Here is a 70,113-nt window from a genome sequence, read left to right as displayed (position 1 = left end):
CAATCAATTGGCTATCTCCCTTTTCTAGTTTTACTCAAGTTAATCTCAGGCAATTTTTGACCTTTAGGTGCGTATTTTTAAAATTCTGTTTGCAGATAAATATTTCCTTTCATTCTTCTTTTCCAGATGACCAACCCTCTGTGTGACCCACACGCTTGCTCTGAATGTGTTTATTCCTAAATGACATCTGGCCTCTGTTGTGGCATCTTGTTAATAAAAGTGAAGTTGCTCAGTGCTCAGGGCTCTTCTTCCCAAACTGGAGTGCAGAAGATGCTCAGGGAATGCCAGGCTCAAGGCTTCACTCTTGTGCTTGGGTGCCACCGGGACACAGGGGCAGGAGGGCACGGGGTGCTGGGTGAGGGAGTCAGGGCTGGACTGAGTCATCACTGGTGGATGCCCAGTGCCCCTGGAGGCCCTGACTGGTCAAGAAGCAGCTTCCTGGGATTGAAACGTGATAGGGCTGGCGGCGTCAGGGAGGTATTGGGAGCCACCAGGATACCCTAAGGGTTCTCCTGGGGTGCCGTGTGCCTTGTGTTGGGTGGGCAGCGAGTGGGTCTTCACAGTAAAGCCAAGTGTTGTGGTTTAACCCGGCTGGCAGCTAAACACCACACAGCCGTTCGCTCACCCTCCCCCCTCCCTCTCTGGGATGGGGGAGAGAAACGGGAAAGTGAAGCCTGTGAGTTGAGATAAAGACAGTTTATTAAGACAGGAAAATAATAATAACAATAATAATAATAATAGTGATAATGGTAATAGTATTAACAATAATAATGTGTAAGAAAACAAGTGATGCACAATGCAATTGCTCACCACCCGCTGACCGATGCCCAGCCTATCCCCGAGCAGCCGGCCCCCCACCCCAGCCAGCCACCCCTATATATTGTTTAGCATGACGTCAGATGGTATGGAATACCCCTTTGGCCAGTTTGGGTCAGCTGTCCTGGGTCTGTCCCCTCCCAGCTCCTGCTGCACCCCCAGCCTGCTCGCTGGCAGGACAGAGCAAGAAGCCGAAAAGTCCTTGGCCCGGTGTAAACACTGCTCTGCAACAATTAAAACATCAGCATGTTATCAGCGCTCTTCTCATCCTAATCCAAAACATAGCACCCTACCAGCTACTATGAGCTACTTAACTCTGTCCTAACTGGAACCAGGACAGCTATCCACCCCTTATTCCATACCATTTATGTCATGCTCAGGTTACACTCTGTCCAATACATTCTAATTAATCACCATTTTCATCTATGATATATAGCAATCATGGTAGTGATGACATACATTATTATATAATAATTAACATACTACAATTCAACTCATGGGCTATTCTCACCCAGTATCAAATCCCCTTGATGTACACACCGGACCTCCCCATTCTTTTGCATTACCCACCAAGTGCATCCAGGTCCCTGAGCAAAAGCAATTCCACGAATGGGTTTGCCTTTTCCTGAGGCAGGAGTAGCCCAGACTGTTTTACCCAGCATGTTTCTTACGTGCACTACAGGAACTTTATCCCCTTCTACAGTGCGTAACAGGTTTGATTGGGCAGGTCCAGCTCGGTTGGCAGATCCCCTGGTATTGACTAACCAGGTGGCCTTTGCCAAATGTGTATCCCAATTTTTGAATGTCCCAGCACCCATTGCTTTCAGTGTAGTCTTCAACAGTCCATTGTATCGTTCAACTTTTCCAGAGGCTGGTGCATGATAGGGGATGTGATACACCCACTCAATACCATGTTCTTTGGCCCAAGTGTCTATAAGGTTGTTTCGGAAATGAGTCCCGTTGTCTGACTCAATTCTCTCTGGGGTGCCATGTCGCCATAGGACATGGGCCTTTTCAAGGCCCAGGATAGTGTTCCGGGCGGTGGCATGGGGCACAGGATATGTTTCCAGCCATCCGGTGGTTGCTTCCACCATTGTAAGTACGTGGCGCTTGCCGTTGCGGGTTTGAGGGAGTGTGATGTAATCAATCTGCCAGGCCTCTCCATATTTATATTTCAGCCATCGTCCTCCATACCAAAGAGGTTTTGACCGTTTGGCTTGCTTGATTGCAGCACATGTTTCACAGTCATGAATAACCTGTGCTATAGTGTCCATGGTCAGGTCCACCCCTCGATCACGAGCCCATCTGTAGGTTGCATCTCTACCTTGATGGCCTGAGGTGTCATGGGCCCATCGGGCTATAAATAATTCACCTTTATGTTGCCAGTCCAGGTCCACCTGAGCCACTTCAATCTTAGCAGCCTGATCCACCTGCTGGTTGTTTTGGTGTTCTTCAGTAGCCCGATTCTTGGGCACATGAGCATCTACATGGCGTACCTTTACAACCAGGTTCTCTACCCGGGCAGCAATATCTTGCCACAATGCCGCAGCCCAGATGGGCTTGCCCCTGCGCTGCCAGTTGTTCTGCTTCCAGTGCTGTAACCACCCCCACAGGGCATTTGCTACCATCCATGAATCAGTATAGAGATAGAGAACTGGCCACTTTTCTCGTTCAGCAATATCTAAAGCCAGCTGAATGGCTTTTACTTCTGCAAACTGACTCGATTCACCTTCTCCCTCAGCAGCTTCTGCAACTCGTCGTGTAGGACTCCATACAGCAGCTTTCCATCTCCGATGCTTTCCCACAATACGACAGGACCCGTCAGTGAACAAGGCATATTTCTTCTCATTTTCCGGTAGCTTGTTGTACAGGGGGGCTTCTTCAGCACGAACCACCTCCTCCTCTGGTGATATCCCAAAGTATTTGCCTTCTGGCCAGTCCATAATCACCTCCAAGATTCCTGGGCGACTGGGGTTTCCTATTCGAGCCCGCTGAGTAATCAGTGCAACCCACTTGCTCCATGTAGCATCAGTTGCATGATGCGTAGAGGGGACCCTTCCTTTGAACATCCAGCCTAGTACCGGCAGTCGGGGTGCCAGGAGGAGCTGCGCTTCAGTACCGACCACTTCCGAAGCAGATCGAACTCCTTCATATGCTGCCAATATCTCCTTTTCAGTTGGAGTATAGCGGGCTTCAGATCCTCTGTATCCCCGACTCCAAAACCCCAGGGGTCGACCTCGACTTTCCCCATGTTCTTTCTGCCAGAGGCTCCAGGTGGGACCATTCTCTCCGGCTGCGGTGTAGAGCACATTCTTTACATCTGGTCCTGTTCGGACTGGCCCGAGGGCTACTGCATGAACTATTTCCTGCTTAATTTGTTCAAAGGCTTGTCGTTGCTCAGGGCCCCATTCAAAAGCATTCTTCTTACGGGTTACTTGGTAGAGCGGGTTTACAATCAGACTGTAATTTGGAATATGCATTCTCCAAAACCCCACGACACCTAGGAAAGTTTGTGTTTCTTTTTTGCTAGTTGGTGGAGACATAGCTGTTATTTTGTTGATCACATCCATTGGGATTTGACGGCGACCATCTTGCCATTTTATTCCTAAAAACTGGATCTCTCGTGCAGGTCCTTTAACTTTATTCTGTTTTATGGCAAAACCAGCCTTCAGAAGGATTTGGACTATTTTCTTCCCTTTCTCGAAAACTTCTTCTGCAGTGTCACCCCACACAATGATGTCATCGATGTACTGCAGGTGTTCAGGAGCTTCCCCCTGCTCCAGCGCAGACTGGATCAGTCCATGGCAAATGGTAGGGCTGTGTTTCCACCCCTGGGGCAGCCGATTCCAAGTATATTGGACTCCCCTCCAAGTGAAAGCAAACTGTGGCCTGCACTGTGCTGCTAGAGGGATGGAGAAAAATGCATTAGCGATATCAATTGTGGCATACCACTTGGCTGCCTTTGATTCCAGTTCATACTGGAGTTCTAGCATGTCCGGCACTGCAGCACTCAGTGGTGGCGTGACTTCGTTCAGGCCACGATAGTCCACTGTTAGTCTCCACTCACCATTAGACTTTCGCACTGGCCATATGGGACTATTAAAAGGTGAATGAGTCTTGCTGATCACTCCTTGGCTCTCCAGTTGACGAATTAGCTTATGGATGGGACTCAGGGAGTCTCGGTTGGTGCGATATTGCCGCCGGTGCACAGTTGTGGTAGCGATCGGCACTTGCTGTTCTTCAACCCTCAGCAACCCCACAACAGAAGGGTCCTCTGAGAGACCAGGCAAGGTAGACAACTGTTTAATGTCCTCTGTCTCCAAAGCAGCTATGCCAAAAGCCCAGCGGAACCCTTTTGGGTCCTTGAAATATCCTCTTCTAAGATAGTCTATGCCAAGGATTCACGGAGCATCTGGGCCAGTCACAATACGGTGCTTTTGCCACTCATTACCGGTTAGACTCACTTCAGCCTCCAATACAGTTAACTGCTGGGATCCCCCCGTCACACCATAAATACAGATGGGCTCTGGCCCTTTATAGCTTGATGGCATTAGAGTACATTGTGCACCGGTGTCTACCAAAGCCTTATACTTCTGTGCGTCTGACGTGCCAGGCCATCGAATCCACACAGTCCAATAAACTCGATTGTCCCTTTCCTCCCCCTGGCTGGAGGCAGGGCCCCTCTAGTCCTGGTCAGAATCTTCATTTCTGTGTTTAAAGGACTGCCTGCTGGAAGTTGGAGCAGCAAACCTTTCAGAGAACTCCTTTTTCCCAATTGTTTTCCTTTGCAATTCACGTACCCGTGCCTCTAGGGTCGCAGTAGATTTTCCATCCCATTTTCTCATGTCCTCTCCATGGTCACGTAGGTAAAACCACAGGGTGGCGCGGTGTGTGTGCCCACCATATTGTCTTCCTTGCATAGATGAACGTTTACCCCTAATAGCTGAGACACTGGTTTGTACAGGTGGGGAGGAAAATAAACTCTCTTTAAGTTGGTGGATCTCTTCAGAAAGTTTCTCCAAGGTATTCTCTTTTAGCTGGTGGACACTGGTTCGTTCAGGTGAAGGGGAAGATAATCTTTCTTCAAGTTGGTGGATCTTTTCAGAAAGTTTCTCTAAAGCATTCTCTTTTAGCTGGTGGACACTGGTTCGTTCAGGTGGAGGGGAAGATAAATTCTCTTTAAGTTGGTGGACCTCTTCAGAGAGTTTCTCCACAGCTGAGACACAGGCCTTTAGGGAAGAGGAGAGATTTCCTTCGTACTGCCGGAGTATTTTAGTCACTTCATTCACTGTGGGATTCTCCTCCGTTTTCCAGGCTAGCATTGCCAATGAGCTGGCATATGATGATGGGGCACTCTGTACAAACTTCCGCCACATGGGTAGTGTACACCGGACTGCATCTGGATCTGCGGATGTTTGTGCGTCGTCTAGGTCCTTATAAATTACTTCCCGTACGGCCAATTCCCTCAGGTACTGAATTCCCTTCTCCATGGTGGTCCATTTGCTTGGTAAACATACAAGTTCTTCCTTGAAGAGATACCTTTCCTTCACAGCTGACAGGAGACGCCTCCAGAGGCTGCGAGATTGTGCTCCATCTCCAATTGCTTTGTCAATGCATGCGTCCCTAGCAAGGGATCCCAGCCGCCTGGCTTCCTTGCCCTCCAATTCCACATAATTGGCTCCCGTGTCCCAGCACCGGAGCAGCCAGGTGACAAGCTGCTCGCCTATACAGCGACCAAAATCTTTTCGCACATCTCGTAGCTCACGCTGGTATAGAGTCCGGGTAATTACTGTTGATTTTTCGACATCCTCATCCTCATCTTCAGTCTTCTGCACCTTTGATGGCCGGTGTAGAGTCCGGGTAGTTACTGTTGATTTTCCGACATCCTCATCCTCATCTTCAGTCTCCTGCACCTTTGATGGCTGGTATGGAGTCCGGGTAGTTACTGTTGATTTTTCGCCATCCTCATCCTCATCTTCAGTCTCCTGCACCTTTGATGGCCCAGCCTCGTCTTCACTACGCCCAGACTTAGCAGAAGACTGTCTGCGTTTTAAACGACCTGAGCCTCTATACCATTTTTTCACCTTGTCTACAGGGGCAACTTGCACTGCTACAGCTCGTTTCTCTGACCCAGCCACAGGGTCTGCCACAGGGGTTGGAATACCCTCTGCGGGGTCAACTTGCACTGCTACAGCTCGTTTCTCTGACCCAGACGCAGGGTCTGCCACAGGGGTTGGAATACCCTCTGCGGGGTCAACTTGCACTGCTACAGCTCGTTTCTCTGACCCAACCACAGGAGTGGGAGCAGCTGCACGAGCTGGGGCAGCTGCAGGAGCTGGGGCAGCTGCAGGGGCTGGAGCTGGAGCGGCTGCAGGGGCTGGAGCTGGAGCGGCTGCAGGAGCCGGAACGGCTGCAGGAGCTGGAGCTGGAGCGGCTGCAGGAGCTGGAGCTGGAGTGGCTGCAGGGGCTGGAGCGGCTGCAGGAGCTGGAGCGGCTGCAGGAGCTGGAGCTGGAGTAGCTGCAGGAGCTGGAACTGGAGCGGCTGCAGGAGCTGGAGCGGCTGCAGGAGCTGGAGCTGGAGCGGCTGCAGGGGCTGGAGCTGGAGCGGCTGCAGGAGCCAGAACGGCTGCAGGAGCTGGAGCGGCTGCAGGAGCTGGAACTGGAACGGCTGCAGGAGCTGGAGCGGCTGCAGGAGCTGGAGCTGGAGTAGCTGCAGGAGCTGGAACTGGAGCGGCTGCAGGAGCTGGAGCTGGAGTAGCTGCAGGAGCTGGAACTGGAGCGGCTGCAGGAGCTGGAACTGGAGCGGCTGCAGGAGCTGGAGCTGGAGCGGCTGCAGGAGCTGGAGCGGCTGCAGGAGCTGGAGCGGCTGCAGGAGCTGGAACTGGAACGGCTGCAGGAGCTGGAGCTGGAGTAGCTGCAGGAGCTGGAACTGGAGCGGCTGCAGGAGCTGGAGCTGGAGCGGCTGCAGGAGCTGGAGCGGCTGCAGGAGCTGGAGCTGGAGCGGCTGCAGGAGCTAGGTTGCTAATAGCATCAATTGCAGCTCGATAGGCACAAGCCAGACCCCAGCACGCTACAGTGATTTGTGTCACTTTGGAACTGCCAGAGTCATGACACCTTTTTTTCAAGCATTCTGCCAGCTTTTTAGGATTTTGCAGTTGTTCAGGGGTGAATGTCCAAAACACTGGAGGTGACCACTGCTCTAGAAACCTGCCCATATCCTCCCACACTCCCTGCCACTCGCAACTATCCCGCCTCAAGACAGATCTCCGGATGAGATTCCTAAGTAGTTGTTTAACCCTCCACAAAATCTGAAGCGCATTCAGGAGACATAACAACAAGAGCAGGCTGGTCTGAGTATCCCAAGGATATTCAACATCTCGGAGAACCACCGTAACTAACTCGGGGGATAAGAGGGTGGTGGTGAAGGAGAAAGGGAGAGTGAACAGGTAGGGAAACATGTCTTCCCCTGTCCCCTTCACAGATTGGCTCCCTAACGAAAACAGGCAATAGGTGTAATTGCTAATAGTTTCCGAGATATGGGTTCCAAAGTATAGAGTCGATGTCAGTGCTGAGTACAAATACCAGGTTAAAGTCATGACCAGATATTTCATCATTTCATAAGCCATTGCTACACCGCACAGTACCATAACAATCTTAAACCAGGGCCCGGAAAGGATAAACAGTGCAACAGGGAGCACATACAGAAAGTAACGCACCATAAAACTCAATTTGGAATACAGGTACAGCAGACTGGAGATTAAGGCAATCAACATCGTGACTAGCAACTATTAAGCAGGTCCAATACTTATACCAATTTTAGTTTAACACACTCTGGTCAGATTTGTCGATATCTCAACCCTTCGGGCCCCACGTTGGGTGCCAAAAAGACTGCTGTGGTTTAACCCGGCTGGCAGCTAAACACCACACAGCCGTTCGCTCACCCTCCCCCCTCCCTCTCTGGGATGGGGGAGAGAAACGGGAAAGTGAAGCCTGTGAGTTGAGATAAAGACAGTTTATTAAGACAGGAAAATAATAATAACAATAATAATAATAATAGTGATAATGGTAATAGTATTAACAATAATAATGTGTAAGAAAACAAGTGATGCACAATGCAATTGCTCACCACCCGCTGACCGATGCCCAGCCTATCCCCGAGCAGCCGGCCCCCCACCCCGGCCAGCCACCCCTAGATATTGTTTAGCATGACGTCAGATGGTATGGAATACCCCTTTGGCCAGTTTGGGTCAGCTGTCCTGGGTCTGTCCCCTCCCAGCTCCTGCTGCACCCCCAGCCTGCTCGCTGGCAGGACAGAGCGAGAAGCTGAAAAGTCCTTGGCCCGGTGTAAACACTGCTCTGCAACAATTAAAACATCAGCATGTTATCAGCGCTCTTCTCATCCTAATCCAAAACATAGCACCCTACCAGCTACTATGAGCTACTTAACTCTGTCCTAACTGGAACCAGGACACCAAGCCAAAGGATGCACAGGCTGATGGGAGCTCTGCAATGTCAGGACACACAGCGAGGCCACAGCACAAAGGTCTCAGAGGCCTTCAGTGAACAAGCGGAAAGGACCTAGACTGGGTGACCAGGCAAGGACCGGGAGGTGGGGAGAGGTGGGCAGGGGCTGGGCTGGGCTGGGCAGTGCCCGGCAGAGGGCACCAGCAGCGTCAGGGAGCGGTGGCAGCATGCAGGGGAGGGCTCCCAGCAGGGCTTGGTGCTGCAGAGCCAGGGCTGGGGAAGGGAGCCCAGAGCTGCAGGGGCAGGGGACACGAGGCCGCTCGGGGCCCTTGCTGGCCTGGGCAGAGCAGGAAGGGGGCCCAGGGCATTCGTCCCCTCACCGCAGCCTGCCACGACCTGCACGGCGCTCACGGAGCATCCAGGGCCAGGCTCTGCCCCGTGGTGCGCAGGGAGAGGGCAAAGCCTCTCTGAAAAAGAGGCTGAAAGTGAAAAAGGTCCCTCCGCTGCCTCGTGGTGTGACAGGGCCAGGGTGGGACAGCTTACCTTTATTTGATGTAGTTCTTGTGTAATTTGCATTGGTGATGGCACAATAAGACAGCTCCTTCACCAGTGACGTACATCCTTCTTTATGTCGGGACACAACTCAACGTCCTTCACTCTGCTTTATCTCACAGAGGAACTGGGTTAGGTCTCCTTAGTTACTCTGAGGCACAATCCAGTGCTTTTTGCCTTCTGACACTCCAGCACAATATGAGTGACTTTCCCTTACTCTGCGCATTGACTTGACGGGTCATTTCACATTTTTCACTTTCAAAACCTTAGTTGAACGGGGACCATTTCCAAAGTGAGACAAGCTGATGGGTTCTGGCTCAGCCATTTGAAGCGTGCTATACTTGAGTTTTTCAGCATGAGTTTGCTAGAGATGACCCAGGAAGGTAAACGGGTGTTCAAGTGTCTCGTAGGAATAAGGGGTATCATGGGTTAAGTAGGAGTAAGAATATCATGGGTTTCCAACAAGCATTTCAAATCTAGAGCAGTCCCAGGAACCCACTGAAGAAGGGATTTGTCTTTGAAGGGGTTTCCTGTGCTGTGCTGGGCTGCAGTTTCAAGGAGAAAGACCATTGCTGGCAGTGGAGGTGCCCTGGGAACTCCACCTGGCTCCACCTGATTTTCCCAAAGGGCTCCGGTCTCCTGCAGGTCTTTTCTGACATCTGCTGGTCCAGGAAAGTGCCTCAAACACAACGGGGCCACAGGAGGTTTTCCCTGGTTATACTTATTTTCACACAGCAAAGTTCTGCCTCAATGCCCAATAATTTATTTTAGTACTTAACTAATAAAGCAACTACTCATCAGCTCAAATAATTCAACCCCTTCCATTAAATGTCTCACATGAATGATAATTTCTATTTTGAAGAAATGTGAATTTTCAGGATGTATATCCATCGCAGGAGAAGAAATACTGGTGTTCACCTGTGCTTGCATTGTCGTCGCTTTGTCTATCATGGTGTGTTCCCTCATCTTCCAGGAAGAAAACCTGACTTGATTACACAGACCCTGCCGAATGTCCCTTTTCCAGCTGCCTGTCTGGACCTATGCACTTCCCATGGGTCTCCTGCTTTGCCCTCCCCTTACTCTTTGATCATTCAGACCGCTCTCACCAACCCAGTTGCTGCTTTGAGTTTCAGTGAGTTCCAGCTCGCCCATCTCTCAGCGGTCTGTCTAATGGTTTCCTTAGCAAGAAACTCATCATTTCTCATTGTATTAGTATGATATGGATTAATATTAACACTACTATTTAAAATTTCCTATTAATCAGTGTAAAATAAATCTTGAACAGTCATCCTTTTTGGAAGGTAAACATCACTGGAGGCCAAAAAATAAGGTACTTTAAATTTTTTTTTTTTTTTAAATTGCAGCATGGTTTCCTATTCTTTGTTTTCAAATAGGACAAACCCTGCTCTTTCTACCTAAGCAGGGCTTCAAAGGAGAAACCCTAGACCAATATCTATAGGAAAATGATGCTCCAAACTGAAATGCAACAAAATTCAGCCTTTAAAACGAGGAAAGATTTCTATTAGATGCTCTTTGAAATCTTCCTCCTTAACTACACCATGAAAGCTCTCCAATTAGCTGAACAAGTCTTGAAGACTTGAAGAAAACTGTGGGAGAGATATGGCTTCTTAGGAGATTCTCTGTTTTAATGAGATCCGTGGCGTATTTTGGTGCTGAGTCTATGAAACTTGGGTACTGAGAGGAGAATGATGCAACTGCTTGAGAAAGTAAAGTCAGGAGGAAAAGTTGAAGTGACTTGGAGTATTAATGGGCCCCACTGAGGGCTGTTACTAACAAAGCCTCCCCAGGGACTTGTTAGGGCAGATAACTGGAGGCCATGATTCCAGACAGGCAAAGCGCTGTGCTGAGAAAAGTCTTGGTTGGTTTTGGTGAAGCAGAAGGGCCAAGGCCTGACCCCAGCCACTGGGAGGGGTGATCCTGCAACCCCCCGTCTGGCTCAGGGCTCTTCTTGGGGTCTGTATGATGTGGTGGGCAGTGTGATGCCACTAGAAGAACTTCATTAGGACACCTCCCCACCCCTGCACAGGGTATCAAGGAAGCAGTGAGGCCCCATTGCAATGACTCTATCTCGTCTCCTCAGAAGCTCTAGCCAAAAGGACAAACGTCAGGGCTGTTGGGGCCTTCCCTTCTTGCCAGCACCCTCTGCCTTCTCCTCTGCAGGCTTTCCTATGTTGTTCCAGACTTTGTCCTATTTCCTTGAAGCCTGCAGACACCCATCTCTGTTCACCATCTTGCTCTCATCCAGGACTTTCCATCATCTCACCCATGTCTCGTCAACCCTCATCAGCTGTTCCTTAAAACACAAAGCCTGTGTCTGATTACAGACGCTCTTTGGGTGACCTCTAGCACCACAGCACGACCCTTTGAGGGACATTTCTTTCTCCTTGCCGCCAGTGCCACGCTTCCAAGGTGCACTTTGTGGCAGTTTTTCCTCTCCTGGTCTTTCCTACTACCAAACAAAGCTCCATCAGGGTGGAAACCACTCCTGAAGTAGGCATCCCAATGCATCAGGCTCCTTGCGGCCTGTCAGCCAAGCAGACAGAAGTCACCTCAGCAGCATCTTCCAAGGCCTGGGCCTGCTGCTGGCCTTGCAGCTTCTTGGCTAGACACAGCCAAGCCTTGTGCCTCCTGCTGTCCAGTCCTGGACTCAAGCAGAAGGGACAGGACAACCCCTGTGCGGGCCTTCTTTCTGTCTGGGTCCTCCTGGGCATGGAGGCAGAGGGGATCCCACAGGCAGCATGCCAAGCAGGGGCCTTCTGCTGGCCTAGCAGGGCCACTGGCAGATGGCAGCCCCAAAGTGCACATCCCAGGGAGAAGCCAAGGCTGACCTGCCACCTCCAGACACAAGGGACCTCACAGTCCCTTTGCGTGACACGTTCCTGCTGCTGCCCTATCAGCTGCAGAGACAGAAGTGACCTCCCAGTCACTGCCCCAGTCGCATTCCTACTGCTGGGGCAGGTGATCCTGAGGCAGAGCTCACCCAGGGGAGTCGTAGCTGACCTACAGAGTCCCCTCGGTACCTGTATTTCACTTTCTGGGTTAGAGATGAAGCAAAGTTTTAGTGGGAGTGTTTGGTGTTCTGCTTGTGGTGTCAGCTCTGTGTTTAAGGTATGGACTAGCTCTGTGGTTTAGGGGTGTTTTAGGCCTGCCAAGAAGTCTAGGTTTAAAGAGACCATTTTAATTTTAGTATTAAGGGAAGACATTAGGGTTAGCAAGCGAGAAAATGGATTCCTTTTAGAGTGTTGTAGTAGCATTTAGGTTTAGGGATTAAAATTCCTGGTTCAAGTAAGGTAAGGGCCATACCTGACTGTTTTAAGTCAGTGTTACCACAGCATCTACATTACATGAACCCTCTTAGGTCTACCAAATCATAAGTTTCTGCTGGGCAAGCTCTTCTTCCCACCCCAAAATCTCACATCTCTCTTGTCCAGGCTGATCCTGACCTCCCCATACCTTATTGGGATCAGCTTTCGGATGACATTCTTGATCCCTGAGTATCTGTCTCACCTCTGTTGGCAACTCTGTTTTTGAGAAGGAAGTGGCGTTGTTGTCAGGAGGGAAAAGGACACAAAGGTCTTTAGGAGCATCCTCCAAAATGTGCCCATCAGCTCTGCACCTCTAGCAAATTACGCTTGTTGTGGTTTTACCCGGCCAGTAGCAAAACACCACACAGCCGTTCACTCACCCTCCCCCCTCCCTCTCTGGGATGGGGGAGAGAAAACGGTAAAGTGAAGCATGTGAGTTGAGATAAAGACAGTTTATTAAGACAGGAAAATTAATAATAATAATAATAATAATAATATTACTAATAATAATGTGTACAAAACTAGTGATGCACAATGCAATTGCTCACCACCTGCTGACCGATGCCCAGCCTATCCCCGAGCAGCCGGCCCCCCACCCCGGCCAGCCACCCCTATATATTGTTTAGCATGACGTCAGATGGTATGGAATACCCCTTTGGCCAGTTTGGGTCAGCTGTCCTGGGTCTGTCCCCTCCCAGCTCCTGCTGCACCCCCAGCCTGCTCGCTGGCAGGACAGAGCGAGAAGCCGAAAAGTCCTTGGCCTGGTGTAAACACTGCTCTGCAACAATTAAAACATCAGCATGTTATCAGCGCTCTTCTCATCCTAATCCAAAACATAGCACCCTACCAGCTACTAGGAGGAAAAATTAACTCTGTCCTAACTGGAACCAGGACAGCTATCCACCCCTTATTCCATACCATTTATGTCATGCTCAGGTTACACTCTTTCCAATACCTTGTAATTAATCACCATTTTCATCTATGGTATATAGCAATCATGGTAGTGATGACATACAGTATTATATAATAATTAACATGCTACAATTCAACTCATGGGCTATTCTCACCCAGTATCAAATCCCCTTGAGGTACACACCGGACCTCCCCATTCTTTTGCATTACCCACCAAGTGCATCCAGGTCCCTGAGCAAAAGCAATTCCACGAATGGGTTTGCCTTTTCCTGAGGCAGGAGTAGCCCAGACTGTTTTACCCAGCATGTTTCTTACGTGCACTACAGGAACTTTATCCCCTTCTACAGTGCGTAACAGGTTTGATTGGGCAGGTCCAGCTCGGTTGGCAGCTCCCCTAGTATTGACTAACCAGGTGGCCTTTGCCAAATGTGTATCCCAATTTTGGAATGTCCCAGCACCCATTGCTTTCAGTGTAGTCTTTAACAGTCCGTTGTATCGTTCAACTTTTCCAGAGGCTGGTGCATGATAGGGGATGTGATACACCCACTCAATACCATGTTCTTTGGCCCAAGTGTCTATAAGGTTGTTTCGGAAATGAGTCCCGTTGTCTGACTCAATTCTCTCTGAGGTGCCATGTCGCCATAGGACTTGCTTTTCAAGGCCCAGGATAGTGTTCCGGGTGGTGGCATGGGGCACAGGATATGTTTCCAGCCATCTGGTGGTTGCTTCCACCATTGTAAGTACGTGGCGCTTGCCGTTACGGGTTTGAGGGAGTGTGATGTAATCAATCTGCCAGGCCTCTCCATATTTATATTTCAGCCATCGTCCTCCATACCAAAGAGGTTTTGAGCATTTGGCTTGCTTGATTGTTTCACAATCATGAATAACCTGTGCTATAGTGTCCATGGTCAGGTCCACCCCTCGATCACGAGCCCATCTGTATGTTGCATCTCTACCTTGATGGCCTGAGGTGTCATGGGCCCATCGGGCTATAAATAATTCCCCTTTCTGTTGCCAGTCCAGGTCCACCTGAGCCACTTCAATCTTAGCAGCCTGATCCACCTGCTGGTTGTTTTGATGTTCTTCAGTAGCCCGATTCTTGGACACATGAGCATCCACATGGCGTACCTTTACAACCAGGTTCTCTACCCGGGCAGCAATATCTTGCCACAATGCAGCAGCCCAGATGGGCTTGCCCCTGCGCTGCCAGTTGTTCTGCTTCCAGTGCTGTAACCACCCCCACAGGGCATTTGCTACCATCCATGAATCAGTATAGAGATAGAGAACTGGCCACTTTTCTCGTTCAGCAATATCTAAAGCCAGCTGAATGGCTTTCACTTCTGCAAACTGACTCGATTCACCTTCTCCCTCAGCAGCTTCTGCAACTCGTCGTGTAGGACTCCATACAGCAGCTTTCCATCTCCGATGCTTTCCCACAATACGACAGGACCCATCAGTGAACAAGGCATATTTCTTCTCTTTTTCTGGTAGCTTGTTGTACAGTGGGGTTTCTTCAGCACGGACCACTTCCTCCTCTGATGATATCCCAAAGTATTTGCCTTCTGGCCAGTCCATAATCACTTCCAAGGTTCCTGGGTGACTGGGGTTTCCTATTCGAGCCCGCTGAGTAATCAGTGCAACCCACTTGCTCCATGTAGCATCAGTTGCATGATGTGTAGAGGGGACCCTTCCTTTGAACATCCAGCCTAGTACCGGCAGTCGGGGTGCCAGGAGGAGCTTCACTTCAGTACCGACCACTTCCGAAGCAGATCGAACTCCTTCATATGCTGCCAATATCTCCTTTTCAGTTGGAGTATAGCGGGCCTCAGATCCTCTGTATCCCTGACTCCAAAACCCCAGGGGTCGACCTCGACTTTCCCCAGGTTCTTTCTGCCAGAGGCTCCAGGTGGGACCATTCTCCCCGGCTGCGGTGTAGAGCACATTCTTTACATCTGGTCCTGTTCGGACTGGCCCGAGGGCTACTGCATGAACTATTTCCTGCTTAATTTGTTCAAAGGCTTGTCGTTGCTCAGGGCCCCATTCAAAAGCATTCTTCTTACGGGTTACTTGGTAGAGCGGGTTTACAATCAGACTGTAATTTGGAATGTGCATTCTCCAAAACCCCACGACTCCTAGGAAAGTTTGTGTTTCTTTTTTGCTAGTTGGTGGAGACGTAGCTGTTATTTTGTTGATCACATCCATTGGGATTTGACGACGTCCATCTTGCCATTTTATTCCTAAAAACTGGATCTCTCGTGCAGGTCCTTTAACTTTATTTTGTTTTATGGCAAAACCGGCCTTCAGAAGGATTTGGACTATTTTCTTCCCTTTCTCGAAAACTTCTTCTGCAGTGTCACGCCACACAATGATGTCATCGATGTACTGCAGGTGTTCAGGAGCTTCCCCCTGCTCCAGCGCAGACTGGATCAGTCCATGGCAAATGGTAGGGCTGTGTTTCCACCCCTGGGGCAGCCGATTCCAAGTATATTGGACTCCCCTCCAAGTGAGAGCAAACTGTGGCCTGCACTGTGCTGCTAGAGGGATGGAGAAAAATGCATTAGCGATATCATTTGTGGCACACCACTTGGCTGCCTTTGATGCCAGTTCATACTGGAGTTCTAGCATGTCCGGCACTGCAGCACTCAGTGGTGGCGTGACTTCGTTCAGGCCACGGTAGTCCACTGTTAGTCTCCACTCACCATTAGACTTTCGCACTGGCCATATGGGACTATTAAAAGGTGAATGAGTCTTGCTGATCACTCCTTGGCTCTCCAGTTGACGAATTAGCTTATGGATGGGACTCAGGGAGTCTCGGTTGGTGCGATATTGCCACCGGTGCACAGTTGTGGTAGCGATCGGCACTTGCTATTCTTCAACCCTCAGCAACCCCAAAACAGAAGGGTCCTCTGAGAGACCGGGCAAGGTAGACAACTGTTTAATGTCCTCTGTCTCCAAGGCAGCTATGCCAAAAGCCCAGCAGAACCCTTTTGGATCCTTGAAATATCCTCTTCTAAGATCGTCTATGCCAAGGATGCACGGAGCATCCGGGCCAGTCACAATACGGTGCTTTTGCCCCTCATTACCGGTTAGACAAACTTCAGCCTCCAATACAGTTAACTGCTGGGATCCCCCCGTCACACCATAAATACAGGTGGGCTCTGGCCCTTTATAGCTTGATGGCATTAGAGTACATTGTGCACCGGTGTCTACTAAAGCCTTATACTTCTGTGCGTCTGACGTGCCAGGCCATCGAATCCACACAGTCCAATAAACTCGATTGTCCCTTTCCTCCCCCTGGCTGGAGGCAGGGCCCCTCTAGTCCTGGTCAGAATCTTCGTTTCTGTGTTTAAAGGACTGCCTGTTGGAAGTTGGAGCAGCAAACTTTTCAGAGAACTCCTTTTTCCCAATTGTTTTCCTTTGCAACTCACGTACCCGTGCCTCTAGGGTCGCAGTAGATTTTCCATCCCATTTTCTCATGTCCTCTCCATGGTCACGTAGGTAAAACCACAGGGTGGCATGGTGTGTGTGCCCACCATATTGTCTTCCTTGCATAGATGAACGTTTACCCCTAATAGCTGAGACACTGGTTTGTACAGGTGGGGAGGAAAATAAACTCTCTTTAAGTTGGTGGACCTCTTCAGAAAGTTTCTCCAAAGTATTCTCTTTTAGCTGGTGGACACTGGTTCATTCAGGTGGAGGGGAAGATAAATTCTCTTTAAGTTGGTGGAACTCTTCAGAGAGTTTCTCCACAGCCGAGACACAGGCCTGTAGGGAAGAGGAGAGATTTCCTTTGTACTGCCTGAGTTGTTTAGCCACTTCATCCACTGTGGGTTGCTCATCGTCTTTCCAGGTTAGTATTTCCAATGAGCTGGCATATGATGATGGTGCACTCCGTACAAACTTCCGCCACACGGGTCGTGTACACTGGACTTCATCTGGATCTGTGGATGTTTGTGCGTCGTCTAGGTCCTTATAAATTACTTTCCGTATGGCTAATTCCCTCACGTACTGAATTCCCTTCTCCATGGTGGTCCACTTGCCTGGTAGACATACAAGTTCTTCCTTGAAGGGATACCTTTCCTGCACAGCTGACAGGAGACGCCTCCAGAGGCTGCGAGATCGTGCTCCATCTCCAATTGCTTTGTCAATGCATGCGTCCCTAGCAAGGGATCCCAGCTGCCTGGCTTCCCTGTCCTCTAATTCCACACAATTGGCTCCGGTGTCCCAGCACCGGAGCAGCCAGGTGACAAGCTGCTCACCTATACAGCGACCAAAATCTTTTTGCACATCTCGTAGCTCACGCTGGTATAGAGTCCGGGTAGTTACTGTTGATTTTTCGACATCCCCATCCTCATCTTCAGTCTCCTGCACCTTTGATGACCCAGCCTCGTCTTCACTATGCCCAGACTTAGCAGAAGACTGTCTGCGTTCTAAACGACCTGAGTCTCTATACCATTTTTTCACCTTGTCTACAGGGGCAACTTGCACTGCTACAGCTTGTTTCTCTGACCCAGCCACAGGAGCTGGAGCTGCTGCAGGGGCTGGAGTGATTTGTGTCACTTTGGAACTGCCAGAGTCATGACACCTTTTTTTCAAGCATTCTACCAGTTTTTTAGGATTTTGCAGTTGTTGAGGGGTGAATGTCCAAAACACTGGAGGTGACCACTGCTCTAGAAACCTGCCCATATCCTCCCACACTCCCTGCCACTCGCAACTATCCCGCCTCAAGACAGATCTCCGGATGAGATTCCTAAGTAGTTGTTTAACCCTCAACAAAACCTGAAGCGCATTCAGGAGACATAACAACAAGAGCAGGCTGGTCTGAGTATCCCAAGGATATTCAGCATCTTGGAGAACCACCGTAACTAACTCGGGGGATAAGAGGGTGGTGAAGGAGAAAGGGAGAGTGAACAGGGAGCGAAACATGTCTTCCCCTGTCCCCTTCACAGATTGGCTCCCTAACGAAAAAAGGCAATAAGTGTAATTGCTAATAGTTGCCGAGATATGGTTTCCAAAGTATAGAGTCGACGTCAGTGCTGAGTACAAATACCAGGTTAGAGTCGTGACCAGATATTTCATCATTTCATAAGCCATTGTTACACCGCACAGTACCATAACAATCTTAAACCAGGGCCCGGAAAGGATAAACAGTGCAACAGGGAGCACATACAGAAAGTAACGCGCTATAAAACTCAATTTGGAAAACAGGCACAGCAGACTGGAGATTTAGGCAATCAACATTGTCAGTAGCAACTATTAAGCAGGTATAATATTTACACCAGTTTTAGTTTAACACACTCTGGTCAGATCTGTCATTATCTCAACCCTTCGAGCCCCACGTTGGGCGCCAAAAGGACTGTTGTGGTTTAACCCGGCTGGCAGCTAAACACCACACAGCCGTTCGCTCACCCTCCCCCCTCCCTCTCTGGGATGGGGGAGAGAAACGGGAAAGTGAAGCCGGTGAGTTGAGATAAAGACAGTTTATTAAGACAGGGAAATAATAATAACAATAATAATAATAATAGTGATCATGATAATAGTATTAATAATAATAATGTGTACAAAACAAGTGATGCACAATGCAATTGCTGACCACCCGCTGACCGATGCCCAGCCTATCCCCGAGCAGCCGGCCCCCCCACCCCGGCCAGCCACCCCTATATATTGTTTAGCATGACGTCAGATGGTATGGAATACCCCTTTGGCCAGTTTGGGTCAGCTGCCCTGCGTCTGTCCCCTCCCAGCTCCTGCTGCACCCCCAGCCTGCTCGCTGGCAGGACAGAGCGAGAAGCTGAAAAGTCCTTGGCTTGGTGTAAGCACTGCTCTGCAACAATTAAACATCAGTGTGATGTCAACATTATTCTCATCCTAAATCCCAAGCACAGCACCCTACCAGCTACTAGGAGGAAATTTAACTCTGTCCTAGACAAAACCAGGACACTGAGCAGTCCTTGCACACTCTAAAGGCCTTGTCTGTTTCTCACTCTGCACCACTAGCGAGTCAGCTGTGGGTGGGCAAGAGGATGGGAGGGGAACTTGATGTGAGATCTGACCCAGCGTGAACCAAAGGGATATTCCATGGTACATAACATGGTGCTTGGAAAAAAATATTGGGGTTATCTGTCCAAGACAGGGCACAAGTTTCCCCCAGCTCCACAGGAGATGGGATGAGAGGGATACTGAGACAAATGAATTTCTCATGGCTTCTTTATTTTCTTTATGTACACAGGCTGCCCAGTTCTATAGGTATGTGAGATGATTAGGTCTAAACAAAAACAAAACCAAAATGATTGACATATAGGAAACTAAGAAAAACATTAAATCAAAGTCACATATTTTACGAAATGATAATAAAGAAAAATAATTAAAAAAAAAATCCTCCTAAGAACTTATTTCAGAAAGGTTATTGCTCTGATTGGATCACAGGCACAAGATTAACGTTGAAGAAGCATTTATGCAAACACTTGTTTGAAGCATGTACCCAAAGAATTTCCTCACTGCATCCTTCAGCTCCTTGGTCCTCATGCTGTAGATGAGGGGGTTCACTGCTGGAGGCACCACTGCGTAGGAAACTGCCACAACAAGATCCAGGGATGGAGAGGAGATGGAGGGGGGCTTCAGGTAGGCAAATATGGCAGTGCTGACAAACAGGGAGACCACGGCCAGGTGAGGGAGGCACGTGGAAAAGGCTTTGTGCCGGCCCTGCTCAGAGGGCATCCTCAGCACTGCCCTGAAGATCAGCACATAGGACAGCACAATGAAAACAAAGCAGCCAACACCAAAAGAAGCACCAAATAGAAGAACCCCAACTTCCCTGAGGTAGGCATCTGAGCAGGAGAGCTTGAGGATCTGGGGGATCTCACAGAAGAACTGGTCCACAGCATTGCCTTGGCAGAGGGGCAGGGAAAAGGTAGTGGCCGTGTGCAGGACAGCATTGAGAAAGCCACTGCCCCAGGCAGCTGCTGCCATCTGGGCACAAGCTCTGCTGCCCACGAGGCTCCCGTAGTGCAGGGGCTTGCAGATGGCAACGTAGCGGTCGTAGGACATGATGGTGAGAAAACAATACTCCACTCCAACGAAGAAGAGAAAAAAGAATACCTGTGCAGCACACCCTTGGTAGGAGATGGCCCTGGTGTCCCAGAGGGCATTGGCCATGGCTTTGGGGAGAGTGGTGGAGATGCAGCCCAGGTCGAGGAGGGCGAGGTTGAGGAGGAAGAAGTACATGGGGGTGTGGAGGCGGTGGTCGCAGGCTACGGCAGTGAGGATGAGGCCGTTGCCCAGGAGGGCAGCCAGGTAGATGCCCAGGAAGAGCCCGAAGTGCAGGAGCTGCAGCTCCCGCGTGTCTGCGAATGGCAGCAGGAGGAACTCGCTCACAGAGCTGCTGTTGGGCATTTCCTGCTTCTGGGCATGGGGTCCTGCCAAAGGAACAGAAATACAGTAATAATATACCAGAATTATCTGAGAAAACCATTTCCATTTCTTAGTTAAGCCCCTCTAAGCACTTGCCCAATTGCAAAGAGACAGCTGGCAGATCCCTTTCCTGCATTCAATTCAGCTGCTCTGTGCTGGCATCTCTTTGACTGCAGGACAATTGCACTAAGGAGGTTCTCCTGAGAAGAGCTGGAACACTGTCGAGAGCAGAGGAATCCAGGCTCCAAGTGCCCATCTCCAGACCTCTCACCCTGTCCCCGTACTCCCCTTCCCCAAAGCACCCCGAGGGCTCACTCCATGGGCAGGTGAAACCCCCATCCCCAGGCAGCCTGGGAACAAGAGCAGCAGCAGCACGGCCAGGAGGAGAAGCCAGCAGGAATGGCAGCGTGCTGCTGCCAGGGGAGGCAAGGCCAGGGAGGGACAGACGGACACTCAGAACACCCTCCTGTGCTGCAGCTCTGCCTGCAGAGGAGGCAGCTCCTGCTCATTGCAAATGATCTGTGCTCACCTCAAGCCTGCAGATACCTCCCAAAGGCAGGGCACTGGGCATTGGAGGGTTTGCAGCTCCTAAATATCAGCTAGGATAAAACGTGAGAGGACCACAATGATGATGTTGGTGCAGTCTGTGGGCTGAGGTGTGGGAAGGGATTGTATGAAGTTCATTTTTGACATATTGGTCCCTCACTGCAATGCTCTAGGAGTCTCAGTCTCCTGTACAATCCTGACAATCCATTACCATGAAACCTGCCTCCCCTCCACTGCAGGATTCTTCAGGCACCGAGTGCAGAAAAAGGCTTGCCTTTCTGGTATCCCCTGCCTTGGTCTTTCTCTTGAAAAATCCAACCATAAATGCCATTCTCTACAGCATCTTCTACTCATCCCTGGAGAAAGAGAGAGACCCATGCTGACAGATGCTGTCAGGCATCGGATGTGCCAGCTGTAGAAGACCCCTCTGGCAACCCCACCTGCATGGCCCTGCTGCCAGAGACTCACAGTGCCAAGAGCCTGCAGATCTGTCCTGCCACAAGATGGACTGTTGTTGGCTCCTCACTGCCTCCAAGCCCTCTCTCCTTCTCTCCTCTCCCCGTGCCACCTGTGGTCAGAGTCCCCAGCCCTGCTGCGCTGTGCACAGGAGCTGCTCCTGGGCAGAGCTGTCTCTCTGCACCAGGGCCCTCTTGCCACGAGCTCTCTCTGTCCCAGGAGCCCGGCCCAGCTCAGCAGCACAGCACCCGACCATGGCATCGCTTGCTCTGTGCCATTGGGCTCCCTCGAGTTGTCCCCAAGGCCTCAGGGCTGACAGCTCCCGAAGGCAGCAGGGTCTCTGCTGGGCTGTGGTGTCTGAAGCAGACTGACATCATCGCCAACTGCTCCACTTTGTAGATGTCAGAGACTGATTTTTACAATTGTGATTTGTGCTGTTGGGCTGTGGTTGTCAAACACGTTGTGCTTTAACCCGTCAGGCACCTCAGCACCACACAGATGTTAGTTGACACCCACCCTCAAAAGATAATGGGTTAAGATAAAAATAGTTTAAATTACATGTATAAAGCAAGTGATGCACAATGCAATTGCTCATCAGCCACTGACTGATGCCCAACCTTTCCCCAAGCAGGGGTCCCCCTGAACCTCACCAGCCTGCATTAGGATCTCATGTGCAGGTCCCTTGACCTCACTTTGTTTTAGGGCAATACAAGCTTTCAGAAGGATTAGGACTATTTTCTTCCCTTTCTCAAATACTTCTTGAGCTGTGTTGCCCCATGTGATGATGACATCAATGTACTGGAGGTGTTCAGAAGCTTCCCTCTCTTCCAGGGCAGTCTGGATCAGCCCATGGCAAATGGTAGGGCTGTGTTTCTACCCCTGGCACAATCCATTCCAGGTGGACAGGATGCCCCTCCAACTGAAAGCAAAGTGTGACCTTCACACTGCTGCCAAAGGGATGCAGAAAAATGCATTAGCAGTATTAATTGTGGCTGAGCGCTTGGCTGCCTTTGACTGCAGTTCGTACTGAATGAAGTTCTAGCATGCCCAGCACAGCAGCACTCAGTGGTGGTGTGACTTCATTCAGGCCACAGAAGCCCACCGTTCTCTTCCACTCACCATTAGAATTTTGCACTGTACATACGGGACTACTAAAGGGTGAGCAAGTGTTGCTGATCACCCCTTGGCTCTGCAGTCAATGAACCAGCTCATGCATGGGAATCAGGGAGTCTCTGTGAGTGCAGTACTGCCTCAGGTGCGCTGTTGTGGTAGCGATTGGCACCTGCTGCCCATTGGCCATCAGCACCTGCACAGCAGAAGGGTCCTGTGAGAGAGTGGGCAAGGTAGACAACTGTTTGATGTCCTCCATCTCCAAGGGAGTCATGCCCAAAGTCCATCCAGTAAACGTTTGGATCTTTGAAGTACCCTCTTGTGATTTAGTCTATGTCAAGGTTGCACAGAGCCTCCAGGCCAGTCCCAGTGGGGTGCTTTTGCCACTCCTTCCCAGTTAGGCTCACTTTAGCCTCCAGTACAGTTAACTCTTGGGTTTGATGTGCCAGGCCAATACTCCTCAGAGTCCAATACACCTGATTGTCCCCTTCCTCCCCCTGGCTGGAGGCAGGGCCCCTCTAGTCCTGCTCATAGTATTCATTCCTGTGTCTGCAGGACTGCCCGCTGGAAAGTGGAGCAGCAGTTCTCTAAGAACCCCTTTTAGGGACTGTTTTTCCTTGCCACTCACGTACCCGTGCCTCTAGGGTTGAGGCAGATTTTCCATCCCACTTTCTCATGTCCTCTCCATGGTCACACAGGTGAAACCACAGGGTGACACATCGTGTGTACCCACCATCTCTCCTTTCCTGCCCTCTGAGTCCAGGGAGGGGCCCCGTTTCTCCCAGCACCAGAGCAGCACAGGGATAGGGATCGCGTGATTACTGATGCTCTTAGGACCTGTTCCTCTTGGTCCTCCTACTCACATGATGGTCCAGCTTTTCTGAAGCCTGCCTCATCTTCTTTCTCCTCCTTTCTTGTCTGGGTAGGAGTTTCTTTCCTTTCTTAAAAAAAAATGACTTTCATATCCATTGTTTTTCTTGCGTATAAGAGCAACTGATACAGACACAGGTTGCTTCTCTGGCGCAGACACAGGGCCCATGAAAGGAGCTGGAGTTGCTGCAGGGCATTTTGCAGATGCTGTAGTGGCTGCAGGGTCTGTCAGAGGGGTGGGAGTGGCTGCAGGGCTTGTCACAGAGGTTGGAGTGGTATTGATCATTGATTGTGGCTGTGTAAGCATAGGCTGAGACCCAGCGCACTGCAGTGGTATGTGTCTCTTTGGAAATGCCACGGTGATAACACAACTTTTTCAAGCATTTCGCAGTTTTTTAGGATTCTGTACTTTCTCAGGGATGAAGTTCCAAAGCTTTGGAGGTGCCCCCTGCTCTAGGTGCCTGCCCAGATCCTCCCACACTCCCTGCCACTCCTCACTCTCCTGCCTCTGGACAGATCTCTGGATGGCATGCATTAAGTAGTTGCTTAAACATAAACAAAAGCTGAAAAATATGCAGGAGACATAACAATAGGAACATGCTGGTTTGACCATCCCAAGGATATTCAGAGCTTTGAAGAGCTAGTGTAATTAGGCTGGAGGAGAAGGGGGAGGTGAAGGAGAAAGGGAGAGTGAACCAGCGGGGAAAAGTGTCCTCCCCTTGTCTCCCCCATGGCTTGGTTTCTTGAGGAGAAAAGGTCAAGAGTGTAATTCTTAACAGTTTCTGAGTCATATCATAAGCCAGTGTTACACGATACAAGAAAAGAATAAACTTGAAGTAGCTATCAGAAAAGATAAACAGCATGACAGGGGAGACATACAGTAAGTAATGTGCTATACAACACAGTTCTGAAATTGAGCACAACAGACCTGAGATTAAAAAAGAAATTAAAAAAAGAAAGAAAATCAAGTTTGTGATCAGCAACCATTAAAATCAACTCATGCTTATAAAGGTTTACTTTTAACATGCTGTGGTGAGATCTGTCATTGGCTCAAACTTTATGCTCCATGTCGGGCACCAAAAAGAGCGTGGTTTAACCCAGCAGGCAGCTCAGCACCACACAGCCATTCCCTCACACACACACCCTGCTACACCCCCAGCGGATGCAGGAGAGAATGAGCAGGGGGAAAAAAATAAAATAAACTAAAAAAAAAAGTCATGGTTTGAGATAAAGACAGTTTAATGGGACAGAAAGGGAAGACAAATAATACGAAGAATGATGATGATGATCGTGATGGTGATTGCCTGTCCCGCAGCAGTGGTACCCCCTACCCTGGCCAGCCACCCCATATTGATTGTTCAGCATGACGGCTGCGGTATGGAACATCCCTTTGGCCACTTGGGGTCAGCTGTCCTGCTTCTGTCCCCCCCAGCTCCTCAGGCACCCCCAGCCCTCCACTGCTGGGCAGCAACTAAGCCATCAGTGTGTGATCATCATTCTTCTCATGCTAAATGCAAAACACAGCATCATACCAGCTACTAGGAGGAAAATTAACTTGATTCTAGCCAACTCCAGGACACCCACAGACGAAGGGCATGATATCTCTGTGTGTATATCAAAAGAGAAAAGGTGCTGGAGGTTAATTAGAAAGTACTGGAGCTGAGCACGATGCAGATGGTGTGGAATATGGGGTGGATATTGTCCTCGTTTTGGCTGGGATAGACTTTATTTTCTTCCTATTAGCTGGTATGGTGCAGTGTTTGTATATAGGGCACAGCTCCAGACAAAATAACAGCATGCATGAGAAGGAAGAAGAGAAAAAGTGGAATTGGGCAGCCTTCTATCCCGTACCCTTAAATGATTCTGTGCTGTAATACCATTCAACTGGTTGCTGCCGTATTGTCCAAACTGTCCTGCAAATTCCTGCTGCTGTTACCTTGTGAGGGACGGCATAATCAGGGTGAGCCATCTGCCTGCAGATATTAACAGCTGACAGAATGGAGCATCTGTCCAGGAGAACCTTGAGAAACTGCAGGATTTGGCCTAAAGGAACTTCTTGACCTTTACAAGGAGAAGAGCCCAGTCCTGCAGCAGACGAAGAGGAACCCCACACATCAGGGCAGACTGGGACCCTGCTGAGTGAGCAGTGCCCAGGAGGAGGAGGGCCTGGGCACCACGAGGGATGCCATACGAGCAGTGGTGCTGCTCCCCAGGAACCAGGCCAGCTCCCTACAGAGCTGCCTTACGAGGAGCATGGCCACCAAGAAGATCTGAGTTATCAGACTCAGCTCAGATCCGGTGTGACGTGAAGCGTTCCATATTTTTTTAAGGCTCTGCAGGAGGATCTGGATAGGCTGGAGCGATGGGCTGAGGTCAACTGCATGAAGTTCAACAAGGCCAAGTGCCGGGTCCTGCACCTGGGCTGCAACAACCCCAAGCAGAGCTACAGGCTGGGAGATGAGTGGCTGGAAAGCTGCCTGGCCGAGAAGGACCTGGGAGTATTGGTGGATAGTCGGCTGAATATGAGCCAGCAGTGTGCTCAGGTGGCCAAGAAGGCCAACGGCATCCTGGCCTGTATAAGAAGCAGTGTGGCCAGCAGGTCGAGGGAAGTGATTGTGCCCCTGTACTCGGCTCTGGTGAGGCCGCACCTCGAGTACTGTGTTCAGTTTTGGGCCCCTCGCTACAGGAAGGACATGGACGTGCTCGAGCGAGTCCAGAGAAGGGCGACCAAGCTTGTGAGGGGTCTGGAGAACAAGTCTTACGAGGAGCGGCTGAGGGAGCTGGGCTTGTTCAGCCTGGAGAAGAGGAGGCTCAGGGGCGACCTCATCGCTCTCTACAGTTACCTGAAAGGAGGCTGTAGAGAGGTGGGGGTTGGTCTATTCTCCCACGTGCCTAGTGACAGGACGAGGGGGAATGGGCTAAAGTTGCGACAGGGGAGTTTTAGGTTGGATGTTAGGAAGTACTTCTTTACCGAAAGGGTTATAAAGCATTGGAACGGGCTGCCCAGGGAGGTGGTGGAGTCACCATCCCTGGAGGTCTTTAAAAGATGTTTAGATGTAGAGCTTAGGGATATGGTTTAGTGGAGTACTTAGTGTTAGGTCGGAGGTTGGACTCGATGATCTTGAGGTCTCTTCCAACCTAGAGAAATCTGTGAATCTGTGTGAATCTGTGAATCTGTGAATCTGTGACACCACAGGGACAAGGGCTTAGAGCCAGCAGGAAAAGATGTGCAAGTCTGGGAGTCCCTAGGACAGTCTGGTGTAGACAGGACAGAGGGCTGTGACAAGGCTGAAAGTCCCAACAGGACCCAGGGCTTTGTGTCCATGGCTCTGGCTGTTGTCTCTGCCACTGAGGCCTACGAGGAGACAGCTTATCGGTAAAGCACCAGGGCATCATTGCCTCCTCGCCCCCAGCCATGAACCAGGCAGGGCTCGTACCATTCTCCTGCACTTGGCCATGCACATCCCCATCTCCTCCTGCCCCACGAAGAGCCCTGAGCAGTGTGTGAAGGGAAAGGATCTCCCTTTGCAGGGGCTGGGGGACAAGGCCTGGTCCTTGTGCTTGGTGACACACATCCAGTTTTCCTACACATCAGGGTCACCTTCACAGTGCCTTTGTCTGCTTGTCCTCACTGCCTCCAATGCTCTGCTCTAACGAGCTCCAAGGGAGGCTGTGTCAGTGCTGGCCCTCAGGGGGACACTGCAGGAAACTTGCCTCTGACTTGGACTTTTTCAGAGATGTCTTCAATTGTCTCTCAGTGCCTGAGGTTCGTGGGCTCCTCAGCAAAGCCCCCCGAGGGGGGATTCCAATGCCTTGGGCTGGGCGTGTGGTGCTGAGCTGGGCCGGGCTCGTGGGACAGAGAGAGCTCGTGGCAAGAGGGCCCTGGTGCAGAGAGACAGCTGTGCCCAGGAGCAGCTCCTGTGCACAGCGCAGCAGGGCTGGGGGCTCTGACCACAGCTGGCACGGGGACAGGAGAGAAGGAGAGAGGGCTTGGAGGCAGTTGGCAGTGGGAGGATGCTGAGAGCTGCCTGCAGGAGAAATCTGCACAGCCCTTGACAAGGTACGTCTCTGGCTGCAGGGCCATGCAGCTGCAGTTGCCAGAGGGGTCTTCTACAGCTGGCACATCCGACGCCTGACAGCATCTGTCGGGATAGCTGTGTCTCTGTTTTTCCAGAAAAGTGTAGAAGATGCTGTAGAGAATGTCATTTAGAAGGGGGCATTTCAAGAGGAAGACTGAGCATCAGTTTATCTGAGCTTTTTTTGAATTCTGTACTTTCAGATTCCTGCAGTGGAGGGGAATCTGAGTGAATCTGAGTACACATCTTGTGGGATGGGTCTGTGAGCATGGACAGGGAGGAGACGGGGGGACACAGAAGCGGCTCCCAGCAGGGACATGGGTAGGCAGCAGGGACATGGGCAGGCGGTGGGAGGAAGCTGCTGCCAGAAATGCTGTGCGAGGGAGGGCTCAGGCACCTCCCTGCCAGCCCCTGCAGGGCAGGCGGCTTCCCTGGGACACCCCCTGCTCTCCTCTGCCACCAGCACAGCCTCTGCCCTCAAGCCCCCGCTGTCCCCAGCAGGAGCTGCCTCCTCTGCAGGCAGAGCTGCAGCACAGGAGGGTGTGCTGAGTGTCCGTCTGTCCCTCCCTGGCCTTGCCTCCCCTGGCAGCAGCACGCTGCCATTCTTCCTGGCTTCTCCACCTGGCCGTGCTGCTGCTGCTCTTGTTCCCAGGCTGCCTGGGGATGGGGGTTTCACCTGCCCATGGAGTGAGCCCTCAGGGTACTTGGGGGAAGGGGAGTACGGGGACAGGGTGAGGGGTCTGGTGATGGGCACTTGGAGCCTGGTTTCCTCTGCTCTCAGCAGCATCCATGTTTTTTTTGAGATGCTCTTCTGAGTGCAACTGTCTTGTAGATCAAAGAAATGCCCGCAGAGGGCAGCTGATAGCAGGACTGATGGACTTCGGGCCTTAACTCGGACTTAGAAGCAGCCTTCAGGTGTCTTGGGGAGCTAGAATAAAAAATACAAAATAAAAATAAAAATCCCAACAGCACTCCTCAGCAGTTGGTTTGAATGTGAGCCAAACTGGGGCAAAAGTCTTTGGCATTAGGAGTAAAGTAAAGCTGAGATGACACCAAATTCCTCTTTATGTCTGGCTGTAGGACAGGACTGACTCTTCCATTGCCCACAACAAAGTCTCTTGCTCCCAGGGACACCCTAAGGCAGGACCAAGTAGAACTCAGGAAAGGGACCTGCCATATGCCTGCCTGGAGGTGGAATCATTTGGGGAGATTTAAATGAGAAATGGAATGAGTTTTCCTCTGCTAAGTCGGTTGTACATTATTAATGTCTTTCTATTCTTTGAGCAGAACCCAATGCCTCTAAACAGCAGATGCTCAACAGAAGCTCCATCACTGAGTTCCTCCTGCTGGCATTCGCAGACACGCGGGAGCTGCAGCTCCTGCACTTCGGGCTCCTCCTGGGCATCTACCTGGCTGCCCTCCTGGGCAACGGCCTCATCCTCACCGCTGTAGCCTGCGACCACCGCCTCCACACCCCCATGTACTTCTTCCTCCTCAACCTCGCCCTCCTCGACCTGGGCTGCATCTCCACCACTCTCCCCAAAGCCATGGCCAATGCCCTCTGGGACACCAGGGCCATCTCCTATCAAGGATGTGCTGCACAGGTCTTTCTGTTTGTCTTCTTGATTTTGTCAGAATTTTATGTTCTCACAGTCATGTCCTACGACCGCTACGTTGCCATCTGTAAGCCCCTGCACTACGGGAGCCTCGTGGGTAGCAGAGCTTGTGCCCAGATGGCAGCAGCTGCCTGGGGCAGTGGCTTTCTCAATGCTGTCCTGCACACGGCCACTACCTTTTCCCTGCCCCTCTGCCAAGGCAATGCTGTCGACCAGTTCTTCTGTGAAATCCCCCAGATCCTCAAGCTCTCCTGCTCAGATGCCTACCTCAGGGAACTTGGGGCACTTTTGTGTAGTGTTTCTTTAGCGTTTGGCTGTTTTGTTTTCATTGTGCTGTCCTATGTGCAGATCTTCAGGGCAGTGCTGAGGATGCCCTCTGAGCAGGGCCGGCACAAAGCCTTTTCCACGTGCCTCCCTCACCTGGCCGTGGTCTCTATGACTGTTAGCACTGGCTTGTTTGCCTACCTGAAGCCTCCCTCCATCTCCTCCCCATCCCTGGACCTGGTGGCGTCATTTCTGTACTCAGTGGTGCCTCCAGCAGTGAACCCCCTCATCTACAGCGTGAGGAACAAGGAGCTCAAAGATGCAGTGAGGAAAATATTTCTATACATGCTTCTTCATCATCAATAATGACTTCATTATTGTGATTATTATCATATCATTTTTGTCATTATACTTATTTCCAAAATATAATATTAGAAATAATCCTAACAGGACTACCTGTTTATTTGGGAAAATGAGAGAATGATTTCGTTAAGTCTATTTTTATTAATATTTTAACAACATTTTATACTGATAGAAATAATGTTATTCTTATCCTTCTACATAACGAGTTATAAAATTATTTTCATCCGGTCATAGAATCATGGAATCACAGAATGGCCTAGGCTGGAAAGGACCTCAAAGATCATCTAGTTCCAACCCCCCTACCATGGGCAGTGACACCTCCCAAGAGATCGTGGTTGCTCAAGACTTCATCTACCTTGCTCTTGAAGACCTGCAGGGATGGGGAATCCAATACCTCTGTGGAAAACCTGTTCCAGTGCCTCACTATCCTCTGAGTGAAAACTTTCTTTCTAACCTCTAATAGGAATCTCCCCTTTTAATTTAAAACCACTTCCCCTTGTCCTATCACTGTCTACCTGAGTAAAGAGTCCTTCTGCATCCACTTTATAAGACCACTCTAAGTATTGAAAATCTGCAATGACATCACCCCAGAGCCTTCTCTTTTGCAGGCTGAACAGCCCCAGCTCTCTCAGCCTTTCTTCATAGGAGAGGTGCTCCAGCCCCTTGATCATCTTTGTGGCCTCCCTCTGGACCCACTCTAACAGCCCACATCCTTCTTGTGCTGGGGGCTCCAGACCTGGATGCAGGACTCCAAGTGGGGTCTCACAAGGGCAGAGCAGAGGGGGACAATCACCTGCCTCCACCTGCTGCCCACTCCTCTCTTGATGCAGCCCAGGATGCACTTGGCCTTCTGGGCTGTATATGCTCACTGCTGGCTCATGTGGAGCATTTCATGCAGCAGAACCCGCAAGTCCTTCTCTGCAGGGCTGCTCTCAATGAGTTCTTCTCCCAGCCTATCCCCATGTCTGGGATTTCCCCGGCCCAGGTGCAGCACCTTGCACTTGGACTTCCTAAACGTCATAAGGATCACATGGGCCCAGTGCTCAAGCCTGTCCAGGACCCCTTGGATGCCATCCCTTCCTTCTATAGTATCACTAGTATATCACTATAGTATCTATAGTATCCACCACTCAGCTTGGTGTCATCTGCACTCAATGTCGCTGTCTATGTCATTGATGAAGACATTAAACAGTACTGGTCCCAGGACAGACCCCTGAGGTAAAGCACTTGTCACGACCCTCCACTTGGATATAGATCCATTGATTGCCACTCTGTGGTTTTGACCTTAGCCACTGAATGGCGCACCCATCAAATGCGTCTCTCTCCAATTTGGAGACCAGGATGTCATGTGGGACCGTGTCAAAGGTCTTACAGAAGTCTCAGTAGATGACATTGGTCAGTCTTCCTTTATCATCTGATGTGGTCACTCCATTGTAGAAAGCCATCAATTCGATATGGCACGATTTACTTTTTGGTGAAGCCATGCTGGGTGTCTCGGATCACTTCTTTGTCTTCCATGTGCCTGACACTGATTCCAGGAGGATCTTTTCCATGGTCTTGCCAGGCACAGAGGTGAGGTTCACCATTCTGTAGCTCCCTGGGTCCTCCTTTCTACCGTTCATCAAAAGGGGAGTGATGTTTCCCTTTTTTCCAGTCACCAGGGACTTCACCCGACTGCCAGGACTCTTCAGATATGATGGAGAGAGGCTTGGCAACTACATCAGCCAGTTCCCTCAGGACCTGGGGTGCATGTCATAAGGCCCCATAGACTTGTACATGTTTAGTTTCACAAGGTGTTCCCAAACCTGCTCTTCACTTACAGTGGGTGGGACTTTGCCCCCCAGCCTCCATCTCTGGGTTCAGGGAAATGAAAGACCCTGGAAGCCTGACTGACAGTGAAAACTGAGGCAAAGACGTTGCTGAGTCCCTCAGCCTTCTCCATGTCTGTCATTACCAGTTCACCCTTCTCATCCATCGGAGGGGGTACACTCTCCTTGGTCTTTCTTTTCTGAGCCATGTATCTGTAGAATCGCTTCCTGTTATTCTTTGCTTCACTTGATAAGCTCAGTTCCATCTGTGCCTTGGATTTTCTTATCCCATCCCTGCACATCCAAAACAAATCCATGCATAAGGGTCTGGGAAAAAGGAACCCTGGACCATCGAAGCCATTCTGGAAACAAAACTTGTAGGTAGGAAGCGCAGTTTTGTGGAGGTGCAGAGCCGATGGGCACGTTGTGGAGGATGTTCCTAAAGACCTTTGTGCCCTTTCCCTCCTGACAACAATGCCACCCACTTCTGTCTCAAGACTAGAGTAGCCAAGAGAGGTGAGACAGATACTCTGGGATCAAGAATGTCATCAGAAAGCTGACCCCAATAAGATATGGGGAGGTCAGGAGCAGCCTGGACAAGAGAGATGTGAGATTTTGGGGTGGAAAGAAGAGCTTGGCCAGCAGAAATTAATGATTTCGCAGAGGTAAGAGGGGTCATATAATGTTGATGCTGCGGTAACACTGGCTTAAAACAGTCACGTATGGCCCTTATTTTACTTGAACCAGGAATTTTAATCCCTAAACCTAAATGCTACTCCAACACTCTGACAGGAATCAGTTTTCTCTCTTGCTAATCCTAATGCCTTCCCTTAACAGTAGCATTAAAATGTACTATTTAAACCTAGACTTTTTGGGAGACCTAAACAAAAACCTAAAGCATAGAGCTTGTCCATACTTTAAACACAGACCTGACACCACAAGCAGATCAGCAAACACTCCCACTAAAACTTTGCTTAATGTCTACCCCAGAAAGAAAAAACAGGTACCGAGGGGTCTAGAGAGAGCTCAGATCTCCTGCCCCAGCAGGAGGAATGTGACTGGGGCAGTGACTGGGAGGTCACTTCTGTCTCTGCAGCTGATAGGGCAGCAGCAGGAACGTGTCACGCAAAGGGACTGTGAGGTCCCTTGTGTCTGGAGGTGGCAGGTCACCCTTGGCTTCTCCCTGGGATCGGCACTTTGGGGCTGACATCTGCCAGTGGCCCTGCTAGGCCAGCAGAAGGCCCCTGCTTGGCATGCTACCTGTGGGATCCCCTCTTCCTCCATCCCCAGGATGACCCAGACACAAAGAAGGCCCGCAGAGGGCTTGTCCTGTCCCTTCTGCTTGAGGCCAGGACTGGACAGCAGGAGGCCCAAGGCTTGGCTGTGTCTAGCCAAGAAGCTGCAAGGCCAGCAGCAGGCCCCTAGCTTGGAAGATGCTGGTGAGTATCTATGATCACACCCTAGCTTTGTGTTTCAAGGAACAGCTGGTGAGGGTTGATTAGACATTGGTGAAATGATGGAAATGCTGGGATGTGAGCAAGGTGGCGGACAGAGATGGGTGTCTGCAGACTTCAAGGAAATAGGGCAAAGTGTGGAACAGCATAGGAAAGCCTGCAGAGGAGGCAGAGGGTGCTGGCAAGAAGGGAAGGCCCCAACAGCCCTGACGTTTTTGTCCCTTTGGCTAGAGCTTCTGAGGAGACGAGATAGAGTCATTGCAATGGGGCCTCACTGCTTCCTTGATACCCTGTGCAGGGGTGGGGAGGTGTCCTAATGAAGTTCTTCCCGTGGCATCACACTGCCCACCACATCACACAGACCCCAAGAAGAGCCCTGAGCCAGATGGGGGGGTGCAGGATCTCCCCTCCCAGGGGCTGGGGTCAGGCCTTGGCCCTTCTGCTTCACCAAAACCAACCAAGACTTTTCTCAGCACAGCGCTTTGCCTGTCTGCAATCATGGCCTCCAGTTATGTGCCCTAACAAGCCCCTGGGGAGGCTTTGTTAGTAACAGCCCTCAGTGGGGCCCATTAATACTCCAAGTCACTTCAACTTTTCCTCCTGACTTTACCTTCTCAAGCGGTTACATCATTCTCCTCTCAGCACCTGAGCTTCATGGACTGAGCACCAAAATACACCACGGAACTCATTAAAATGCAGAACGTCCTAAGCAGACATATCTCTCCCAGAATTTTCTTCATGTCTTCAAGACTTGTAGAGCTAATTAGAGAGCTTTCATGGTGTAGTTAAGGAGGAAGATTTCAAGAAGCACCTGAAAAAAATCTTTTCTCATCTTAAAGGATGTGTTTAGTTGAATTTCAATTTGGAGCATTATTCTCTAACTGATACTGATTCAGGGTGTCTGCTTTGGAGACCTGCATAGGGAGGAAAAGCAGACTCTTGGAGTCTGACACTGCATGGAGAACCTTGCTCCTCACCACCCCAGTCCTGACATCTCTCTCTTTGGCGCTTGCATCACTTCTCCTTCCACCAGACTTCGGCCGAGAAGTCTGCAGCTGGATGTTACAGCTCCTTTGCACCAGCTCCCTCCTGCTTGCCTTAGAGACCTGGATGCACACAGGCACAGAAGGGTTTCTCCTTATTTCAAACCAAACAACAGGAAAACATGCAGCAATCTTCCAAAAGCAAAGCAAGCTCCTCATCCTGTGTGCCTCCTGTGAGGTTTATGTTCCCAAAAGGGTAACTGTACCAGAAGTCTTTTATACTGATAGACCGGAAATCATATGTGTTAGGATTAGAATTAATCCATATGATATTAATTCAATGATAAATGATGATGAGCTTTCTAAGGACACAATTAGACAGACTGCAGATAGATGGGCAAGCTTCAACTCCCTGAAGCTCAAAGCAGCACCTGGGTTGGTGAGGGTGGTCTGAGTGATCCAGGAGGAAGGGGAGGGCAAGCCAGGAGAACCATGGGAAGTGCATAGGTCCAGACAGGCAGCTGGAAAGGGGACATTCAACATGGACTGTTTAATCAAGACAGGTGGATGTACCTGGAAGATGAGGGAGCACACCATGATAGACAAAGCGATGACAATGCAAGTATAGGTGAACACCAGTATTTCTTTTTCTGTGATGAAAATACATCCTGAAAATGCCTATTTCTTCATGAGAGAAACTACACTGTGTGACATTTTACGGAAGGGATTGAATCATTTGAGGTAATGAGTAGTTGCTTTATGACTTAAGTACTGAAGAAAATACTGGGTACTGAGGCAGAGCTTTGCTGTCTGACCATAAACAAGCAGTTCCAAGGTCTTCAGAGTAGTTTACTCACATTTGAAATATTTCCTTGAAATCCCATTTCCTGGTTATGCTTTTAATGAAATCATTAAGCCTCCAGAGGCTCTGGTGCATTTAGAGTAATTCCCTGGAACGGAAGCGGCCTGAAAGGACCTGCAGAAGACCAGAGCCCGTTGGTGGATAAGGTGGAGACAGATGATGTTTCCCGGGCACCTCCACTGCCAGCAGTGCTCTTTCTCCTTGAAACTACAGCCCAGCCCAGCACAGGAAACCCCTTCAAGGCAAATTCCTTCTTCAGCAGTTTCTTGGGATAGACCTAAATTTGAAATGGCCATTGGGACCCCAAGACACTCTTCCTCCTTCCTAGTAGAAACCTAAACATCCATTTACCGTCCTGGGTCATGTGTGGAAAAGTCAGGCTGCAAGACTGAAGAGCAGGACACTTCAAAGGGCTGAGGCAGAACCCATCAGCTTGCCCCACTTTGGGGAATCATCCCCTTCCAACTAGGGATATGAAAGTGAAAAATGTGAAATGACCCAACAGGTCGATGCGCCGAGTAAGGGAAAGTCACACATATTGTGCTGGAGTGTCAGAAGGCAAAAAGCATTGCATTGTGCCTCAGAGTAATCAAGGAGACCTAATCCAGTTCAACTGTGAGATAAAGCAGAGTGAAGGACGTTGAGTTGTGCCCTAACATGAAGAAGGATGTACATCACTGGTGAAGGAGCTGTCTTTTTGTGCCATCACCAATGCAAATTATACAAGAACTGTATCAAATAAAGGTAACCTGTCCCACCCTGGCCCTGTCACACCACGGGGCAGCGGAGGGACCTTTTTCACTTTCAGCCTCTTTTTCAGAGAGGCTTTGCCCTCTCCCTGTGCACCATGGGGCAGAGCCTGGCCCTGGACGCTGCGTGAGCGCCGTGCAGGTCGTGGCAGGCTGCGGTGAGGGGACGAATGCCCTGGGCCCCCTTCCTGCTCTGCCCAGGCCAGCAAGGGCCCCGAGCGGCCTCGTGTCCCCTGCCCCTGCAGCTCTGGGCTCCCTTCCCCAGCCCTGGCTCTGCAGCACCAAGCCCTGCTGGGAGCCCTCCCCTGCATGCTGCCACCGCTCCCTGACGCTGCTGGTGCCCTCTGCCGGGCACTGCCCAGCCCAGCCCAGCCCCTGCCCACCTCTCCCCACCTCCCGGACCTCTCCCAGCCCAGCAGCCCAGGCTGGGCTGGCCCCAGGCCAGTGCCCACCGCAGCCTGCTGCAGGGCTTTGGGCACGGCCAGCACAGCCCCAGCCCCTCGCAAGGCACCGCAGCTGCTGGCACAAAGGCGGCTCTGGGCCTCCCCAGCAGCCCCCGCGCTGGGGCCAGCCACGTCTCAGGAGATGGAGGGCAGTGAAGCTGCAGGAGCCCTGCTCTCCTGCCTGGGACATCCCCAGCACAGAGTGCCTGTGCCCCGCAGGGCCAGCCCCGCTCCCCAGGCCAGCACAAGAGGCCTGGCCCACGCACAGAGCACCTCCAGATTCCTCTCCAGGATGCCATTTGCCATCAGACCCAGCACCACTGGGACAGTCCCAAGCAGATAATTCAGGGGCCAGTTATTGTTTGCTGGTCCATAGGCAAGCAAGAAAGAAGCTCCCAGTCCAGCCCTTGGTCCTTCACTGATCACTCTGGGGTTCTGATCCATTGTGAGGCCCAGAAAAACAAGAGGTCTGTTCAGGAAGCAGCTCCTTGGGTGTATTCCTGAAACCAGCTTTGCAAGAGGCGTGCAGAGACATTGAAGAGATGCCACTGTAGGGATAACAGGACTGTCACCAACATACATGAGATCTCAGGGCTTATCCAAATACAAGAAGCACAATGTGGAAGCCAGAAGAGAGCAGCAGTGGAAAGGCCACGTCCTGCTGCTGCCCATGGCCATGGCTCCAGGGAAGCAGCAGCCCCGACCCGAAGGCAGCAGAGAGGCAGAGCCCAGCGGGCAGTGAGGGGCAGCCGCGAGGGCCAGCGGGGCTGCTCCTCCCTGTGGCAGCTGGGCTCTGGGCCCTGAGCCCCTCCTGCGTGCTGGGACTGCTCCCCCAGCTCCAGAAAAGATGGGAAGGGATGGAAGCTGGGACCAATGAATTTCTGCTCAACTCTTTTTTGTCTTTATCTAAACGGGAAGCCCACTTCCATAAGTACATGAGATACTTGGTTCAAAACTAAAATACAATGATAAACACATAGGATAGTAAGTAGATCATTACTGAATGAAAATCACAAGGTTCAGAAAATAGTATAAAAGTGAAGTAAGAGTGTTCCAACACATTAAGAAAAAAGTAAAAAAAATACTGTCCTGTTAGGACTTTGCCCCGATTCTTAATGATGAATAAATGTATCAAAGTGTTTCCTCAATGCGTCCTTGAGCTCCTTGTTTCTCATGCTGTAGATGAGGGGATTCATGGCAGCAGGAACCACCGAGTACAGAACTGCCACAACCAGGTCCAGGGATGGGGAGGAGAAGGAGGGGGGCTTCAGGTAGGCAAACATGCCACTACTGATAAACAGGGAGACCACGGCCAGGTGAGGGAGGCACGTGGAAAAGGCTTTGTGCCGGCCCTGCTCAGAGGGGATCTTCAGCACGGCCCTGAAAATCTGCACATAGGACAGCACAATGAAAACAAAGCAACCAAATGCTAAACAGACACTAACTACAATAAGCCCAACCTCCCTGAGGAATGACACTGAGCAGGAGAGCTTGAGGATTTGAGGAAGCTCACAGAAGAACTGATCAAGCTCGTTACCTTGGCAGAGGGGCAGAGAAAATGTAGTGGCCGTGTGCAGGACAGCATTGAGAAAGCCACTGCCCCAGGCAGCTGCTGCCATCTGGGCACAAGCTCTGCTGCCCACGAGGCTCCCGTAGTGCAGGGGCTTGCAGATGGCAACGTAGCGGTCATAGGCCATGACAGTGAGAATGGAATATTCTGCTGATATGAAGAAGAGAAAGAAAAAGACCTGTGCAGCACATCCCTGATAGGAGATGGCCCTGGTGTCCCAGAGGGCATTGGCCATGGCTTTGGGGAGAGTGGTGGAGATGCAGCCCAGGTCGAGGAGGGCGAGGTTGAGGAGGAAGAAGTACATGGGGGTGTGGAGGCGGTGGTCGCAGGCTACGGCGGTGAGGATGAGGCCGTTGCCCAGGAGGGCAGCCAGGTAGATGCCCAGGAAGAGCCCGAAGTGCAGGAGCTGCAGCTCCCGCATGTCTGCGAATGCCAGCAGGAGGAACCCGCTCACAGAGCTGCTGTTGGCCATTTCCTGACTCTGGACGCAGTGGTCTGTTGAAGAGGATAAAGCAGAAAAAAGTTAGATCAGACTTCTCTGAGGAAAACCTGTTGCAGTCTTAGAGCACCTCCAGCCCAAGCCTCTCTCTTTGCAGGAGAACCTTTGTGCAGCTCTCTTGCTTGAGCTGCGGCTGGTGCTGGCTGAGAGTGGCACTGGGAGCAGGGGCTCCTGTGGGCTCCAGAGGAGTCCTTCCTGCTGTGCAGCAGGAGGGAAGCAGGAACATGGGGGAAACTCAACTCCATTCGACTTGTCGGTTGTTGCAAACAAGTCATCTGAACGCAGAGCTGAGCTGTAGGGATTTTGTTTGCTTTATTTTATCCCAGTCGGCCCTGTAATGCTTAGGATAGGTATTGGATGGTTGAATGCCCTCACATTTCCTGTACACTCCTGCTGATATTTTATGGGAGTGTTCATTAGTGAAGACCGAGAAGAGCCCCTCTCTCCACCAGTCCTGTTCTCAGTTGCCTTGTGTCACCCCTCTCTGAGTTACACTATCATCCCATTCAGGTGTTTCCCTGAGAAGAAAAAGGAGAATTCTGCTGAGGAAGAAGGGCCACAGCAAGCCAGATGGAGTTTGGGAGCTTCTCTTCTTTCCATGGCTGCAGGAGCTCCGGAGCAGCTGGCAGAGAGCCCGGCCGGGCCAGGCAGGGCAGGGTGTTCTGGGCTGACCAGGGGCACCTGGCTTAGGGCACTCCGAGGGGCTTCTGCCAGACTTCCTCACCTCGCAGTGCCATCCAGCAGGACTCTCAAAGCCTACTGCACTGCCCACTGCCCTCCCAGAAATAAGACCCAGCAGGAGACCCTTCCAGGACGTGCAGCTGCATGGCCCTGCAGCCAGAGATGTACCTTGTCAAGGGCTGTGCAGATTTCTCCTGCAGGCAGCTCTCAGCATCCTCCCACTGCCAACTGCCTCCAAGCCCTCTCTCCTTCTCTCCTGTCCCCGTGCCACCTGCGGTCAGAGCCCCCAGCCCTGCTGCGCTGTGCACAGGAGCTGCTCCTGGGCACAGCTGTCTCTCTGCACCAGGGCCCCCTTGTCACGAGCTCTCTCTGTCCCACGAGCCCAGCCCAGCTCAACACCAGACGTCCAGCCCAAGGCATTGGAATCACTCCTCTGGGTGCTCTGCTGAGGAGCCCACGAACCTCAGGCACTGAGAGACAATGGAAGACATCTCTCAACAAGTCCAAGTCAGAGACAAGTTCCCTGCAGTGTCCCCCTGAGGGCCAGCACTGACACAGCCTCCCTTGGAGTTCGTTAGAGCAGAGCATTGGAGGCAGTGAGGACAAGGAGACAAAGGCAATGTTAAGGTGACCCTGATATCACTTTTCCAAACTGGATGTGTTTCACGAATGAAAAGGACCAGGCCTTGACCCCCAGCCCCTGGGAAGGGAGATCCTTTCCTTTCACACCTTGCTCAGGGCTCTTTGTGGGGCAGGAGGAGATAGGGATGTGCATGGCCAAGTGCAGGAGAATGGTACGAGCCCTGCCTGGTTCATGGGTGGGGGCGAGGAGGCAATGAGGCCCTGGTGCTTTACCAAGAAGCTGTCTCCTCCTAGGTCTCAGTGGCAGAGACAACAGCCAGAGCCATGGACACAAAGCCCTGGGTCCCGTTGGGACTTTTGCCCTTGTCACAGCCCTTGATCTTTTCCACACCACACTGTCCTAGGGACTCCCACACCTGCACATCTTTCCCTGCTGGCTTTAGACCCTTACCTGTGTGGTGTCTCAGCGGATCTGAGCTGAGTCTGATAACTCAGATTTTCTTGGTGGCCACGCTCCTCGTAAGGCAGCTCTGTAGGAAGCTGGCCTGGTTCCTGGGGAGCAGCACCACTGCTCGTATGGCATCCCTCGTGGTGCCCAGGCCCTCCTCCTCCTGGGCAGTGCTCACTCAGCAGGGTCCCAGTCTGCCCTGATGTGTGGGGTTCCTCTTCTTCTGGTGTAGGACTGGGCTCTTCTTCTTGTAAAGGTCTTGACGTTCCTTCATGCACAATCCTGCAGTTTCTCAAGGTTCTCCCGGACAGATGCTTCATTATGTCAGCTGTTCATGTCTGAAGACAGAGAGTTCAACCTTCATGTGATTGTGCTATCTCTGACAAGACAGCGGCATCAGGAGATGCAGGGAAGATTGGATAATACAGGAGTAACCAGCTGATTGGAACTGCAGCACCGAGTCACAGAAGAGCAGGGGATGGAAGGCTGCCAGGTTCCACCTCTTCTGTGCATCCTTCTCATGCGTGGCTCTCATGCGTGAGCTCTATCCGTCTATTGCTGTCAAAGACAAAAAAAAATTAAAAAAAAAATAAAAAAATAAAAAACTGTTCAAATAAATACTTTAAATAAAGGAGGATTAAGGAGAATCATCATCCTTTACTGGATGTGCGGGTAAACTGGTGACAAGAGATGAGGTAAAGGCTGAGGCATATAATGCCTTCTTTTTCTCAGGCTCTAGCAGCAAGACCAGTTCTTCCCCTGGACATTTCTTCTTCCTCATGGCCAGTTCCAACCTTCCAAGGAGCAGTTGTGGCAGTTTTTTTCTCTCCTGCTCTTCTGTACTACCAAAGAAAGGTCCATCAGGGTGAAACCACTCCTGAAGCAGGCATCCCAACACATCAGGCTCCTTGCGGCCTGTCAGCCAAGCACACAGAAGTCACCTCACCAGCATCTTCCAATGCCTGGGCCTGCTGCTGGCCTTGCGGCTTCTTGGCTAGACACATTCAAGCCTTGTGCCTCCAGCTGTCCAGTCCTGGACTCAAGCAGAAGGGACAGGACAACCCCTGTGCGGGCCTTCTTTCTGTCTGGGTCCTCCTGGGGATGGAGGCAGAGGGGATCCCACAGGCAGCATGCCAAGCAGGGGCCTTCTGCTGGCCTAGCAGGGCCACTGGCAGATGGCAGCCCCAAAGTGCACATCCCAGGGAGAAGCCAAGGCTGACCTGCCACCTCCAGACACAAGGCACCTCACAGTCCCTTTGCGTGACACGTTCCTGCTGCTGCCCTATCGCCTGCAGAGACAGAAGTGACCTCCCAGTCACTGCCCCAGTCCCATTCCTCCTGCTGGGGCAGGAGATCCTGAGGTAGAGCTCACCACTTTCTCTAGCCCCCTCGGTACCTGTTTTTCATGTTCTGGGTTAGAGATTAATCAAAGTTTCAGTGGGAGTGTTTGGTGTTCTGCTTGTGGTGTCAGGTCTGTGGTTAAGGTATGGACAAGATCTATGGTTTAGGATTTTTTAGGTCTCCCAGGAAGTCTAGGGTTAAATAGACCATTTTAATTTTAGTGTTAAGGGAAGACATTAGGGTTAGCAAGCAAGAAAATGGATTCCTGTCAGAGTGTTGGAGTAACATTTAGGTTTAGGGATTAAAATTCCTGGTTCAAGTAAGGTAAGGGCCATACATCACTGTGTTAAGTCAGTGTTACCGCAGCATCAACATTACATGAACCCTCTTAGCTCTACGAAATCATAAGTTTCTGCTGGCCAAGCTCTTCTTCCCACCCCAAAATCTCACATCTCTCTTGTCCAGGCTGATCCTGACCTCCCCATATCTTATTGGGATCAGCTTTCTGATGACATTCATGATCACAGGGTATCTGTCTCACCTCTGTTGGCTACTCCATTCTTGAGGAGGAAGTGGTGTTGTTGTCAGGAGGGAAAAGTACACAAAGGTCTTTAGTAGCATCGTCCAAAATGTGGCCATCAGCTTTGCACCTCCACAAAACTGCGCTTCCTACCTACAAGTTTTGTTTCCAGAATGGCTTCTGTGGTGCAGGGTTCCTTTTTTCAGGCCTTCCCACATGGTTTTGTTTTGGATGTGCAGGGATGGGATAAGGAAAGCCAAGGCACGCATGGAACTGAGCTTGGGAGGGGATGCAAAAAATAAAAGGAAGAGGTTCTATAGATACATGGCTCAGAAAAGAAAGGCCAAGGTGTTCCCCCTCTGATGGATGAGAAGGGTGAACTGATAATGACAGACATGCAGAAGGCTGAGGGACTCAGCAACGTCTTCTCCTCAGTCTTCCCTGCCAGTCAGGCTTCCCAAGCCTTTCATTTCCCTGAACCCAGAGATGGAGGCTGGGGGGCCAAAGTCCCACCTGCTGGAAGTGAAGAGCTGGTTCGAGACCACCTGATGAAACTAAACAAGTACAAGTCTATGGGGCCTGATGACATGCACCCCAGGTCCTGAGGGAACTGGCTGATGTAGTTGCCAAGCCTCTCTCCATCCTATTTGAAGAGTCCTGGCAGTTGGGTTAAGTCCCTGGTGACTGGGAAAAGGGAAACATCACTCCCCTTTTGATTAAGGGTAGAAAGGAGTGAAGGGAATGACGACACGGACTCCAAGATAGTCGAGAAATGGAGACCCTTTATTGTCCCAATGCCAGATCTTATATAGTTTTTCTGAGCCCCTACATGCGCTGCACGTGGCTGGCAAACGTAGTTACAGACTTCTGATTGGTGTATTCCTTTTGATCACGCATAGCCCTCTATAGGCCCGTTTGAACCTATCAACTCCTTCTTATTGGTTCCCACTTTCTCTTATTCTAGCCTGGTTACCACTCTATGCCTTAGTGCACCGCCGTATCAATCAGCTCCAGTTTGTCACCGAAATGGTCACCCATAATTCCCCCTTTTTTTGTTTCTAGAAGCCAAATCATGTGCAACGAACATTTAATCATTTTTTGCAAACATTGCAACAGGCTTGGTATAACTATTATAATTGCAACAAACGCGATAAACAAAATAATCATTATCTTTTACCAACTCCGTTAGCCACCCGGTTATTCCTAATCCCTTTAGCCAAGGCTCCAATCCCAGTGAGCTTGTTGTTAGCTTATCAGACAACTCATTCAGTTTTTTAAGCTGTTGAAATATCATCTGGGCTGGATTGAGACCCATGCGGCGCCGAAACTGCAGAGGTGGAGGAGGCCAGTGGTCCCAACCAAGGCCGCACGCCACGGGCTGGCAGCCATCGTGGTCCTTGTCCTGTGGAGACACAAGCGTACCCTCGCCCCCAAATTATTAGCTGGTATGGTCCTTCCCACCCCCCGGTATCCAAGTTTCGCATCATAACCATCGCTTTCCCTGTTTTAACTGATGTTAGTCCTGATTCCATTCTTTTAAAATGCTTAATAAAGGGTGGTACATCTTCGTGTTGAAAAGGTAGTGTTAACTGATTCATAACATAGATTACTTTAGCTAACCTATTCTGTGGTGTCTCTTGGGTCTCCCCCTGTTTTTGTTTTGTTAGCAGGTCCTTTATTGTGCGGTGTACTCGTTCTACTATGGCTTGTCCTGTGGGTGAGTGTGGGATGCCTGTCTTGTGCGTGATACCCCAAGTGTGAAAAAATGCCGTTGTAGAGTGGCTGACATATGCAATGCCATTATCTGTTTTTATTTCTTTTGGGATGCCAAGGGTGGCAAAGGCTGCACGAAAATGTGCTTGGACATGGCGGCTAGTCTTGCCTGCCATCGCCGTGGCCCAGACTGCGTGTGAAAAGGTGTCTATGGATACGTGAACATATTTTAACCTTCCGAATTTGGGAATGTGAGTAACGTCGGTTTGCCAAATCTGGAGGGAGGAGAGGCCTCTAGGATTGACGGTAGTCAGTGGGCCTGTCTGCTGTTGACAATCTGGGCAGGTTTGGACTATGAGTTTTGCCTCTACTATAGGGATGGCAAATTGTCTGGACAATACTTTCGCTGCCTGGTGAAAGAATTGGTGTGACAAACGAGCCTGAGATAGTGTATTTGGTACCGGGACTTGCAATGTTACATTAGCTAGGTGGTCGGCTCGGGCATTCCCCTCTGTAAGGAAACCTGGTAAGGTGGTATGACTCCTAATATGAATTATGCAGTATGGATGGGTACGTTGCTCAACAAGGAATAGCAATTCCTTGAATTTTGCAAATAGTGCTTCATTCTGAATGTGCCTGATCAATGTGCCGTTCAATTCGTTGTACCACTCCCACCGCATATTGTGAATCTGACACAATATTCACTGGGACCTGATGCCACTGTTTAAATGCCAATATTATTGCATGCAATTCTACTATTTGTGGGGAGCCTTGAATGTTTTCCATTATGTGATTCCACTGGCCCCCTTGTTCCCATGTAACTACTGCTTTTCCTGTTCGCCCCGACCCATCAGTGAATACAGTTTGTCCTTGGACAGGGTGCCATCTATATAGGGGTTTAACCTTGAGTTGCACATTATTATAAAAGGTGAACATTTTTTGAGAAGGGAGGTGTATATCTAATTGACCATCAAAGCCCGAAAGGGCTGCTTGCAGCTCAATGCTATTCTGGGGGCACCAGTTGAGGCAGTCCTTAACTATCAGGATAGCAATGCTTTTTGGTTCCTCTCCAGCTATCTCTACGATACGTTCTCTGCCCTTCTTAATTAAGGCTGCAAACATTTCAATGCGAGTCGCGAATGTCTTAGTAGGTTGATGAGGTAAGAATACCCATTCCAGTAACAATAGTGGATTTTCTGCGGCGGGATCCCATTGCGCAATGATAGCTAAAGGTTGCGGATTCTGGTTGCATATGTAGAGCTGAATGGGTAAGTTTTCCGCGCATCGTTGGCATTGGGCTGAAATTTTTTCCTCAACGTTGCTTAAAGCTATTCTGGCCCCATTAGTCATGTTTCGGGGTGCATTAATGTCCGTGTCCCCCTTCAAAATTTCAAACAATGGTGCTAAGGTTTGATTATCAATGCCGCGGAGCGTTCGTATCCAATTTATATTTCCTATAAGCTTCCGGACATCATTCAGCATGCATATTTCCATTGTGATGGCTACATTTTGGGGTTGAATACTCTGTTGTAATATCTTCCAGCCTAAATATTTCCAAGGTGCTTCCGTCTGGATTTTTTCTGGCCCAATTTGTAACCCTCTTTTTTGCAACTCCTGCTGTAGAACAGGCAGCACTTCTTGCGCTAAGCTCTTGGATGGGCTGGAGAGCAATATACCATCCATATAGTGATAAATGTACACGTGAGGGAATTGCCTTCGCACAGGGCGCAAAGCTTCTGCAACGTATGTCTGGCATATAGTTGGGGAATTTTTCATCCCTTGGGATAGTACAGTCCAGTGATATCTGTCTATGGGTTCACCCCTGTTGATTTTTGGGACTGAAAAGGCAAATCAGGGAGCATCTTCAGAGTGAAGTGGTATAGTAAAAAAACAATCCTTCAAGTCAATAATTAGTATATTCCAACTTCGAGGGAGCATAGTAGGGGAAGGCAATCTGGGCTGGAGAGCTCCCATGTCTTCCATGACATTGTTTATCTGACACAGGTCATGGAGCAGTCACCATTTCCCATTTTTCTTTTTGATCACAAATATTGGTGAGTTCCAAGGACTAGTTGTGGGGGTGGTATGTCCTAATTTCAATTGCTCTTTAATAAGTTCTTGGAGCACAGCGACCTTTTCCACTGGAAGCGGCCATTGATCCACCCACACTGGCTTCTCAGTTTTCCAGGTGAGTTTCATGAGTGGTCGCTTGTCAATGGCCACTATCGAAAATTTTCCGGAGAGCTCAGGATGAAATTGCCCTGCCCCATCACATCTCTCCCCAGGAGGCTGACAGGTATTGGGGCAGCATATGGCCGAACGTGGTATGCCAAACCTTTGTGAGTTTTAATGGTAAGCATATATTTACTTTGACAAGTATTGGAAACACCACCCACCCCCATGAGGCCTTTTGCAGTTGAATCCAACAGCCATCAACTGGGCCAGTCCTTTAGGGCTATTACTGTTACATCTGCCCCTGTATCCATTAACACTGTGACTAGGGCATTCGGGGGGTCAGCAGTCGGGTGATGTAGTGTCAGGGTCAATATAGGTCTTTTGGTGGCAATGGTCGAGGCCCAGAAGACTGACGGGGATCCTGTTGACCCAAAACCCCTGTCACGTCTCTCGCACTGTTCTGCTTGGGGAACCATTGCTTTAAATAATATTAACTGGGCAATTCTGGTATCCTTTGGCACAAGCACCAGTGGCGAGGGAGTCCGTGCCATGGCTTGTATGACCCCTTCATAATCAGCATCAATAACTCCAGGCAGTACAAAAAGTCCCGTCAAGGTGGTGCTTGAGTGCCCCAACAGGAGCGCGCTATATCTTTTACCTATTGGTCCCTTAATGTTCAGCATTATTTTGCGCACCCGAGTGTCCCAAAGGGTGCAGTCCTCTACTGTGGAGACATCCAAACCGGCGCTTCCTTGGGTTTTGGCAGTGAGGGAATCCACGGTGATATATTTGGCGAGGCCACTAGAGCAGTGCTCTGCTGTTGTTGTGATCCGGCTGTAATCATTACTTGAGGCAGATCCCATGAGGGCAGCCTGCCCACCGTCGAGGACTGAGGCACTTGTGTCGTCGCACGGCCCCGCCCTGCACTCCGCCTCCCGTTTCCCTGTCGCGATTGCAGGGACCGACCTTCTGTGTTATATCTCGAGTGACACTGGCTAGCCCAGTGCCACCCTTTTCCACATCGGGGACAAGCAGAGGGGGGAGCAGGGTTACTGCGGCCTTCCCCCATGCCCCGCTGGGGGCATTTGACAGCAAGGTGTCCTGTAGCTTGGCAGCAGAAACAATGTTTACCCACGATTTGAAGCGCTCCCGCAAAGGCTCCAGCTAAGGCGGCAGTGTGGTGCTCCACCGATCCAACTCAGTTACACGCCTCTATCATCTGTACTAACGTAGTATTAACTGGTAACGCTTGGAGTATCTTTTCACAGTCCGTGTTTGCGTTTTCTACAGCCAATTTTAATATCAATGCCTCTCTTGCCTCGTGATTGTCGACCTGTTTATCGACAGCGTCCCGCAATCTATCGATAAATTGCATGTACGGTTCGCTTACTTGCTGTTTAATACTCGTAAATGAGGGTTCAACTTTTCCTACTTCCGGTAATTTCAACATGGCCTGGAGAGCTAGAGATGCAGACTGTCGCAAGATGGCATCATTGAGCCTAGCCTGCAATCTCGGGTCCAGCAATGGCTCAGTTCCCATTAGTTGTGGGATCCCGGCTCCCATACGAGGGTCGCCAGGCTGTCTCTCCAGATTTTGTAAGGCGGCCGTTTCGCAGCCTTCTTTCCACTTTTGTTCCCATAGCAACTTTTGTGTTGGGGTTAAAATCATTGCAGCAATCTGGCGAAAGTCATAGGGCACTAACAATTGACCAGTCATGACGTCCTCTAACAATGACTGTGCAAACAGTGCGTGCAACCCGTAAGTAGTCACCATCTTTCGTAATTCTTTAATTAAATCCCATTGAAAAGCGTGATACTCATTTGGACCGTTGGCACGCACTTCTACCGGGAAAGCCATTCCTATTGGGTCCCCGTCCTTTAAAGCTTTCTGGCATACCTGCTCCCATCGCTCCCGTGGATCAAAAACTCGAATTCCCACGGAGGCATTATTAAGGTGGAGCAATGTGGGAGCTGAGGGGGCTCGCGGAGTAGGGCTAAGCAGTGCTGATTTGCGACCCTCTTCTTGATCGTCCCCCACGTCTATTAAATTGTCCTGCTCTGGTGGCTCATCAGACTCCGATCCCGGAGCTGCTATCAGGATCGCCCGGGCGGTGGCGCTCTGTACCTTCTTTTCCGCCTGCCACGCTCTTAAAGTCTCCATTACCAGGCGCCACGTGGTCATAACCTCAGCTGCGGTCACATCCCCGCTTGATGCTGCCTCCCACACTTTCTCCCCCACTTGTTCCCAAGTCTCTACATCGAATATAGCTGAGGCCATCGAGGGGACCCCTTGTTTTTGCAAAAACTTTAATAGTAGCTTTATCTTAAATGGGTCATATTTTACACCCCTTTTGGTTAATAATTGTGTTAATAATGTTACTATTGTTCCTTCTTCTCATGAGAGATTGACTCCCATTGTGAATGCCCAGCCGCTCACCTGTCCTTCAGGCGATGTCCCGGGGTTGAAGCTGCAGTCCAGCTGCGAGCTTGATTCGTTTGGCTGGGTTCCCTCCGGATGCTCGTGCAGCATTGCTCTACCCCTTCACGTCGGGGTCACCATTTGAAGGGAATGACAACACGGACTCCAAGATAGTCGAGAAATGGAGACCCTTTATTGTCCCAATGCCAGATCTTATATAGCTTTTCTGAGCCCCTACATGTGCTGCACGTGGCTGCCAAACATAGTTACAGACTTCTGATTGGTGCATTCCTTTTGATCACGCGTAGCCCTCTATAGGCCCGTTTGAACCTAACAACTCCTTCTTATTGGTTCCCACTTTCTCTTATTCTAGCCTAGGTTACCACTCTACGCCTTAGTGCACCGCCGTATCAATCAGCTCCAGTTTGTCACCGAAAGGGTCACCCAAAAAGGAGGACCTAGGGAACTACAGAATGGTGAACCTCACCTCTGTGCCTGGCAAGATCATGGAAAAGATCCTCCTGGAATCAATGTCAAGGCACTTGCAAGACAAAGAGGTGATCTGAGAGAGCCAGCATGGCTTCACCAAAGGGTAAGTGGTGCCTGACCAATCTGGTGGCTTTCTACAATGGAGTGACCACATCAGATGACAAGCGAAGACCGACCGATGTCATCTACTTGGAATTGTGTTGTCACAGTCACCCATGACATCCTGGTCTCGAAATTGATGGGATACGCATTTGCTGGGTGGACCATTGAGTGGATAAGGAGTTGGCTTGAAGGTCACACCCAGAGAATGATGGTCAATGGCTCTATATCCAAGTGGAGGCTGGTGATGAGTGGTGTCCCTCGGGGGTCAGGCTACAGGTGCTACAGGCTGGGAGATGAGTGGCTGGAAAGCTGCCTGGCAGAGAAGGACCTGGGAGTACTGGTTGATAGTCAGCTAGATACAAGCCAGTGGTGTGCTCAGGTGGCCAAGAAGGCCAAGAGCATCCTGGCTTGTATAAGAAACAGCGTGGCCAGCAGGTCTAGGGAGGTGATTGTCCCCCTGTACTCGGCTCTGGTGAGGCCGCACCTCAAGTACTGTCTTCAGTTTTGGACCCCTCGCTACAAGAAGGACATGGAGGTGCTTGAGAGAGTCCAGAGAAGGGCAACGAAGCTGGTGAGGGGTCTGGAGAACAAGTCTTACGAGGAGCGGCTGAGGGAGCTGGGATTGTTCAGCCTGGAAAAGAGGAGGCTCAGGGGCGACCTTATCACTCTCTACAGGTACCTTAAAGGAGGCTGTAGCGAGGTAGGGGTTGGTCTTTCTCCCATGTGCCTGGTGACAGGATGAGGGGAATGGGCTAAAGTTGCGCCAGGGGAGGTTTAGGTTGGATATTAGGAGGAACTTCTTTATAGAAAGGGTTGTTAGGCATTGGGAAGGGCTGTCCAGGGAAGTGGTTGAGTCACGACCCCCGGAGGTCTTTAAGAGACGTTTAGATGTTGAGCTCAGTGATATGGTTTAGTGGAGGACTTGTTAGTGTTAGGTCAGAGGTTGGACTGGGTGATCTTCGAGGTGTTTTCCAACCTAGACGATTCTGTGATTCTGTGAAAGCCAAGGCACAGATGGAACTGAGCTGATCAAGTGAAGCAAAGAGTAACAGGAAGAGATTCTACAGATACATTGCTCAGAAAAGAAAGGCCAAGGAGAGTGTACCCCCTCTGATGGGTGAGAAGGGTGAACTGGTAATGACAGACATGGAGAAGGCTGAGGGACTCAGCAACATCTTCTCCTCAGTCTTCCCTGCCAATCAGGCTTCCCAAGTCTTTCATTTCCCTGAACCCAGAGATGGAGGCTGGGGGTCAAAGTCCCACCTGCTGGAAGTGAAGAGCAGGTTTGGGAACACCTGATGAAACTAAACACGTACAAGTCTATGGGGTTTTGGTGAACCAGAAGGGCCAAGACCTGACCCCAGCACCTTGGAGGGGAGATCCTGCACCCCCCCGTCTGGCTCAGGGCTCTTCTTGGGGTCTGTATGATGTGGTGGGCAGTGTGATGCCACGAGAAGAACTTCATTAGGACACCTCCCCACCCCTGCACAGGGTATCAAGGAAGCAGTGAGGCCCCATTGCAATGACTCTATCTCGTCTCCGCAGAAGCTCTAGGCAAAGGGACAAAAACTTCAGGGCAGCTTGGGCCTTCCATTCCTGTCAGCACCCTCTGCCTTCTCCTCTGCAGGCTTTCCTATGCTGTCCCACACTTTGCCCTATTTCCTTGAAGTCTGCAGACATCCATCTCTGTCCACCACCTTTCTCTCATCCCAGCCTTTCCATCATTTCACCAATGTCTCATCAACCCTCACCAGCTGTTCCTTGAAACACAAAGCTAGAGTGTGATCTTTGGGTGACCTCTGTCACCACAGCACTTCTCTTTGAGGGACATTTCTTCCTCCTTGTGGCCAGTGACAACCTTCCTAAGTGAATTCAATGACACTTTTTTTCTCTCCTGCTCTTTCCTACTACCAAAGAAAGCTCCATCAGGGTGGAAACCACTCCTGAAACAGGCATCCCAACCCATCAGGCTCCTTGCGGCCTGTCAGCCAAGCAAACAGAAGTCACCTCCCCAGCATCTTCCAATGCCTGGGCCTGCTGCTGGCCTTGCAGCTTCTTGGCTAGACACAGCCAAGCCTTGTGCCTCCTGCTGTCCAGTCCTGGCCTCAAGCAGAAGGGACAGGACAACCCCTGTGCGGGCCTTCTTTCTGTCTGGGTCCTCCTGGGGATGGAGGCAGAGGGGATCCCACAGTCGGCATGCCAAGCAGGGGCCTTCTGCTGGCCTAGCAGGGCCACTGGCAGATGTCAGCCCCAAAGTGCAGATCCCAGGGAGAAGCCAAGGCTGACCTGCCACCTCCAGACACAAGGGACCTCACAGTCCCTTTGCGTGACACGTTCCTGCTGCTGCCCTATCAGCTGCAGAGACAGAAGTGACCTCCCAGTCACTGCCACAGTCACATTCCTCCTGCTGGGGCAGGAGATCCTGAGGCAGAGCTGACCTCTCTCTAGCCCCCTCGGTACCTGTTTTTCACGTTCTGGGTTAGAGATTAAGCAAAGTTTTAGTGGGAGTGTTCGGTGTTCTGCTTGTGGTGTCAGGTCTGTGGTTAAGGTATGGACAAGATCTATGGTTTAGGGTTTTTTAGGTCTACCAAAAAGTCTACGGTTAAATAGAGCGTTTTAATGCTAGTGTTAAGGGACGGGATCAGGGTGAACAAGAGAGAAAATGGATTCCTTTCAGAGTGTTGTAGTAGCATTTTGGTTCACGGATTAAAATTCCTGGTTCAAGTAAGGTAAGGGTCATATGTGACTGTTTTAAGTCAGTGTTACTGCAGCATCAACATTACATGAACCCTCTTAGCTGTACAAAGTCATTAATTTCTGCTGGCCAAGCTCTTCTTCTCACCCCAAAATCTCACATCTCTCTTGTCCAGGCTGATCCTGACCTCCCCATATCTTATTGGGATCAGCTTTCTGATGACATTCTTGATCCCAGAGTATCTGTCTCACCTCTGCTGGCTACTCTAGTTGAGACAGAAGTGGCATTGTAATCAGGAGGGAAAAGGGCACAAGGTCTTTAGGAGCATCCTGTACAATGTGCCCATCAGCTCTGCACCTCCACAAAACTGCACTTCCTACCTATAAGTTTTGTTTCCCAAATGGCTTCTCTGGTCCAGGGTTCCTTTTTCCAGGCCCTCCCGCATGGTTTTGTTTTGGATGTGCAGGGATGGGATAAGGAAATCCAAGGCATGGATGGAACTGAGCTTGCCAAAGGATGCAAAGAATAACAGGAAGAGATTTTGTAGATACATTGCTCAGAAAAGAAAGGCCAAGGAGAGTGTACCCCCTCTGATGGATGAGAAGGGTGAACTGGTAATGACAGACATGGAGAAGGCTGAGGGACTCAGCAACGTCTTCTCCTCAGTCTTCAGTGCCAGTCAGGCTTTCCAAATCTTTCACTTCCCTGAACTCACAGATGGAGGCTGGGGGTCAAAGTCCCACCTGCTGTAAGTGAAGAGCAGGTTTGGGAACACCTGATTAAACTCAACAAGTACAAGTCTATGGGGCCTGATGACTTGCACCCCAGGGTCCTTAGGGAACTGGCTGATGTAGTTGCCAAGCCTCTCTCCATCCTATTTGAAGAGTCCTGGCAGTCGGGTGAAGTCCCTGGTGACTGGAAAAAGGGAAACATCACTCCCATTTCTAAAAAGGGTACAAAGGAGGATCCAAGGAACTTGGTGAGTCTCACCTCTGTGCCTGGCAAGACCATGCAAAAGATCCTCCTGGAATCAATGTCAAGTCACATGCAAGGCAGAGAGGTGATCTGAGACAGCCAGCATGGCTTCAGCAAAGGGTAAGTCGTGCCGGACCAATCTGGTGGCTTTCTACAATGGAGTGACCACATCAGATGACAAGGGAAGACCGACTGATGTCATCTACTTGGACTTCTGTAAGATCTTTGACACGGTCCCACATGACATCCTGGTCTCCAAACTGGAGGAATACGCATTTGATGGCTGGACTATTGAGTGGATAAGGAGTTGGCTTGAAGGTCACACCCAGGAGCGACGTTCAATGGCTCTATGTCCAAGTGGAGGCTGGTGATGAGTAGTGTCCCTCAGGGGTCTATCCTGAGACCGCTACTGTTTAATATCTTTATCAATGACAGGGACAGAGGGGTAGAGTGCACCCTCGGCAAGTGTGCAGATGACACCAAGCTGAGGGGTGTAGTGGATGTAACAGAGGAAGGGATGCCATCCAAAGGGTCCTGGACAAACTTGAAATTTGGGTCCATGTGAACCTAAGGAGGGTCAACAAGTCCAAGTGCAAGGTGCTGCACCTGGTCCGGGGAAATCCCAGACATGGGGATAGGCTGGGAGAAGAACTCATTGAGAGCAGCCCTGCAGAGAAGGACTTGCGGGTTCTGCTGGATGAAAAGCTCAACATGAGCCAGCAGTGAGCACTGGCAGCCCAGAAGGCCAAGTGCATCCTAGGCTGCATCAAGAGAGGAGTGGGCAGCAGGTGGAGGCAGGTGATTGTCCCCCTCTGCTCTGCCCTTGTGAGGCCCCACTTGGAGTCCTGCATCCAGGCCTGGGGACCTTGGCACAGAAAGGGTGTGGGCTGTTAGAGGGGGTCCAGAGGAAGGCCACAAAGATGATCAAGGGGCTGGAGCCCCTCTCCTATGAAGAAAGGCTGAGAGAGCTGGGGCTGTTCAGCCTGCAAAAGAGAAGGCTCCGGGGTGATGTCGTTGCAGACTTCCAATACTTAAAGGGTCTTATAAAAGGGATGGAGAAGGACTCTTTACTCAGGTAGATAATGATAGGACAAGGGGGAATGGTTTTAAATTAAAAGGGGAGATTCCTATTAGAAGTTATAAGAAATTTTTCACTCAGAGGATAATGAGGCACTGGAACAGGTTTTCCACAGAGGTATTGGATGCTCCATCCCTGCAGGTCTTCAAGAGCAAGTTAGATGAAGTCCTGAGCAACCATGATCTACGGGGAGGTGTCACTGCCTTTGGTAGGGGGGTTGGAACTAGATGATCTTTGAGGTCCTTTCCAGCCTAGGCCATTCGATGATTCCATGATTCTATGACTGGTTAAAAATAGTTTTAAAACTTGGTGTGCAGGAGGATAAGAATAACATTATTTCTATCAATATAAAATGTTGTTAAAATATTAATAAAAATATACTTAAAGAAATTATTAGGTCAGTTTCACAAAAAAAAAAGCTAGTCCTGTTAGGATTATTTCTAATATTACATTTTGATAATAAGTTTAATGACAAAATGATATGGTAATAATGACAATAATGAAGTCATTCTTGATTATGAAGAAGCATGTATTGAAATATTTTCCTCACTGACCATGCACATCGCTCACCATCGCTCTCTGGGTATGATCTTCAAGCCAACTCCTTATCCACTCAGTGGTGAACCCATCTGTGTATCTCTCCAAACTGGAGACCAGGATGTCATGTGGGACCGTGTCAAAGGTCTTATAGAAGTCCAAGTACATGACATCGGTCGGTCTTCGCTTGTCGTCTGATGTGGTCACTCCATTGTAGAAAGCCACCAGATCGGTCTGGCACAACCTACCCTTTGGTGAGGCCATGCTGGCTGTCTCGGATCACCTCTTTGTCTTCCATGTGCCTGACACTGATTCCAGGAGGATCTTTTCCATGGTCTTGCCAGGCACAGAGGTGAGGTTCACCATTCTGTAGTTCCCTGGGTCCTCCTTTCTACCCTTTTTACAAATGGGAGTGATGTTTCCCTTTTTCCAGTCACCAGGGACTTCACCCGACTGCCAGGACTCTTCAAATAGGATGGAGAGAGGCTTGGCAACTACATCAGCCAGTTCCCTCAGTACCCTGGGATGCAAGTCATCAGGCCCCATAGACTTGTACTTGTTTAGTTTCATCAGGTGATCTCGAACCTGCTCTTCACTTACAGCAGGTGGGACTTTGACCCCCAGCCTCCATCTCTGGGTTCAGGGAAATGAAAGACTTGGGAAGCCTGACTGGCACTGAAGACTGAGGAGAAGACATTGCTGAGTCCCTCAGCCTTCTCCATGTCTGTCATTACCAGTTCACCCTTCTCACCCATCAGAGGGGGTACACTCTCCTTGGCCTTTCTTTTCTGAGCAATGTATCTGTAGAATCTCTTCCTGTTATTCTTTGCATCCCTTGCCAAGTTCAGTTCCATCTGTGCCTTGGCTTTCCTTATCCCATCCCTGCACATCCAAAACTGAAGCATGCGTGAGGGCCTGGGGAAAGGAACCCTGGACCATAGAAGCCATTCTGGAAACAAAACTTGTAGGTAGGAAGCGTAATTTTGTGGAGGTGCAGAGCTGATGGGCACATTGTGCAGGATGATCCTAGAGACCTTTGTGTCCTTTTCCCTCCTGACTACAATGCCACTTCCTTCTCAGGACTAGAGTAGCCAACAGAGGTGAGACAGATACTCTGGGATCAAGAATGTCATCAGAAAGCTAATCCCAGTAAGATATGGGGAGGTCAGGAGCAGCCTGGACAACAGAGATGTGAGATTTTGGGGTGGGAAGAAGACCTTGGCCAGCAGAAATTAATGATTTCGTAGAGGTAAGAGGGGTCATGTAATGTTGATGCTGGCGTAACACTGACTTAAAACAGTCACGTATGGCCCTTACCTTACTTGAACCAATAATTTGGTCAACCTAAATGCTACTACAACACTCAGAAAGGAATCCATTTTCTCTCTTGCTAACCCTAATGCCTTCCCTTAACACTAACATTAAAATGCTCTATTTAACCCTAGACTTCTTGGCAGACCTTAAAAACCCTAAACCACAGAGCTTGTCCATACCTTAACCACAGACCTGACACAAAAAGCAGAACACCAAATCTCTCCCACTAAATCTTTGCTTAATGTCTACCCCAGAAAGAAAAAACAGGCACCAAGAGGGATAGAGAGAGGTCAACTCAAAGCAGCAACTGGATTGGTGAGAGCGGTCTGAATGATCGAAGAGTAAGGGGAGGGCAAAGCAGGAGAACCATGGGAAGTGCATGGGTCCAGACAGGCAGCTGGAAAGCGGACATTCAGCAGGGAATCAAGATGGGTTTTCTTCCTGGAAGATGAGGGAACACACCATGATAGAGAAAGTGATGACAATGCAAGTACAGGTGAACACCAGTATTTCTTCTCCTGTGCTAAATACACATCTTGAAAATTTCTTCATGATACAAATTATTCACGTGAGACATTTAATGGAAGGGTTTGAATCATTTGGGCTGATGAGTAGTTGCTTTATTAATTGAGTAATAAAGAAATAACTGGATATTCGGACAGAACTTTGCTGTCTGACCATAAGCAACCAGGGAAAACCTCCTGATGCCCCATTCTGTTTGAGGCACTTCCCTGGACTGGCAGATGTCAGAAAAGACCTGCAGGAGACCGGAGCCCTTTGGGAAAATCAGGTGGAGCCAGGTGGAGTTCCCAGGGCACCTCCACTGCCAGCAGTGGTCTTTCTCCTTGAAACTGCAGCCCAGACCAGCACAGGAAACCCCTTCAAAGACAAACCCCTTCTTCAGTGGGTTCCTGGGACTGCTCTAGATTTGAAATGCCTGTAGGATACCCATGATATTCTTATTCCTACTTAACCCATGATATCTCTTATTCCTACGAGACACTTGAACACCCATTTACCTTCCTGGGTCATCTCTAGCAAACTCATGCTGAAAAACTCAAGTATAGCACGCTTCAAATGGCTGAGCCAGAACCCATCAGCTTGTCTCACTTTGGAAATGGTCCCCGTCCAACTGAGGTTTTGAAAGTGAAAAATGTGAAATGACCCATCAGGTCAATGCGCAGAGTAAGGGAAAGTCACACATCCTGTGCTGGAGTGTCAGAAGGCAAAAAGCCCTGCACTGTGCCTCACAGTAATCAAGGAGACCTAATCCAGTTCATCCGTGAGATTAAGCAGAGTGAAGGACATGGAGTTGTGTCCTAACATGAGGAAGGATGTACATCACTGGTGAAGGAGCTGTCTTTTTGTGCCATCACCAATGCAAATTACACAAGAACTACATAAAAAAAAGGTAAGCTATCCCACCCTGGCCCTGTCACACCACGGGGCAGCGGAGGGACCTTTTTCAGTTTCAGACTCTTTTCCAGGGAGGCTTTGCCCTCTCCCTGTGCACCACGGGGCAGAGCCTGGCCCTGGATGCTCCGTGAGCGCCGTGTGGGTCCTGGCAGGCTGCGGTGAGGGGACGAATACCCTGGGCCCCCTTCCTGTTCTTCCCAGGCCAGCAAGGGCCCCGAGCGGCCTCGTGTCCCCTGCCCCTGCAGCTCGGGGCTCCCTTCCCCAGCCCTGGCTCTGCAGCACCAAGCCCTGCTGGGAGCCCTCCCCTGCATGCTGCCACCGCTCCCTGACGCTGCTGCTGCCCTCTGCCGGGCACTGCCCAGCCCAGCCCAGCCCCTGCCCACCTCTCCCCACCTCCCGGACCTCTCCCCAGCCCAACAGCCTAGGCTGGGCTGGCCCCAGGCCAGTGCCCACCGCAGGCTGCTGCAGGGCTCTGGGCACGGCCAGCACAGCCCCAGCCCCTCGCAAGGCACCGCAGCTGCTGGCACAAAGGCGGCTCTGGGCCTCCCCAGCAGCCCCCGCGCTGGGGCCAGCCACGGCTCAGGAGATGGAGGGCCATGAAGCTGCAGGAGCCCTGCTCTCCTGCCTGGGACATCCCCAGCACAGAGTGCCTGTGCCCCGCAGGGCCAGCCCCGCTCCCCAGGCCAGCACAAGAGGTCTGGCCCACGCACAGAGCAGCTCCAGGTTCCTCTCCATGAAGCTCCAGATTGCCCCACTGAGCAGTGATGGGCAGCCTCAAGGGCCACCAGGGCTGTTCCTAAATGTGACAGCAGGGCTTTTGGCCCTGAGACCCTTCTCCGTTGAGAGAATGAGATAGGATCTGAGAGCTTTGAATATCTCATGGCTTCTTTATTGTTTTATCTACACAGGCAGTTTGGTTCTTAAAGTAGAGTAGATGACTGGGTAAAAATAAAAATTAACAGCTAGAAGGATAAGAAGAAATTTCCTTAAATTAAAATATTATTATCACATATTTTAAAAAATAAGGCTATACAATTTCAGGAAACATTTTGTGAGAAATTCTCTCAGTACTGTTAGGATGGTGAGGATATTACTGATGCTTCAGAAGTATCTATGAAAGTAATTTCCTTACTGCATTTCTCAGTTCCTGGTTCCTCATGCTGTAGATGAGGGGGTTCACTGCTGGAGGCACCAGCTGAGGCACCAGGTCCAGACATGGAGAGGAGATGGAGGGGGGCTTCAGGTAGGCAACCATGACAGTGCTGAGAAAGAGGGAGACCACGGCCAGGTGAGGGAGGCACGTGGAAAAGGCTTTGTGCCGGCCCTGCTCAGAGGGGATCCTCAGCACTGCCCTGAAGATCTGAATATAGGACAACACAAGGAAAAGAAAACAGCCAAATGCTAAAGAAAAACTGATTACAAGTGCCCCAACTTCCCTGAAGTACGCATCTGAGCAGGAGAGCTTGAGGATCTGGGGGATTTCACAGAAGAACTGGTCCACAGCATTGCCTTGGCAGAGGGGCAGGGAAAATGTAGTGGCCGTGTGCAGGACAGCGTTGAGAAAGCCACTGCCCCAGGCAGCTGCTGCCATCTGGGCACAAGCTCTGCTGCCCACGAGGCTCCCGTAGTGCAGGGGCTTGCAGATGGCAACGTAGCGGTCGTAGGACATGATGGTGAGAACATAAAATTCTGCTCCAATCAAGAAGACAAACAGAAAGACCTGTGCAGCATACCCTTGATAGGAGATGGCCCCGGTGTCCCAGAGGGCATTGGCCATGGCTTTGGGGAGAGTGGTGGAGATGCAGCCCAGGTCGAGGAGGGCGAGGTTGGGGAGGAAGAAGTACATGGGGGTGTGGAGGCGGTGGTTGCAGGGTACGGCGGTGAGGATGAGGCCGTTGCCCAGGAGGGCAGCCAGGTAGATGCCCAGGAAGAGCCCAAAGTGCAGGAGCTGCAGCTCGCGCGTGTCTGCGAATGCCAGCAGGAGGAACTCGCTGATGGCAGTTCTATTGGACATCTGCTTGTTTTGGGATGTGGTCCTGCACTAGGAAGAGAAAGAACAGTAATAATGTACGACAGACTTACCAAAAGAAAACTCATCCCATTTCTTATTTAAAATTGCCAAAAACATTGTCCACTTCCAGGAAGACATTTGGCGGGTCCCTTTCATAAGTTCTTCCTGATGCTGCCTGAGGGTATCCCTGGGAGCAGGGGACTCCTCTGTGGGCAATGGAAGAGTCAGTTATGCCCTACAGGCAGAGGTAAAGAGGAACATGGGGTGATCTCAGATTCATTTCAGGCCTGATATCAAAGAACTGTGCCCCAGTGTTGCTGCCAGGTCACCCAACTGCAGAGCAGATGTATATAGATGTTTTCTTTTTTTTTTAATTTTCCTTTCATGGGGTCATATTGTGTCTTGTTGCTACCCCATGACACCTGATGAGTTTTTCTAAAACAGAAATCCTGGGCATTTCTCCTGCACTTGAAGAGAAACTTCGTGGATCGTCAGAGAAAAAGGGACTGGCCATATAGTGCAGAGTGTCCTTTAGTGAGGACAGGCAATCTGTCCATCAGTGCTGGTCTCAGCTGCCCTGTGAGAGCTGCAGGAAAGCTGTACTCAGTTGTTCATCTGAAAAGAACCAGGACACTGCTGAGAGCAGAAGAAGCCAGGCTCCAAGTGCCCATCTCCAGACCCCTCACCCTGTCCCCGTACTCCCCTTCCCCCAAGCACCCCGAGGGCTCACTCCATGGGCATGTGAAACCCCCATCCCCAGGCAGCCTGGGAACAAGAGCAGCAGCAGCACGGCCAGGTGGAGAAGCCAGGAGGAATGGCAGCGTGCTGCTGGCAGGGGAGGCAAGGCCAGGGAGGGACAGACGGACACTCAGCACACCCTCCTGTGCTGCAGCTCTGCCTGCAGAGGAGGCAGCTCCTGCTGGGGACAGCGGGGGCTTGAGGGCAGAGGCTGTGCTGGTGGCAGAGGAGAGCAGGGGGTGTCCCAGGGAAGGCGCCTGCCCTGCAGGGGATGGCAGGGAGGTGCCTGAGCCCTCCCTCGCACAGCATTTCTGGCAGCAGCTCCCTCTCACCGCCTGCCCATGTCCCTGCTGCCTGCCCGCGTCCCTGCTGGGAGCCGCTTCTGTGTCCCCACGTCTCCTCCCTGTCCAGGCTCACAGACCCCATCCCACAAGCTCTGTGCTCAGATTCACTCAGATTCCCCTCCACTGCAGGAATCTGAAAGCACAGAATCCAAGAAAAAGTCTTTCCCTTTCAGAAAAACCAAGCCTCAGTCTTCCTCTGGAAATTTCCTCTTGTAAATGCCATTCTCTACAGCATCTTCTACACTTTGCTGGAGAAACAGAGACACAGCTATCCCGACAGATGCTGTCAGGCGTCGGATGTGCCAGCTGTAGAAGACCCCTCTGGCAACTGCAGCTGCATGGCCCTGCAGCCAGAGACGTACCTTGTCAAGGGCTGTGCAGATTTCTCCTGCAGGCAGCTCTCAGCATCCTCCCACTGCCAACTGCCTCCAAGCCCTCTCTCCTTCTCCCCTCTCCCCGTGCCAGCTGCGGTCAGAGCCCCCAGCCCTGCTGCGCTGGGCACAGGAGCTGCTCCTGGGCACAGCTGTCTCTCTGCACCAGGGCCCTCTTGCCACGAGCTCTCTCTGTCCCACGAGCCCGGCCCAGCTCAGCACCAGGCGCCCAGCCCAAGGCATTGGAATCCCCCCTCGGGGGGCTTTGCTGAGGAGCCCACGAACCTCAGGCACTGAGAGACAATTGAAGACATCTCTCAACAAGTCCAAGTCAGAGGCAAGTTTCCTGCAGTGTCCCCCTGAGGGCCAGCACTGACACAGCCTCCCTTGGAGCTCGTTAGAGCAGAGCATTGGAGGCAGTGAGGACAAGGAGACAAAGGCACTGTGAAGGTGGCACTGGTGTGTAGGAGAACTGGATGTGTGTCACCAAGCACAAGGGCCAGGCCTTGACCGCCAGCCCCTGGGAAGGGAGATCCTTTCCCTTCACACACTGCTCAGGGCTCTTCCTGGGGCAGGAGGAGATGGGGATGTGCATGGTCAAGTGCAGGAGAATGGTACGAGCCCTGCCTGGTTCATGGGTGGGGGCGAGGAGGCAATGAGGCCCTGGTGCTTTACCGATAAGCTGTCTCCTCGTAGGCCTCAGTGACAGAGACAACAGCCAGAGCCATGGACACAGAGCCCTGGGTCCTGATGGGACTCTCAGCCTTGTCACAGCCCTCTGTCCTGTCTATACCAGGCTGTCCTAGGGACTCCCAGACCTGCACATCTTTTCCTGCTGGCTGCAAACCCTTGTCCCTGTGGTGTCACACCGGATCTGAGCTGAGTCTGATACCTCAGATCTTCTTGGTGGCCATGCTCCTCGTAAGGCAGCTCTGTAGGAAGCTGGCCTGGTTCCTGGTGAGCAGCACCACTGCTCGTATGGCATCCCTCGTGGTGCCCAGGCCCTCCTCCTCCTGGGCACTGCTCCCTCAGCAGGGTCCCAGTCTGCCCTGATGTGTGGGGTTCCTCTTCGTCTGCTGCAGGACTGGGCTCTTCTCCTTGTAAAGGTCCAGAGGTTTCTGTAGGCAAAATCCTGCAGTTTCTCAAGCTTCCCCTGGACAGTTGCTCCCTTCTGTCAGCTGTTAATATCTGCAGGCAGATGGCTCACCCTGATTATGCCGTCTCTCACAAGGTAACAGCAGCAGGAGTTTGTAGGACAGTTTGGACAACACAGCAGTAACTATTTGAATGGAATTGCAGCACAAACTCATATAAGGGTACAGGGTAGAAGGCTGCCAGATTCCACATTTTTCTCTTCTTCCTTCTCATGCATGCTGTTATTTTGTCTGGAACTGAGTCCTATAAACAGTGCACCATACCAGCTAATAGGAAGAAAATTAAGTCTATCCCAGCCAAAACGAGGACAATATCCACCCCATATTCCACACCATCTGCATCGTGCTCAGCTCCAGTACTTTCTAATTAACCTCCACCACCTTTTCTCTTTTGATATACACACAGAGATATCATGCCCTTAGTCTGTGGGTGTCTTGCTGTTGGCTAGGATCAAGTTAATTTTCCTCCTAGTAGCTGGTATGATGCTGTGTTTTGCATTTAGCATGAGAAGAATGATTATCACGCACTGATGGCTTAGTTGTTGCCCAGCAGTGGAGGGCTGGGGGTGCCTGAGGAGCTGGGGGGGACAGAAGCAGGACAGCTGACCCCAAGTGGCCAAAGGGATGTTCCATACCGCAGCCGTCATGCTGAACAATCAATATGGGGTGGCTGGCCAGGGTAGGGGGTACCACTGCTGCGGGACAGGCAATCACCATCATGGTCATCGTCATCATTGTTCGTATTATTTGTGTTCCCTTTCTGTCCTGTCAAACTGTCTTTATGTTGTTGGTTTTTTTTTTCTTTTTTTTTTAGTTTATTTTATTTTTTTCCCCCTCCTCATTGTCTCCTGCATCCGCTGGGGGTGTAGCAGGGTGTGTGTGTGAGGGAATGGCTGTGTGGTGCTGAGCTGCCTGCTGCGTTAAACCACGCTCTTTTTGGTGTCCAACATGGAGCACGAAGTTTGAGCCAATGACAGATCTCACCACAGCATGTTAAATAATAAACAAAAAAAAAAAATAGGAAGCTATTACAAGAATTAGATGATTTTAATAGTTGCTGATAAAAAAGTTGATTTATTATTATTTTTTTTAATTTCAGGTCTGTTGTGCTCTATTACAGAACTGTGTTGTATTCCACTTGACTTCCTGTATGTCTCCCCTGTCATGCTGTTTATCTTTTCTGATGGCTGCTTCAAGTTTATTCTTTTGTTGTATCGTGTAACACTGGCTTATGATATGATAAATTTCCTGGTCATGAAACTAATCTGGTACTTGTACTCAGCATTGCCATTACCTCCATACCTTGGGAGCCATCTCTCAGAAACTATTAAGAATTACACTCTTGACCTTTTCTCCTCAGGAAACCAAGCCATGGGGGAGACAAGGGGAGGACACTTTTCCCCACTGGTTCACTCTCCCTTTCTCCTTCACCTCCCCTTCTCCTCCAGGCTACTTACACTAGCTCTTCAAAGCTTTGAATATCCTTGGGATGGTCAAACCAGCGTGTTCCTATTGTTATGTGTCCTGAATGTGTTTCAGCTTTTGTTTAAAGTCAAACAACCACTTAAGCATGCCATCCAGAGATGTGTCCAGAGGCAGGAGAGTGAGGAGTGGCAGGGAGTGTGGGAGGATCTGGGCAGGCACCCAGAGCAGGGGGCACATCCAGTGCTTTCGAACTTCACCTCTCAGCTCCTGAGGTGTGCCCAAAGTTAAACCAAGTTCCAGATGAAGTCAAGTGCACACGACCCATGTGGCAGAAGTTTGTACAGAGCACACCATCAGCATATGCCAACTCATTGGCAGTTATGACTTGGAAAGACCAAGAGGAACCCGCAGTGGATGAACTGGGTAGCCAACTCTGGCAGTATGAATGAAGTCTCTCTTCTTCCCTATGAGCCTGCGTCTCGTCTAGAGAGAAACTTTCTCAAGAGGTCCAAGAACTACAAGAGAATACATTTTCCTCTGCACCTGCACGAACCAATAGCTCAGCTATCAGAAGTAAGCATCCCTCTGCTTGAGAAAGGTGATCTAGTGGGTGCAGACCAGTTTCCATCCTGTGGTTTTGACTGTGTGACCATGGAAAGGCCATGAGAAAATGGGATGGAAAATAGACCTCGACCCTAGAGGCAAGGATACGTGAAGGGCAAGGAAAAACATTGGCAAAAAGGGGTTCTTCTGAGAAAATTGCTTTTCCAGTATTTCTGGAATTACAGGGGGATCCCAAAAGTTAAATCTATTGGAGGCTGAAGTGAGTCTAATGGGAAAGAGTGGTAAATGCTCTGCATTGAGACTGGCCCAGGAGCTCCCTGCTTCCTTGGCATAGACTACTTCAGGAGAGGGTACTTCAAAGATCCAAAGGTCTACCTTTAAACTGCTGTCTACCTTGCCCGGTCTCTCACAGGACCCTTCTGCTGTGCAGGTACTGATGGCCAATGGGCAGCAGGTGCCAATCGCTACCACAACAGCGCACCTGAGGCAGTACTGCACTCACAGAGACTCCCTGATTCCCATGCATGAGCTGGTTCATTGACTGCAGAGCCAAGGAGTGATCAGCAACACTTGCTCACCCTTTAGTAGTCCCATACGGACAGTGCAAAATTCTAATGGTGAGTGGAAGAGAACGGTGGACTTCTGTGCCTGACTGAAGTCACACCACCGCTGAGTGCTGCTGTGCTGGGCATGCTAGAACTTCATTCAGTACGAACCACAGTCAAAGGCAGCCAAGCGCTATGCCACAATTAATACTGATAATGCATTTTTCTCCATCCCTTTGGCAGCAGTGTGAAGGCCGCACTTTGCTTTCAGTTGGAGAGGTGTCCTGTCCACATGGAATCGACTGCGCCAGGGGTAGAAACACAGCCCTACCATTTGCCATGGGCTGATCCAGACTGCCCTGGAAGAGGGGGAAGCTCCTGAACACCTCCAGTACATTGATGTCATCATCACATGGGGCAACACAGCTCAAGAATTATTTGAGAAAGGGAAGAAAATAGTCTTAATCCTTCTGAAAGCTTGTATTGCCCTAAAACAAAATAAGGTCAAGGGACCTGCACAGAAGATCCTAGTCCAGGCTGCCCAGGTTCAGGGGGACCCCTGCTTGGGGAAAGGTTGGGCATCGGTCAGTGGGTGATGACCAATTGCATTGTGCATCACTTGCTTTATACATATAATAATAATAAAAATAAAAATTATTATAATTTATTAGTAGTATTGTTACTGTTATTACTACCTCTTCAATTTCTGTCCATTTAAACTATCTTTATTTCAACCCATTATCTTTTGGGGGTGGGTGTCAACTAACATCTGAGTGGTGCTGAGGTGGCTGACGGGTTAAAGCACAATGTGTTTGACAACCACAGTCCAACAGCACAAATCACACTTGTAAAAATCAGTCTCTGACTTCTACAAAGAGGAGCAGTCGGCGATGATGTCAGCCTGCTTCAGACACCACAGCCCAGCAGAGACCCTGCTGCCTTCGGGAGCTGTCAGCCCTGAGGCCTTGGGGACACCTCGAGGGAGCCCAATGGCACAGAGCAAGCGATGCCATGGTCGGGTGCTGTGCTGCTGAGCTGGGCCGGGCTCCTGGGCCCAAGGGGAGCTCGTGGCAAGCGGGCAGCGCTGCAGAGAGACAGCTCTGCCCAGGAGCAGCTCCTCTGCACAGCGCAGCAGGGCTGGGGGCTCTGACCGCAGGTGGCACGGGGACAGGAGAGAAGGAGAGAGGGCTTGGAGGCAGTGAGGAGCGCAGCAACAGAGGGCAGCGTGTGGCAGGACAGATCTGCAGGCTCTTGGCACTGTGAGTCTCTGGCAGCAGAAGCATGTAAATGGGATTTCCAAAGAGTTTTTCTGAAGCCAACACAGCTCATGGTGGGTTACATCTTAGAGGATAGATATCTCTGTTTCTCCAATATGAGGTAGACGCTGCCATTCCTCCTGGCTTCTCCACCTGGCTGTGCTGCTGCTGCTCTTGTTCCCAGGCTGCCTGGGGATGGGGGTTTCACCTGCCCATGGAGTGAGCCCTCGGGTTGCTTGAGGGAAGGGGAGTACGGGGACAGGGTGAGGGGTCTGGAGATGGGCACTTGGGGCCTGGATTCCTCTGCTCCCAGCAGTGTCCAGGTTCTGTAGGCACTGGAACAGCTACCGCAGGGAAGTGTTCACAGTGCTGAGGCTGTCAGAATTCAAGAAACATTTGGGCAACCCCCTCAGGTGTATGGACTGATTTTTGGGTGTTCTTGTACAGATTCAGGGGTGGGATTTGATGATCCTTGTGGAAACCTTCCAAGTCAGGATATTCTACAGCTTCTAGAGGATTCTACAACTCTAGGAAAATAGGAGGAGAATTGTCCTGGAGCTCAAAGACCTGCCAACACAGGGCAGATGAGACCAGGACTGATGGACTGACTGCCTCTCCTCTCTGAAGGGCACTCTGCTCTAACAAGGCAGTATCTGTGACTCTGAGGACCTACAGGGCTTCACTTGGAGTGCAGCAGAACGCCCAGGATTTATGCCTTAGAAACACTCCTCAGGTGTGGTGGGGCAGCTGAACAAAGAGGACAAATCAAACAAACAAATAAATAAATAAATCTCCACACGTCTGCTCTTCGATGAACTAGGAGCAAAACTGGGGAAATCTCTTCTATATCAGGAGTGAAGTGAATTTGACTACATCATGTCCCTACCATGTTGTTACCTTGAGCTGTAGTGCACAACTGATTCTTCCATTGCCCACAGAAGAGTACTCTTCTTGCAGAGAAACTAAGAAGCAGTTGGAAGTCATTAAAGGGAACTTCAAAATAACTGCCTGCAATTGGACAATCTTTTTGATGTTTTTTAATGAGAAAATTGAATTTTCCTCTGGTAAGTCTGCTGTACATTATTACTATTCTTTCTCTTTGTGCAGGACCACATCCCAAAAAAGCAGATGTCCAACAGCAGCTCTGTGAGCGAGTTCCTCCTGCTGGCATTCACAGACACGCGCGAGCTGCAGCTCCTGCACTTCGGGCTCTTCCTGGGCATCTACCTGGCTGCCCTCCTGGGCAACGGCCTCATCCTCACCGCCGTAGCCTGCGACCACCGCCTCCACACCCCCATGTACTTCTTCCTCCTCAACCTCGCTCTCCTCGACCTGGGCTGCATCTCCACCACTCTGCCCAAAGCCATGGCCAATGCCCTCTGGGACACCAGGGCCATCTCCTATCAAGGGTGTGCTGTCCAAGTCCTCTTTTTAGTATTCTTGCTTGGAGCAGAGTATTCCCTTCTCACCATCATGGCCTACGACCGCTATGTTGCCATCTGCAAGCCCCTGCACTACGGGAGCCTCGTGGGCAGCAGAGCTTGTGCCCAGATGGCAGCAGCTGCCTGGGGCAGTGGCTTTCTCAATGCTGTCCTGCACACGGCCACTACATTTTCTCTGCCCCTCTGCCAAGGTAACGAGCTTGATCAGTTCTTCTGTGAGCTTCCTCAAATCCTCAAGCTCTCCTGCTCAGTGTCATTCCTCAGGGAGGTTGGGCTTATTGTAGTTAGTGTCTGTTTAGCATTTGGTTGCTTTGTTTTCATTGTGTTGTCCTATGTGCAGATCTTCAGGGCAGTGCTGAGGATGCCCTCTGAGCAGGGCCGGCACAAAGCCTTTTCCACGTGCCTCCCTCACCTGGCCGTGGTCTCCCTCTTTCTCTGCACTGTCATGGTTGCCTACCTGAAGCCCCCCTCCATTTCTTCCCCACCCCTGGACTTGGTGATGGCAGTTCTGTACTCTGTGATGCCTCCAGCAGTGAACCCCCTCATCTACAGCATCAGGAACAGGGAACTAAGGAATTCAGTGAAGACAGTTCTAGAATACACAATTCTTCAATATATTTATGTATAATAATATGCATAAAATCAAAATTCCTATGTTTCCTCAAAAAAAGTAAGACAATTTTTTGTTAATATTTGTCTGTATTATTGTATTCTGAAAATATGGTTTCTGATTTTAATAATATATTTTTTATTTTCCTACTTGTTAATCATTTTCCCAGAGATGCCAGTTTCCTGTATAGATATACCCAATAAGGAATTCATCAGAAGTTCATTGCACTCAGCTGCCATCTCTTCCCATCTCCTTTGGAGCTGGGGGAGCAGCCCCAGCACGCAGGAGGGGCTCAGGGCCCCTGCTGCTTCACTGGAGCCATGGCCATGGCCAGCAGCAGGACGTGGCCTTTCCACTGCTGCTCTCTTTTGCCTTCCAGTGTGTTCCTCCTGTGCTCTTGTATCTGTGTTAGTGTTGAGGTCTCATGTACCTTGGTGGCAGTCCTGTTCTCTCTGCAGTGACATCCCTGTGGCTGCAGGCAGCAGCAGGCGCTGTGCAGCCCTGGGTCACAGCCGGCGTCCCTGCTAGTAGCACAGTAGCAAGAGGGGCTGCTCAGGGCAAACCCAGAGGCCTGGGCACCTCTTCCAAATGTGCTATCAGGAATAGAGCCAAGGGGTTGCTCCCTGCTCTTCTGTTTTCTGGGCTTCTTCATGGAGGGAAGGACACAGGCTGAAAGTCCCAGGGTGGTCTGTGAGGGACCAAGGGCAGGACTAAGAGCTCCCTTTGTGGCAGTACTTGCTTAAGGAGATGACAACTGATCCTAAACTCATCTGCATGGGACTGTGCCCCCTCAGTGGGGCTGATGGCAGATTCCAGCCTGGAGAGGAATCTGGAGCTGGCAGGAGATGTCAGGGGATCTCTGGGGACAAGGAGCTCAGTGGGTAGTGACTAGAACCTCATAAAATGACCGTGCAAGGTAGTGTCTGGTAACAAACAAGGTGAATCTGAGGAGTGCATGGGCTGCCCAGATTGGTCAGGCTGGGTCAGCTGTCACAGCAGGTTCCACTCCCAGCCTCTTGCCCACCTGCAGCCAACTCACCCCTGGGGCAGAGTGAGAAGCAGAGAAAGCCTTGATCCTGTGCAAGCACTGCTCAGGAACAGCGACCACAGCCATGGCTAACCAACACTGCTCTGGTCACCTATAGAAAACACAGCACCACAGGGGCTGCTCTGCAGAGAGTATCTCTGTCCCAGCCAGAGACAGTAGAGGGCCCCACACTGGACAAGAAGGCTCCTTCTGAGATCTGGAAGGAGCCAGGAAGTCCTCATAAGCACCAGGACAATTGAGGAAGCCCAAAGGCCCTTCTGAAGGGTCACTGAGTGCCACCTGAGAGGCAGTGCTGGGCAGTGGGGAGGGCCAGGAGAACAACTTGTGTGAAGGCTGTGAGAAACGAGGAAATTGAGGGCTTTAGCAGATCCTTAAAGTCCTGCCTGAGTCCCCAGATGGAAAGCAATGTATGTCTGTGGGTGGAGGAGGAGGAATTGGTGAGTCCCGGGACAGTGGCAGGGCTGAAGGGCCCTGCGTGAAGCTGGGCTGATGGAGAAGTGTCCACCTTGCGTGTGTGCCTCAGCCTGGGAGAAGGGGCCTGCCTGCGGTGCGGGATGGCTGGGCTGTGCTCAGCCATGCCCCAGGAGCTGACCTTGCTCTCTTCCTCCCCGCCACTCCCCACACGGGGCAGGCCCTCAGGAAACACCCCTGAGCCTGGAGATGCACCAACCTGCTGCGGTGAGGTGCCACTACTGCAGGGGAAGAGGGGAGGGTTGGAGAGACACGTGGGGCCTGTGGGAAGAGTGGTGTGGCCTGGGGAAGTGAGGGCCTGGGAAAAGTTACCCTGGATCCATAGGAGCCATTCTGGAAAGAAAACTTGTAGGCAGGAACAGCACATTTCTGGAGGTGCAGAGCTGCTGGGCACATTGTGCAGGGTGCTCTGATGGACTTTTGTGTCCTTTTCCATCGTGTCTTCAGTGCCACTTTTCTCAGAAATAGAGTAGCCAACAGAGGTGTGATGGATACGCTGAGCTCATGAAAGCCATCATCAACATGCCCCTAAGAAGATGACTGATATGGGGAGGTCAGGAGAAACCCACGGCAGGAGAGATGTGAGATTTGGAGAAGGGAATAGGGCCTTGGCCAGCAGAAATTAAGGATTTTGTAGAGGTCAGAAGGTTCAGGTTATGCTGATGCTGCTGTAACTGTGACTGAAAACAGTCACGAGGCCCTTCACCGGCTTCAACCAGTAAACTTAATTCCTAAATTTAAATGCTACTCCACACCCTGACAGGAATCCACTACTCTTATGCGTGACCTCAAAGTATGCACTGAAGGCAAAACTCAGCCCATAGCCTCTTTCCCTTACCTTTACTCTCTTGCTTACCTTGATCCCTGCCCTTAGCACTAGCTTGTAATTGCTCTATTTAAACCTAGACGTCTAGGGTTAAACAACAAACAAACAAAAAAATGAACAAAACCCTAAACCACAAAGCCTGCCCATCCCCTAACCACAGACCTGACACCCCAAGCACAACACCAAACCCTCCCACTAAATATTTGCTTAAGCTCTCACCCAGAAATGTTCGCCGTAGTCCCTAATGCCATACATGAACAACTAACATCCAAACCCTGTCCTCCTGTACATTAACATCATCACCTTCAGCCCCTCTCCTAAAATTTAATTTAACTTGCTTGGCCCCTTATGGCAGGGCAGGAATTGTGAGACATCTCTGCAGTCCCATGGCATTCAGAGATGGATGTGAGGGGCCATGGACCTGATCAGCTTGTGGGCCACAAGGAGGAGATGGGTGGGAATGCTCTGATGAGCTCAGCTCTGCCTCAGGATCTCCTGCCCCAGCAGGAGGAATGGGACTGGGGCAGTGACTGGGAGGTCACTTCTGTCTCTGCAGCTGATAGGGCAGCAGCAGGAACGTGTCACGCAAAGGGACTGTGAGGTCCCTTGTGTCTGGAGGTGGCAGGTCAGCCTTGGCTTCTCCCTGGGATCTGCACTTTGGGGCTGACATCTGC

General features: G+C 50.6%; 4 protein-coding genes across 4 annotated transcripts; 2 read left to right on the top strand and 2 right to left on the bottom strand.

Moving 5' to 3' along the window:
• Positions 1-19,490: 19,490 nt before the first annotated feature.
• Positions 19,491-20,117, bottom strand: LOC136787674 (olfactory receptor 14C36-like). The gene has a single exon (XM_066984987.1). It carries the CDS (start codon positions 20,115-20,117, stop codon positions 19,491-19,493), a length of 627 nt encoding a protein of 208 aa, XP_066841088.1.
• A 9,106-nt stretch (positions 20,118-29,223) lies between these two features.
• Positions 29,224-31,539, top strand: LOC136787673 (olfactory receptor 14C36-like; the record flags this gene model as incomplete). Its single annotated transcript, XM_066984986.1, has 3 exons — positions 29,224-29,742; positions 31,071-31,176; positions 31,436-31,539. Coding segments are annotated over 3 exons (729 nt in total), but the record flags the coding sequence as incomplete, so codon positions are not given.
• Positions 31,540-34,790: 3,251 nt separating this feature from the next.
• Positions 34,791-38,125, bottom strand: LOC136787757 (olfactory receptor 14J1-like). Its single transcript, XM_066985074.1, has 2 exons — positions 37,221-38,125; positions 34,791-34,818 (listed from the first exon to the last, which is right to left on the bottom strand). Exons 1-2 carry the CDS (start codon positions 38,120-38,122, stop codon positions 34,791-34,793), a joined length of 930 nt encoding a protein of 309 aa, XP_066841175.1. The 5' UTR covers positions 38,123-38,125.
• A 28,045-nt stretch (positions 38,126-66,170) lies between these two features.
• Positions 66,171-67,112, top strand: LOC136787672 (olfactory receptor 14C36-like). Its single transcript, XM_066984985.1, has one exon. The coding sequence runs from the start codon at positions 66,171-66,173 to the stop codon at positions 67,110-67,112; it is 942 nt and encodes a 313-aa protein (XP_066841086.1).
• The last annotated feature ends 3,001 nt before the right edge of the window (positions 67,113-70,113 follow it).

The sequence above is a fragment of the Anser cygnoides genome, chromosome 30, assembly GCF_040182565.1.
Source record: "Anser cygnoides isolate HZ-2024a breed goose chromosome 30, Taihu_goose_T2T_genome, whole genome shotgun sequence".
NCBI lineage: Eukaryota > Metazoa > Chordata > Aves > Anseriformes > Anatidae > Anser > Anser cygnoides.
This window is presented reverse-complemented; position numbering and strand designations above follow the sequence as displayed.

Bases quoted from the DNA above. Each gene is read 5' to 3' on its own strand.
- LOC136787674 (XM_066984987.1), bottom strand. From the start codon at position 20,117: ATGTCCTACGACCGCTACGTTGCCATCTGCAAGCCCCTGCACTACGGG.
- LOC136787757 (XM_066985074.1), bottom strand. From the start codon at position 38,122: ATGGCCAACAGCAGCTCTGTGAGCGGGTTCCTCCTGCTGGCATTCGCA. The intron at 34,819-37,220 runs ACACTTTGATAC...AAGCTCTGCCTC, and splicing joins CTCAAGGACGCATTGAGGAA to AGTACCCAGTATTTTCTTCA.
- LOC136787672 (XM_066984985.1), top strand. From the start codon at position 66,171: ATGTCCAACAGCAGCTCTGTGAGCGAGTTCCTCCTGCTGGCATTCACA.